Here is a 72,089-nt window from a genome sequence, read left to right as displayed (position 1 = left end):
CACTTGTTCCTTGGAAGGAAAGCTATGACAAACCTAGACAATGCATTAAGAAGCAGAGACATCACTTTGTCAGTGAAGGTTTGTATAGTCAAAGCTATGGTTTTTCCAGTAGTCATATACAAATGTGATAGTTAGACCATAAAGAAGGCTGACAGCCCAAGAATTGATGTTTTCAAATTGTGGTGCTGGAGAAGACTGTTGAGAGTCCCTTGGACTGCAAGGTGATCAAACCAGTCAATTCTAAAAGAAATGAACCCTGAATATTCATTGGAAGGACTGATGCTGAAGCTTCTAATACTTTGGCCACCTGATGCAAAGAGCTAAATCATTGGAAAAAACCCCAGTGCTGGGAAGGATTGAAGACAAAAGGAAAAGAGAACAGCAGAGGATGAGATGGTTAGATAGCATCCCTGACTTAATGCACATGAATCTGAGCAAACTCCAGGAGATAGTGGAGGACAGAGAAGCCTGGCTTGCTACAGTGCATGGGAGTCACAAAGAGTCAGATGTGACTTAAAGACTGAATGACAACAACTTAAAAAAAATTCTCAAAACATCAGCTGTTCTAGGAACAATAGGTTTGTACTCCTGCAAGCAATAATTAGTTTCCACCTTTAAAGGGCATTGTCTCTAACTCCCTGGGCCATTTTCTACTAGCCTGACTCTCTAAGCATTTGAGTTGTGACCCAGTTTTAGAGGGATCATTCCAGTAGGGGAATGGAAGAGGAGGTTGGAGAGGGTGGAGAGTGGGTGGGGGAGGGCAATGGCAGTGGGAGGAACCCAGGGAGTGGAGGGAGTTAATGTTCAACTTGGAGACACCGAAGCCAAAGGGACCCTACATTTGGACTCAGTCAGTTGAACTCAGGCTTAGAGTTGAGGAGGGGAATAAGCTTCAGATCCTAGGGCCCTCCTTCCACCATTAGAAGCTTTGTTTGGATTAAGTGTGCATTAGTGTTAGTCACTCCGTCATGATTCTGCAATCCCATGGACAGTATCCCACCAGGCTCCTCTGTCCATGGAATTCTCCAGGCAAGAATACTGGAGTGGGTTGCTATTCCCTTCTCCAGGTAATCTTCCTAACCCAGGGATCAAACCCGGGTCTCTGCATTGCAGATTCTTTACCAACTGAACCACCAGCAAAGCCCTTTGTTTAGATTCAGTTCAGTTCAGTTGAGTTCAGTTCAGTCACTCAGTCATGTCCGACTCTTTGCGACCCCATGGACTGCAGCACATCAGGCTTCCCTGTCCATCAGCAACTCCTGGAGCTTACTCAGACTCATGCCCATTGAGCTGGTGATGCCATCCAACCATCTCATCCTCTGTCATCCCCTTCTCCTCCCGCCTTCAATTATTCCCAGCTTCAGGGTCTTTTCAAATGTGTCAGTTCTTCCCATCAGGTAGCCAAAGTATTGGAGTTTCAGCTTCAGCATCAGTCCTTCCAATGAATATTCATGATTGATTTCCTCTAGGATGGACTAGTTGTATCTCCTTGCTGTCCAAGAGACTCTCAAGGGTCTTCTCCAACACTTCAGTTCAAAAGCATCAATTCTTCAGCACTAAGCTTTCTTCATAGCCCAACTCTCACATCCATACATGACTACTGGAAAAAACCAAAGCTTGAATTAGACAAACCTTTGTTGGCAAATTAATGTCTCTGCTTTTTAATATGCTGTCTAGGTTAGTCATAGCTTTTCTTCTAAGCAGCAAGCTTCTTTTAATTTCACGGCTGCAATCACCATCTGCAGTGATTTTGGAGCCCCAAAAAATAAAGTCTGTCACTGCTTCAATTGTTTCCCCATCTATTTGCCATGAAGTGATGGGACCAGATGCCATGATCTTAGTTTTCTGAATGTTGAGTTTTAAGTCAACCTTTTCACTCTCCTCTTTCACTTTCATCAAGAGGCTCTTTAGTTCTTTGTTTTCTGCCATAACGGTGGTGTCATCTGCAAATTTGAGGTTATTGGTTTTTCTCCCGGCAATCTTGATTCCAGCTTGTGCTTCATCTAGCCCAGCATTTCTCATGATGTACTCTGCATACAAGTTAAATAAGCAGGGTGACAGTACACAGCCCTGATGTACTCCTTTTCCTGTTTGGAACCAGTCTGTTGTTCCATGTCCAGTTCTAACTGTTGCTTCTTGATTTGCACACAGGTTTCTCAGGAGACAGGTCAGGTGGTCTGGTATTCCCATCTCTTTAAGAATTTCCCACAGTTTATTATGGTCCACACAGTCAAAGGCTTTGGATTAAAGAGAAGATAAAAACAAAACAGGAAATCCACTGTGATCCTGGCTGATTTGAGAGTAAGTGAATGGATACTGGAGTTTTAACAAGATAAAAACTACCTTCTTCTGAGCCTGCCTTTGCACTCTCCACATCTCAGAGAGATACAAGATAGACAAGACCATGGTCTTTAGTACAGAAGAGATTGACAGTCTCGTTGGGGAGGAAGACGTTTAAATAATTAAATAGTGCTAGGTAATAGAGAAGCATTCATTCATTCAGCAAACATATTGTGAATCCCTATTGTGTGCCAGATACCGCGCTAGGTGTTGGGAATACAGTCTTGAAGAAAACAGACATGGCCTCTGCCCTCATATAGTTTATACCTAGGTGGTGTGGGAGATCAGAGGATGATGGAAAATTAATTCTGAAGGATGCAACTCTCATAGGCAAACATTTGGGCTAGGCCTGGAAGGAATAATAAAATTTTGCTGGGACTTGGATGGAACATGGAAAGTCCATTCTAGTCGGAAAGAAGAACAGGAGGAACTGGTGAGACTGCGTGAGATTTCTGTGTGAAACAGAAGGGTTAGGTTGGAGTGATTTTTATGAAAGAGAAGAAAGCAAATTGTTTAGACCACAGGTTGTTTTTTAGTCTAAATACCACTGGGTTCTTTTCTAGAACCTGAATGCTTTAAAATGGAACTACTTCAAAATAACTAAAACAAGAAACGAATCCAGAGGTGAAAACATCGTTGTTCCATTGTATGAGGTTTCACTGTAAAATAATCATTTTAAATCAGCATAACAGTCTAGAAATTACCCATTGAAATCAGAGGCTTTTGATTCCTCTTTTCAAATTGCCTTCAGAGCCTAAAGCCCATTCTTCTGACTATTATCAAAGGTGAAAATTTTGTTCTTGTTGTTGCTTATGTATTTACTGTTGACTTTTTGAATTAACACACATTCAATTTATGCAGTAATGTGAATAGCAGTTAACATCGAAGTTGACAACTTTTTATGCTTGAGGGTGAATTTAATTTTGAGAAACAAATAATTCAGAGCCGAAGTTAGCAAATAAGATAGAAATCAAGTTGGGATAAAGATTTCGAATAAAGAATTCAGTATGACTACAGAGTAGTGAATCTGATTTACTTGTGTAACTTTTAAAGTAATCCTCAAACACTTTTGACAGATGATAACACTGTCAGAAGAAGGGGAGACACACCCATCCAAAGCATCTATTTCAAGAATAGCACTTGATAGACAGGGTCCCTGGTTTTGTGCTTCTTTCTAAATAGGGGAGATGGGTAATCACCAAGTAAACTAACAAGGCTGAAATAAGTTTTAGAAAGACAATAAAGCAAGATACTGTGATTGAGTGACTGGGATGGGGGTGGAGGGCTGGATATTTTTGGTGGGATTGTCCTGGAAGATCCCTCTGAGGGAGAAGAAGCTAGTCATGGCCAGTGTTGAGGGAAGAACACTCTGGAAAAAAAAAGGACCAGCAAGTGCAGTGCCCCTGAAGCAGTAACTGGTTGAGTGAATTCTAGGAACAGGAAAGGACCAAATGGTTGGAAAGTAAGTGAGCACAGCGGGTAGCTATAAGAGTGAAGTGGATGAGGTAGGAAGGATTAGAATCCAGCACAGCCATGCAAGTTGCAGTAAGGCGTTTTCTCTGGCTTGTATTCTTCTAGCACAGAGACCAATAAAATGGCTATTACAGTCAATATTCAATAAATTTTTGATTATTTAGTACAGAAATTAGCTTGTGTTTTATTGTTATTGATTTTTCATCCAGCTTTATGGAGATAAAACTGACACACAACACGGTATAAGTTTAAGGTGGGCAGCATAATGATTTGACTGACAGGTAATGATTGTCACAGTCAGTTTAGTAAGCATCGTCTCACAGATATAAAACTAAAGAAATAGAAAAAGGTTTTTCCTTACAATGAGAATTCAGGATTTACTCTTAAGAACTTTCATATATAACATACAGTAGTGTTAATTATACTAATAATGTCATGCATTATATCCCTAGTACTTTCACTTCAGTTCAGTTGCTCAGTCATGTCCGACTCTTTGTGACCCCATGGACTGCAGCACACCAGGCTTCCCTGTCTGTCACCAGCTCCCAGAGCTTGCTCAAACTCATGTCGATTGAGTTGGTGATGCTGTCCAATCATCTCATCTTCTGTCATCTCCTTCTCCCGCCTTCAATCTTTCCCAGGATCAGGGTCTTTTCTAATGAGTCAGTTCTTCGCATCGGGTGGCCAAAGTATTGTAGCTTCAGCTTCAACATCAGTCCTTCCAATGAACATTCAGGACTGATTTCCTTTAGGATGGACTGGTTTGGTCTCCTTGCAGTCCAAGGGACTCTCAAGAGTCTTTTCCAATACCCCAGTTCAAAAGCATCAATTCTTCGGTACTCAGCTTTCTTTATGGTCCAACTCTCACATCCATACATGACTACTGGAGGAACCATAGCTTTGACTAGACAGACCTTTGTCAGTAAAGTAATGTCTCTGCTTTTTAATATGCTCTCTAGGTTTATTATAGCTTTTCTTCCAAGGAGCAAATATCCTTTAATTTCATGGCTGCAGTCACCATCTGCAGTGATTTTGGAGCCTAAGGAAATAAAGTCTGTTGCTGTTTCCATTGTTCCCTATCAATTTGCCATGAAGAGATGGGACCTGATGCCATGATCTTAATCTTTTGAATGTTGAGTTTTAAGCCAACTTTTTCACTCTCCTCTTTCACCTTCATCAAAAGGCTCTTTCTGTTCACTTTCTGCCATAAGGGTGGTGTCATCTGCATATCTGAGGTTATTGATGTTTTTCCCGGCAATCTTGATTCCAGCTTGTGCTTCATTCAGCCCAGCATTTCCTATAATGTACTCTGCATATAAGTTAAATAAGCAGGATGACAATATACAGCCTTGATGTTCTCCTTTGCCAATTTGGAACCAATCTGTTGTTCCATGTCCAGTTCTAACTGTTGCTTCTTGACCTGCATATAGATTTCTCAGGAGGCAGGTCAGGTGGTCTGGTATTCCCATCTCTTTAAGAATTTTCCACAGTTTATTGTGATCCACACAAAGGCTTTAGCATAGTCAACGAAGCAGGTGTTTTTCTGGAATTCTCTTGTTTTTTCTATGATCCAGTGGATGTTGGCAATTTGATCTTTGGTTCCTCTGGCTTTTCTAAATCCAGCTTGAACATCTGGAAGTTTTCAGTTCATGTATTGTTGAAGCCTGGCTTGGAGAATTTTGAGTATTACTTTGCCAGTGTGTGAAATGAGTGCAATTGTGTGGTAGTTCGAAGATTCTTTGGCATTGCCTTTATTTGGGATTGGAATGAAAACTGACTTTTTCCAGTCCTGTGACCACTGCTGAGTTTTCCAAATTTGCTGGCATATCCCTAGTACTTGTTTATCTTTTTTTTTTTTTATTACTTTTTTCCAGTGGGTTTTGTCATACATTGATATGAATCAGCCATGGATTTACATGTATTCCCAATCCCGATCCCCCCTCCCACCTCCCTCTCCACCCGATTCCTCTGGGTCTTCCCAGTGCACCAGGCCGGAGCACTTGTCTCATGCATCCCACCTGGGCTGGTGGTCCGTTCCACCATAGATAGTACACGTGCTGTTCTTTTGAAATATCCCACCCTCACATTCTCCCACAAAGTTCAAAAGTCTGTTCTGTATTTCTGTGTCTCTTTTTCTGTTTTGCATATAGGGTTATCGTTACCATCTTTCTAAATTCCATATATATGTGTTAGTATGCTGTAATGTTCTTTATCTTTCTGGCTTACTTCACTCTGTATAATGGGCTCCAGCTTCATCCATCTCATTAGGACTGGTTCAAATGAATTCTTTTTAATGGCTGAGTAATATTCCATGGTGTATATGTACCACAGCTTCCTTATCCATTCATCTGCTGATGGACATCTAGGTTGCTTTACTTGTTTATCTTATAATGGGAAGTTTGTACCTTTTGACCACCTTCTCCAATTCCCCCTCCCCCAATTCCTTGCCTTTGGTAACCACAAATCTGATCTCTTTTTCTATGAGTTTGTTTTTGAAATATAATTGACCTACAACCCTATGCTAGTTACTGTTATACAACATAGTTATTTGATATTTCTATATATTTAAAAATGGTCATGTAGGTCTAGTTATGATATGTCACCATTCAGAGATACTACGGAGTTATTGACTATATTCCTCACAGTGTACAGTTTATAACTATGACTCATCTATTTTGCAACTGAAAGTTTGTGCCTCTTAATCTTCCTTACTTTTTCTTTCCTCCCTCTATTCCGCCTTCCCCTCTGGCAACCACCTATTCATACTCTGTATCTCTAACTCATTTCTGTTTTGTTATGTTTCTTTGTTTTTTACATTCCACATCTAAGTGAAATCATACAGTTTTTGTCTTTTTCTGACTTACTTTACTTAGCATAATATCCTTTAGGTCAATCCATGTTGTCAAAATGGCAAGATTTCATTTTTTATAGCTGAGTAATATTCCACTGTGGGACTTCCCAAATAGCGTTAGTGGTAAAGAACCCACCTGCCAATGCAGGATGTGTGTTTGTAAGGGATGTGGGTTTGGTCCCTGGGTGGGAAGATTCCCTGGAGGAGGGCCTGGAAAACCCACTCTGGTATTCTTGCCTGGAGAATCCCATGGACAGAGAAGCCTGGCAGGTTACAGTCCATAAGGTCACTCAGAGTAGGACACAACTGAAGTGACTTAGCCGGCATGCAATATTCCATTGTATATCTTTACCACATATTCTTTATCCATTCATCTATGGATGGGCACTTAGATTGCTTCTATATCTTGGCTATTGTAAATAATGCTGCAATGAACATAAGGGGTACATAGTTATTTTCTAATTAATGTTTTTGTCTTCTTCAGATAAATACCCAGGAGTGCAATCACTGGATCATACGGTAGTTCTTTTAATTTTTATGAGGAATCTCCATACTGTTTCCATAGTGACTGTACCAATTTACACTTTTTAATGTTGAATTGTATGATTTCTTTGTATATTTTGGCTATTAACCCCTTATCAGATGTATCATTTGCAATTATCTTTTCCCATTCGGTAGGTGATCTTTTCATTTTGTTGGTCATTTCCTTTACTATGCAAAAACTTTTTAGTTTGATGTAGTCCCATTTGTTTATTTTTGCTGTAGTCTCCCTTACCTGAGGACACATAGCCAAAAAATTTATAACTGAGAACAGTGTCAAACAACTTACTGCCTATGTTCTCTTCTAGAAGTTTTATGGCTTCATGTCTTACACTTAAGTCTTTAATCCATTTTGAATTTATTTTGTGCATGGTGTGAGAGAGAAGTCTTCTTTCATTCTTTTTCATATATAGGTGTCCAGTTTGCCCAATATCATTGAAGAGGCTTCTTTTCCCCGTTGTATATTCTTTCCTCCCTTGTAATAGATTACCTGTTCATATAATTAATGCATGGGTTCACTTCTGGGCTCCCTATTCTGTTCCACTGATATATGTATGTGTATTTGTGCCAGTATCATACTGTTTTTTTTTTTTATTACTGTAGCTTTATAGTATAGTGAAGTCAGGGTCAATAAATAGTTCTTGAGCATCTCCTATGTGCCAGGAACTGTGCATGTTGCTGGGGACATAATAGTAATAAGATGTGGGTTGCTGTTTTCAGGTTGCCAAAACAGTGGGGGACACGGACAAATAAACTGGCAGTTGCTTATCAGTATAGTATCAGTAAATGCTGGAATGGGGTAAGGTACAAGGTGCTGTGAGAGTACAGAGGAGAGGCGCTGGTCTGAGGGGTTAAGGAATGCTTCTTGGAAGAGGTGTCATTTAAGCTGAATTTGAAGGGTCTCAAGAATTAGCCATGGGAAGGGTTGGAGAAGAACATCCCGGGGCTTGAGGGAGTGTAGAAGGGAGCAAATTATTGGTGAATTTGAGGAGTTTAGAATGACTGGGTCTTAGAGGTATGCATCTTGTAAAAAAAGAAATCGTCTTTAAGTTTTGTATTTTTTAAAATGTAAATCTTTTGAGTTTGTATAGGAGAGACTTTTTCAGCAGCAGGATGACATGGTTCAGGGGCTGGCCAGCCCTCAACTGCTTCTCTCCCCAGTATCCTTAAATCAGTCTTGATAATAATCTGCTGAGCTGTATTATACTCAGTGTTGAAAAGCACAAAGCATCCTGGTATTATACTCAGTGTTGATAAACACAGAACACAAAGCACATTGAACACCTCTGCTCTCCCCTAACTAGATAAAAGAGGAACAGAGGAGGGGAAAATCATTACTCTCTGAGTAATGGAAAAGACCTACCTTCAAAATTGCCTGAGACCACTTAAATCCTACCATCTGTGAGGTCATAGCCCGGGGGTGCAGTGTGGCAGAGACTTAGGGCCTACTTTAAGCTTTTCTATGGAAGCTTGACAAATCCAGCTTACTAAAAGAACAGGACCAGTCAGTTGATTCTGTGCTCCAATAAGTTGACTCATTAAATTTGTCCCTAACTTCTAGGGTAGTTGTGCATAAAACAATTCCTTGTTGTCACAGTTGGCTTGCGTTTCTTGGGATAATGGTTCACTGCCTGTGTAATCAGACTTTTTTATGAGACAAACTCACTAGGGCACTTTTCAGATACCTTTTCTGATAGGACATGCTGTTCTTTACTAGGGCCTAGGAACTTGGAATCACAAAAATAAGAAGGAATAATAGCCAACATCTTCATTTGTTCAGTTTATTTAATTCTCACAATAGTCCTTATGACACTGGTACTCTTATTCCTATTTTACTGTTGACTGAATAAAAGCACAGGAAGGTTAAGTCCTTGCCCACGGTTACCAGGGTGAACCTGGGTAATCTGACTCAACAGCCCAAATTCTTTTAAAATTAATTAATTTTTATTGAAGTATAGTTCAACAATATTATATAAGTTACAAGTGTATGATATAGTGATTCACAATTTTTATTACTTATTTATTTATTTTGGCCATGCCACACAGCTTGTGGGATCTTAGTTCTCTGACCAGGAACTGAACCTGTGCCCTTGGCAATGAAAGTGTGGAGTCCTAACCACTGAATCACCAGGGAATTTTCCACAATTTTATTTTTATTTTATTTTTTCTTTTGTGCTGTGCCGCACAGCTTGGACAATTTTTAAAGGTTATGCTCCATTTATAGTTATGATAAAATGTCAGCTATATTCCATGTGTTGTACAATATATTCTTGTAGCTTATTTGTTTTATACAGAGCAGTTCATACCTCTTAATCCCCTTCCCTTATCTTTCTCCTCCTCCCTTCCCTCTTCCCGCTGGTTTATTCTCTATAAATACCAGTTTATTCTCTATATCTATGAGTCTGTTTCTGTTTTGTTATATTCATTTGTTTTCTTTTTAAAACCATATATGAGTGAAAATGTACAGTATTTATCTTTCTCTGCCTGACTTATTTTATAAGTATAAAACCCTCAGGTCCATCCATGTAATTTAAAATGGCAAGATTTTGCTTTTTATGGCAGAGTAATGTTCCATTTTCTATATATGTCTCACACATATGTGCATGTTGCACATATTCTTTATTCATTCATCTGTCGATGGACACTTAGATTACTTTCATATCTTACCAACTGCTGCATTACCAATAATGCTGCTATGAAAAGTGGGGTACATGTATCTCTCTGAATTAGTGTTTTTGTTTCTTACAGATATATACCCAGAAGTGGAATTCCTGGGTCATATGGTAGCTCTATTTTTAGTTTTTTGAGAAACTTCCATACTCTTTTCCATTCCCACCAACAGTGCATGAGGGTTCCCTTTTCTCCACATCTTTGTCAACATTTGTTAGTTGTGGTCTCTTTGATGACAGGCCATTCTGACAGCTTTGAGGTGATAGCTCACTGTGATTTTAATTTGCATTTCCCTGATGATTGGCCATGTTGAGCATTTTTTCATGTGCCTATTGGCCATCTGCATTTCATCTGTGGAATAGTGTCTGTTCGGGTCTTCTGCCTATTTTCTAGTCAAGTTGTTTGTTTTTTGATGTTGATTTGTGTGAGCTGTTTTTATATTTTGGATATTAATCCTTTATCAGTCATATCATTTACAAATATTTTCTCCCAGGTTGTCTTTTTGTTTTTTCAATGGTTTCCTTTTCTATGCAGAAGCTTTTCAGTTTAATTAGGTCCTATTTGTTTATTTTTGCTTTTATTTCCTTTATTTTTAGGAGACAGATTAAAAAAAAGTATTGCTATGATTTATGTCAAAGAGAGTTCTGCCTATGTTTTCCTCCAGGAGTTTTATGATTTCTGGTCTTATATTTAGGTCTTTAATCCATTTTGAGTTTATTTTTGCATATGGTGTTAGAGAATGTTCTAATTTCATTCTTATGTAGCTGTCCAGTTTTCCCAGCATCATTTATTGAAGAGCCTGTCTTTTCCCCATTGTATATTCTTGTCTCCTTTGTCGTAGATTAATTGACCATAAGTGTATAGGTTTATTTCTGGGCTCTCGATTCTTGTCCTCTGATTGTGAGTCTGTTTTTGTGCCGTACCACACTGTTTTCATCACTATAGATTGTAGTGTCCTCTAAAGTTAGGGAGTAGGATTCCTCCAACTCTGTTCTTTTGAGAGCCCAGAATTCTAAGCACTGCACCATGAATGTGACCAATTTAGGGATTTAAAGACCATGATACAACCATAAACTCCTAAAATTGTGTAACTTGGTAAATTTTGACCTCTAGTTCTATAAATTGGATGTAATTATAAGCAGAGACATTACTTTCATGGCAAAGGTCCATATAGTCAAAGTTATGGTTTTTCCAGTAGTCATGTATGGATGTAAGAGTTGGACCATAAAGAAAGCTGAGCACCAAAGAATTGATGCTTTTGAACTGTGGTGTTGGAGAAGACTCATGAAAGTCCCTTGAATTGCAAGGAGATCAAACTAGTCAATCCTAAAGGAAATCAGTCCTGAATATACATTAGAAGGATTGATGCTGAAACTGAAACTCCAATACTTGGGCCACCTCATGCGAAGAACTGACTCATTAGAAAAGACTCTGATGGTGGGAAAGATTGAAGGTGGGAGGAGAAGGGGACGACAGAGGATGAGATGATTGGACGGCCTCACTGACTTGATGGACATGAGTTTGAGCAAGCTCTGGGAGTTGGTGATGGACAGGGAAGCCTGGCACGCTGCAATTCATGGGGTCACAAAGAGCTGGACACGACTGAGTGACTGAACTGAATACTGAATTTTGTGATTATACAGTGGCATTAATATGATGCCTACCATAACATTTCTAAAGCATAAAAACAGAATTTCTTTGTATCATTAGGTTGGCCTAAATTGAATTAATTTGTTCTCAAAATATATAATGTATTATTATATAATAACGTTCAGTTGCTATGATAAAGTTTATGTTAAGCAATTGTGTTTGCTTTCTTAAAGTTTATCAGGTCTTTAGAGGGGGCAGGAGGAGGGGGAGAAAATGACTCAAGCATCTAAAAATGCAATCTACGGGAAACTTAGAGTGTTTTCCTTCTGGTAAATATTCCTATTACAAATCTCTCTTCTCAAATCTTTCCTTCATCTTAGAGCTCAACACCTATAAAAGCCTAAGTATGTAAATACTACAAATCACAATTATTAACATTTTTTAAGGACTTAGTATATGCCAGGCTCTGTATAAGCCTTTAAGCCTAGGAGAAAGGACTATAGTTATGCTAACTTTACAGAGAGGAAGAACTGAGGCTCAGAGAGTTTAAGTAATTTGCCCAAATCACAGAAATAGTGAATTAGGTGTGGAGCCTAGGGTTGTCTGAGTCCAAGCTCTTAAACTGTAAATAGTTGTAGAGCTTCGCTCCAAGAAATAGATACCTACTGAAGTACATGAGGATGATTATTATAATGAGGATGCTTCTCCTACAGTTTTGAACAAGTCATACTCTTCTTTCATCCCAAACTGCTCCTTAGTTTAATTTAAATTATCAGATCAAAATATGAGATGAGATGCATTTGGGGCCATTATCTTTTTTCTTGACTTCAATACAGGGCCTACTTGACACTTTTTGATGTATTATAGAGCATATCGCATTTTATGATGCCACGTAATTATGAGGTTGTCATCAGCAATGATTCTTAATAGGAGATCTAAAACATCCCTGTGAAATTGCTGATGTAGGCTTAGCGGACATGTTCTCCACTAGATGGGGTGAGGCAATGGGAGATGAGATATGAGTGATGATCAGGCATCAAAGAGCATGGCAAAAGCCAGTATCTTAGGTAGGGTCTACCTGTGTAACCTAAAAAGATCATTATGGAACAAGAGTGTTTTTATTTTCTTGGTTATTTTTTTTGTTTGGGTGATAAAAATACAAGGTGTTCTCAAATTACCAAAATACCCCTTTCATAGAAAGATGGTAAAGGACTTCCCTGGCAGTCCAGTGGTTAAGACTCCCTCACTTCCACTGCAGGGGCATGGGTTTGATCCCTGGTCGGGGAACTAAGATCTGCATGCCATGTGGTATGGCCAAAAAAAGAAAAGAAAGATGGTAAAAACACCAGCAAAAAAACCTAATTCGGATGTCACACCTTACATATTAATAGATGTATACCAGTAAACTACAGGCAGGTGATTTCTGGGAATGCGATCTAGGAGGCAGCAACCTACAAAGATGGGATAATGTCAAAGGATATGGTACATGCCCTAAGCAAGCAAGCAAGCAATATATAGTGCCATCTTCTCCATGGCTGGAATACAAAGGTCCAGGGTGAAAGTGGGAGTGATCCTTCTAACATTTATACTTAATAATTCACTCTTAGAAAGTTTGCTTTTTGTCCCTGCAACTCTGGGTTCAGTGGGTTTTGAGGTTCTGTTTCTCAAGGAATGCTTTCTCCAGATAACTCAGGAATTATTAATAAATTGGTTCTGTTAAATTGAAAGCTGACATTTCCTCCTGGTCATCTTGTGTGAAAGTGTGAAAGTCACTCAGTCGTGTCCTACTCTTTGTGACCCCATGGACTATACAGTCCATGGAATTCTCCAGGCCAGAATACTGGAGTGGGTAGCCTATCCCTTCTCCAGTGGATCTTCCTGACCCAGGAATCAAACTGGGATCTCCTGGATTGCAGGCAGATTCTTTCCAACTGATCTATCAGGGAAGTGGTCATCTTGGGCTCCTCATACCTTGGTAGGATGACCCAAGCCTTCATTTCCACAGGATTCATGCCCTTCGTGTTTCTGCCTTTATTGCTTTGCTGTGGCTTTACATTGATGGCTATTGACTATGGGGATATTAAGAGGTAACCTGGTTAAGCCACTGGGAGCAGACAGAATTCTCCTTACTGCTATTAGTGTCAGCAACCTAATTTCCACTTGATAATCAGAATCAGTCACCCTATCCAATGTTGTAAGCCCCTTTTCTGGCATTGACTCAAGAGTATGCAGTCATGGGCTCCTGCAGCTAGGCATGCAGGAAGAGAGAGTTCTGGGGGTTTCCTCCTGCTCTATGCCATATTTTCTTTTCTTTTTTTTTTTTGCTTAAAAATACTTTTATTTTGAGATATTTTAAACACACAGTTAGAAAAGAACCCATCACATATCCCATTAAATCAACATGCTGACCCAACTACATCAACATTTTAAAAGAAATAAAACACAACTGAAACCTCCATGTACCCTCCCTGATTCCATCAGCAACTCCTGCTCTGGGAAGGCAGAGCATGGCTTTCACACATCATTCTAACACAGGATTTTACACTCTTCATTTCATATAACTTGAATCACAAGAAATATATTATTGTGTGAAACAGTAACACTGGTTACCTTATGCCAATAATGCTTACATGCCTGCCACTATTCTAAGCAGTTTACATGCATTAATTCATTAACTGTCCCCTTCCCCCATCACCCTGTGAGGTTGGCACTACTATCTCATTTTACAGAAAAGTGAAACACGATTAAGTTTAAATAATGTGCCCACAGATAACACAGTATGTTTAACTTTACATAAATGGTATATGTAGCTTCTGCAACTTTCTCTGCCTCATTTTTGATTCATCTATGTTGAAAGATGTAACTCTAGTTCTTTCACATTCACTTACCAAAAACAACCTGTTCTTCTGCTGATGGAAACTTAGGCTTCTCCTAATCTTGCTATCTACACAGTACTGCAATGAACAGTCATAGACACATTTCCTTCTTCAAATGGAGTTACTTTAGGGTTTATCCAGGAGTAGAATTCTGGGTGGCAGAATATACACAATTTTACCAGATTTTACATATTGCTTGGCACAGCAGTTGTCACAATTTCCATTTCCACGGCAGTGAGTTCCCATGTACCACACACTTACCCACACCAGGGCTTCTAAGTTTAGCCAACTTCATGAGTATAAGATGATCCACATCCATTTACATTTCCTGCAAGTTCTTCTCTACACTCACCTCTGTCTGGACTGACAGGTTCTGTCAGCAAGGGTGAGACCAACCACACTGAACACTTGCCTGAAACATCTCCTGATATCCACCCCTCTGTGGAGTCCCAGCCCATCTGGCTCCCACGAGCCCTAATTTCAGTTCTTCCAAGGGAGTGGGAGAATACGGGGCAGGTTTGGAAGAAGGGGTATGTTCTCCAGACCAGGACAGGGTGTGAGGTGAGCACGGTTGGCCAAGGCAGTCAACTGGGCCCCCTCTGGCTCGGAGACACCAGCTGCTGGGCTCCCAAGTAGCAGGCGCACTTGTGGGCAGTCTCCAGTCAACATTTCATTCGCAAACACCTGCAGGGGCAGCACCTGGATTCCCCTTAAACTGAACTCCCTGGACATTCAGGCCCCATGGCTCCCTTGCCTCCAACCAGGAGATGAGAGCAGGTTTGGTGAATGGCCCCACCACAGAAGCCATGTTTCCATAATTCTCTAACATCACATCCCTGTACAGGTTCCTCTGAGAAGCGTCCAGCAATCCCCACTCATCCTGGGAGAAGGTCACCTCCACATCCTTGAAAGTCATAGTCCCCTGAGGCTGGGCTGTCACCTGGTTGCCTGGGCATCCCTCCTTCAGGCAAAGGGCAGGCACCTGTGCAGCAGGAGGATTGGGTTGCCCAGCCAGGAAGTCACGCACTCCTATTTCATAGGGAGGCTGCAGGTGGTCCCCCAGAGCCAAGCCGCTCCTGAGAGGTGAAGCAGGGGGCCATATCTGTGCGGCTCGCAGGGCTCCTGTGCCCATCCAATGCACATCTGGGCTCTGGGCAGGGGCTGGGTCCCTCCATGGTGTCTCATCAAAGTCCCTCTGAAGTTCTTCCAGCAAGGCCACAGCCTCCCCACCACTCTCAGGGTGATGCAGCTGCACCCAGGTCCGGAGCTTCTCTGGCAGGATGCTCAGGAACTGCTCCAGCACCAGCAGCTCCAGGATCTGGGCCTTTGAGAGAACATCTGGCCTCAGCCACCAGCGGCACAGCTCCCGGAGCCGGCTCAGGGTCTCCAGAGGCCCAGAAGACTCATGGTAGCGAAGCTGCCTGAAGAGCTGATGGAACAGCTCCTGGCCAGGACGGTTGAGTGTCTGTGGTCTGGCAGCCGGCACTGAAGTGTAGCTTTCATCCTCTTCTTCCTTCTTTACCATCTGAAGGCGTCCTCGCTCCCTGGAAGCCTTGGCCTGAGCTGGGTGGACAGTGTACCACCTGCCTGGAGGCATCACTCCTGTTCAAGGTCTTCCCAGCAGAGTGCTACCAAGTCTGCGTTAGTTGTGGCTATCACTGCTGGGCCCTTGGGAGTATCTTTTCAGCACCATTGGAGATAATGCCATTTGCTGGGACATCAGAAGTCACTGGTGAGAGACTTCTTTATAAAAATAGGCTTCCCAAGTGGCTCAGTGGTGAAGAATCTGCCTGACAAAGCAAGAGACGTAGGAGATGTGGGTTTGATCCCTGGGTTGGGAAGATCCCCGACTCGCGCGGCCGCGAAACGCTCAGTCCCCTGACCGCACGCCCCGGCCCGCACCACTCGCTCTATGCCACATTTTCTTATTTTCTGGGAGTGGCTACTTCTTTCCAAGATATCAGCTCCTGTCAGCAACCCCTCTTCTATGGCTCAGGGTCTCACCAGTCATGGGCTCCTCATACTATTGGGTATATCTTGATTATTTCTCCTTCTGCACTTTCCTACTGTCTGGCATGAAAAACACTAGTGGCTAACTTTGCAGTTTAGGCTCCAGATGGAAGAATAACTGAGCTGACATCACTTGGCAACAATGCAGTTGGTAACTGGTGGACTGTGTGCCTCTCTGTGTTACCCACCCCCATCCATTCCTTGCTCTGTTTGCCCTGTGCCCCAGGAAGCTAATCTCCAAGGACTGTATCATGCAGGCTCATTGCTCACTTGAGAGTTCCATCAGTGGAAGGCACTGGTAAGAGCGTGGCGTGCAGGAGTAGAGAGCTCTGGGGGGTTTCCCCTGCTCTGTGCCACATTTTCTTATTTTCTGGGAGTGGCTGCGTCCTTCCAAGATATCAGCTCCTATCAGCAATCCCTCTTCTATGGCTCAGGGTCTCACCAGTCTCAGGAAACTCCATTTCCTTCCCCTTGCCTTTTCAAGCAAGCATGGTAATAATTTCCTGCTATTGATGGCCTCTAGCTACCTCAACCTCCCTTTTTGGTGCTCACACTTTTTGAATAGTCCCTTCATTAAAGTTTCTTGAAAAATTTGAATTAGTTCAGTTTCCTACTGAGGCTCTGACTGATAGCTGAACCATTTAAAGGTGAGATGCAGAATTCTCAAAGTAAATCTGTTTATTATTAAAAAATAAATCAACCCATAAATCATTTTTAAAAGGGTGAGAGATGAAAGTCATTCTTTTTTAAAACATAATTTATTTTTAATTTTAATATTGGTTTCTTTCTTTTTTAAAAAACATTTATTTGTTTGGCTGTACCAGATCTTAGCTGTGGCCTGTGGGATCTAGTTCCCTGACGAGGGGTAGAACCGAGGCCGCCTGCACTGGGAGCACGGAGTCTCAGCCATTGGACCATCAGGGAAGTCCCTGTTTTCTCTTTCATAATTTTATTCATTTATTTATTTTTATTTTTGGCTGTGCTGGGTCTTTGTTGCTGCTTGGGCTTTTCTCTAGTTGCGGGAAGTGGGGGCTACTCTCTGGTTGCCTATGCAGGCGTCTCATTGTGCTGGCTTCTCTTGTTGTGGAGCACAGGCTCTACGGCACACAGATTTAGTAGTTGTGGCGCGTGAGCTTAGTTGCTTTGAGGTATGTGGGATCTTCCTGAATCAGGGATCAAACCAGTGTCTCCTGCATTGGCAGGTGGATTCTTTACTACTGAGCCACCAGGGAAGCTGCTAAAGATAATTTATTATTAAATGAAGAAGTCATGAAGCAAAATGAAGTGGTATAGATGTCAAAGATAAATTTAAAAAGGCATTTTCGTCAAATACTCTCCCTAAGGTTAGAAACGGGAAGCATATCAAATGAGAAGGTACTTATTCTTTTGCAAAGGCCTGTAATTTCAAAAGAAAACTTTTCTCTGAAAATACAAATCATCCTTATTACATAAAAGATATAATTTAAGAGTCTAAGAAAAGAGACTTCTTAACTCACAAGCAAGCGGTATTTCCCAGTCACTTTTAGGAATGTTTGTCTTTAATCAGTGGGTTTAAAAATCATCTCTTCCACCTTCCAAACCAACATGAATCCACCACTGATCTATGACATTTGATCCACATCTTCACATGCTTCCTTTTCTGCAATTTCAGAAAATCAGATTTGAAGAAAAAGGAAGGATTTAAGAGAACTACAGGTGGGTCCCTAGTGAATAACCTAACAAAACAGAATCTGTTTTTCCATTCACATGACACATCCACAGTTGCTCACTTCTACTTACCTCGATTATGTATTTCGTATTAAAAAAAATCTCATATGTTGCATCTCAACAACATATGCAAAAACCCTATTCTCTCCCCGACATCTCTCCAGCCATACTGCCCATGACATTGTCCTGAGCTCATCAAGGGTCTCAATTGGGTCAGAGAAAAACCTTGGGAATTCTCTTACCATGGTTTAAAAATTACATTTACCACTTGTTTTAAATGACAAGATTAAGAAGTCAGAGGGAAAACCACCATTTTTATCAATAAATGCTGTGTAATTTACTCTTGCAAATGCAGAAGGCATTTGCTGCTCTGCATGATGACAGGAAACTATGGGGTCCTGGAGTGCCCCCTTGAGCAGTCCCCCTGCTAAGCTTCACACTGGCAAACTTGCGATAATGGAGCCGATCACAGGCTCCACAGAAGGGATGCTTTCAATCAGGTGCATGATGAGCTAAACACTATCAAATCTGAGGAAGACAGCAGACCATTAGCCCTCCAGGCTTCTGATGGCTTTAAATGACACTGATTATCATCACACCTGCCCTCCTTGTAACAAAAGTCCCTGCTGTGGCTCCAGGGTACTCACAGAGCTCTCCATTCAACTTTTAGGACAGATGGAAGCTATCAGCTGAAATCCAGTGATCTAGCGGGAGTCCGAGCTTCCAGGACTCTGCAAGCCCCAAGCACCTGACATCATTTGGATGCCTTCAAAGGAAATACCCACAGTTTTGTTCTCTCTGATATCAGAATAGCAGAAGCCATCTGCCACTTTCTTTACTCAAAATCCACAGGGGTGTATATGTATGAGTCCCTTTGCTATTCACCTGAAACTACCACAGCATTGTTAGTTGGCTCCAATACAAAACAAAAAGTTTAAAGTTTGAAAAAGAAATCCACAAGGATTGGCAGGAGGAAGAAGTAAGGGTTGGCTGAGGCAGGGTGGGATGGTGTGTGAAGCAGGACAGGCAAGCGGCTGAAGGCCAGAGGCAGCCTGGCTTCTGTGGCCTCCTGGCCTGGCCCAGCCTGTGTCCCTGCTTCTGTGGCCCCATCACCTGAATTCACGAAGTTTCTTCTGTTCACACCCAATGCCATGACTGTTGCACTAAAATGAACGCATAAATGCATATGCACGGTCATCACAGTACCCAGGCTTTGGTGTTTGACTTGCGACATCATTCACTTGGGTTTGGGTTGGGGTGAAAATTTTCTGTTTTTTTTTTTTTTTTTCCTTAGACCTCAGGCACCAGCATAATTCCTCTGCAGTGTTGACCAAAGGTCACTGGAAAGGATATTCACCCTGGTGAACTAGATTATCAGAAACATCTGTGTCCACCTCCCCCCAGGAGGCATCAAGTCCTAGGTGTGGCTGACAGCTCCCACTGTGAGTGAAACCCTCCTCATGGACTCCCCAGAAAGTGTTTTCCCTAAGGATTTTTTCAAAATGCTGTTTTTCTCCAAAGGGGTCTCTGCTATGTTTTGCCTTATGAGAAAATTAGGGAAGTATTTGGAAGCCCCAAAATACGTATCAGGAGAGTTACACAAGCCTGTGGAGACATTACCAGATGCCAGGAGTTCAAGGTATGACACCAGAGCCTGGGCTTGGAACCCACCTGCGGAAGGAGCCGAAACCAAACTGTTGCCCCCAAACTCAGCCACCAGCTGACCTGACCCCACTGTGAACAGGGTGAACAAGATTTAGAGGATTCCAGGGGTTTTGGTTAACAGGAAATACAAATGGAAATTTAAAAAAAAAAAAACCTGAATGGAACTCAGCTCTCCACAGACGGAATCCACATGGGTGTCACAGCTCACTGAATTAGCACCAATTTTGTAGAAGCAAAGACACCAGAGGCTGAAATTTCTTCAAGTTCATTTTTTCCATCTCAGATAATTTTTCTGCTCTTTCTCTGACAAACTGACCAATGGAAAAAGAGCTCTCCCCTTCTCCCTATTTCGAAGTGTGGCCATTTTCCTTTTGCTCTAGCTATTTTTGTATTTTTCGTCATGAGGCTTAGGGCTTCCCTGATAGCTCAAACAATAAAGCATACGCCTGCAATGCAGGAGACCCAGGTTCAAACGCTGGGTTGGGAAGATCTCCTGAAGAAGGGAACAGCTACCCACTCCAGTATTCTGACCTAGAGAATTCCATGGACTGTATAGTCCATGGCGTAGCAAAGAGTCGCACATGACTAAGTGACTAACACACCTTGGGGGAAGCTATGTTAATAGCAAACTAGGAGATACATTCCTTTTAAAAATAATTGGAGAAATTATAAAAACCAAATTCCCTCAATAATTAGAAGTTATTGTGACATTTGTTTTTATTCCTCAGGCTGGGCTTAGAGGTGAGAAGGGAACGGCAACCCACTCCAGTATTCTTGCCTGGAGACTCCCCATGGACAGAGGAGCCTGGTGGGCTACAGTCCATGGGGTCGCAAAGAGTTGGACACGATTGAGCGACTAACACACACTTTCTGGGTTAGACTCTTCCAGGGCTGGAGTGATACCCGAGGGCAGCCTCGCCCAACCCTACTTGGACCAGGAGGCTGGCCGGCCTCTCAGCGAACTCGAGTCAGCTCTCCTCCAACAGGTAAACACCGCCCGGGAACTCCCTGACTTCGAGCTCCACGCTGGACAGGTGCCACTTCAGGGTGTTGCGGCAGTTGTCACCAAGGGTGGTGGTGTAGACCACCTTGGGTACTTGAGATAGAGGATGGTGGTGCTGAGGCAGCAGGCAGGCTCGAAGTTCACCTCCGCCTTGTAGATGTGCCACGTGCAACTGGGAGTTCAGGAGATGGTCTGGCTGCAGGAGGCCACTGCCAAGCCCAGGGACAGGTAGATGTCGTCGATGAAGTGCCAGTGAGTCGTACTTGATGGAGGATGTGTACCTTACTTTTGCTGGTGGTAAGGGGTCAAACACCACTCCTTAGCCAAAGGCCAGGGGGCATAACCTTGGCGAACAGCAGGAGACCAGGGGGTTGGAGAGAGAGAAGCTGGATTCAGGGCCGTGGGGGGATCCTGCACTGGGCCAGAGCCCCGCGGGCTGGTTCACGCTCCTCACTGCCCCGGGCCCTGAGAGAGACCAGTGACTGGGGCTGGGGAGAAGCCGAGAGTCTGGACTGTCCAGGATGCTGTTGCCTTTCTCTGTGTCCTTGTGCTCTGGCGCATCCTGCAGGCCACGCTGGCCCCCAGGGTGGTGCCTGTGGCTGGGCCCACCGCCCCCTCACCCCAGTTAAGTCATTCTTCACTAAACATGTATTGGATCCTTACTATGTGCAAAATAGGTGTTGGGAGTATAAAAATGGATGTCAGTTACTGCTCTGGTATAAATCTAGCTGGGAGGCAGAGGTGTATACAAACTGTACAGTGTGATAGGCACTGTCAAATTGCCATGGAACAAATTTGAATTTTACTCATTTATTTCATGACTTGGATTTATTTTAATCCCTTTCCCCCATGGCCTAGAAAATGGTCATTTTGGGGGGCATGTAAAATCTCAGAGAAATACAATCATTTTTAAAAGTTTAATTTTTATCCTGTCTTAGTAGAGGATATGGAGAGGGCAGTGGCAACCCGCTCCAGTACTCTTGCCTGGAAAATCCCATGGGCAGAGGAGCCTGGTGGGCTGCAGTCCATGGGGTGGCGAAGAGTCGGACACAACTGAGCGACTTCACTTTCACTTTTCACTTTCATGCATTGGAGACGGAAATGGCAGCCCACTCCAGTATTCTTGCCTGGAGAATCCCAGGGACGGGGGAGCCTGGTGGGCTGCCGTCTAAGGGGTCGCATAGAGTCGGACATGACTGAAGCGACTTAGCAGCAGCAGCAGCAGTAGAAGATATTAATTTCTAATGCAACAGAAAAAGATCTGGAGGGATACCCACCAAAGTGTTCCTAGTTGTTATCTCTGAGAAATAAAACTAAGAGGAAATAATTTCATCATCACTTTATACCTGTATCATTTTCAGGTTCTTTCTTTGTGTGTGGGATGCCCCCCTTCATGTGTGTTACATGCCCCCCAAAATGACCCATCCATAGATAGAACCCACCACGGCAGTGAAAGCCCCAAGTCCTAACCACTGGACCATCAAGGAACTCCAATTTTTTTCAGTTTTTACTTTAAAAAATGGTTAAAACTTCATGCAATTAAATAAGTAGTTTAAATGAAAGAAAGAACGGAGATAATATTTATGGAAGATATCAGCAAGGAGACCTTAACAGCAAGAAGAATATTGACTTGGGCCTTAATGAGTAGGAGGAATTCATGGAGTGGAGAAGCGGTGTAGGATAAAACATAATCACAGAATATCTGATCGGTGTTTCAGATTGGTGTAGTATCTCCTTCACACCTGTCCCTGTAAATTAATTTGTTGATAGAATCTTGTCAGAAAGCAAATATGTATTGAGTTCCTGCTCTATGCCAGTGTAATAGATACCAAGGCAGTATAAGTCAGAGTTCTTGCTCTTAAAGCATTTACAGTTTCAACAGGGAGTTAAGACATTCTCAGAACATTTAGAGACAGCCCATGGTTAAGTGCCAACGAGTTTGGCCCATGAAAGAGCAGAAAAAGCTGAGTACACTGCCAAGGTTTCAGCCTGGGAGCCTTGGAACAGTGGTGCCATTTATAAAAATGGAAAGTTGGGAAAGCAGAGCTGTTTTGAAAGCAGAAATACCTATAGTAAAATATCACAGTCTATGTAAATTACTATTTGGCTATGCAAATGAGTAGGAATGCATAAGTAATGCTTAGACTGAAAGGTGCCAGAAACTATAATAATCTCTACCTTTTATTGAATGTAGCCTGGGTGCCAGGCACTGGGCAGAGTTATTTGCATACATTATCATTTAATCTTCACAAGAAATCTATGAGGCCATCATGACGGCCATTTTTCAAATGAGGAAGTCTGGGAGAGGTTGGTCTTGCAACCAGTGGGAAAGTGACGTGTCAGGATGAGGACATGTCTGTCCAACTCCAAATTGCTATGACACTATGCTGTGTCATCCAGGTGGGTGTACAAGATACCAGCTCTGCCCTGCAGTGTGAGTTGAAGGCACAGGCAGGTGTCCCCGTAGGTGTCAACCAACTCCTCAAACAGGCAGAGCTCTATCGCAAGGCCCACACCAACATCATCAGAGAAACTCAGAGAAGGTGATAACTACACCTTGGAGTGGGCAGAGAAGGCCTCTGGGAGGAGTGGAGGTTTGAGCTAGGCCTTAAATAATGGATCGAATTTTAATAGGGCAGGAAATGGCAGTCCAGACCGAGGAGGCTGGAGATGCAAAGGAGAGAAAATAGACACGGAGAAGGCATGCATGTGGTGAAGAATCTGGGTTGGGGCCTGAAGGAAAGTCAAATGTAGAAAATCAGATATGAAAGCCCTTGAGTGTCTTTGGAGGAAGGAAACAGCCTTAATAGAATTTTGAGTGGAGATGAAAGAGTGGTGAAAAGAGACTATCTGGTATGATTAAAGTGATCTTTTCTGGTCAGCTGTAATACTCAGGATAGATTGGAATTAGCCACTTAAACTAGATAAGATCTGGGTTAGTCTTTGAATGGCAAGAGGAAAGATGGAAAAGAAGGAGGTACATGTGAGAAATGTTTTAAGGGAAAAATAGAGATGCTTGGCAACTGAGTGGATTCAGAAAGACAGGAAAGGAAACAGAAAAGAATCTAGGATTTGACTTGTGGTTGCTGGAAGAATAATGATACCTTTGAGATCAGGATCAAGGATAGACTGAGCTTGCTTTGGTGACTGAGTTGTGGCCTTTCTCGGGGGAGAGAAGGTAGAATGTGGAAAGCAAAGGACAGACGAGTAAGGAGGGTGAAGAGCCTGGGAAGAAAGAGAGAGAGAGAAGTATCAGGGAGTCAGAGTCAAGAAAACTAAGAGGGCAGGCAGGAAGTCTCAAAAACTTCAGAAGTGACCACCAGGGTCAAACAGTATAGATATGTCTAGAAGAATCAACAGGAAAAAGATCACTGGCTTCGATAAAATCCATGTGCAGGCTTCCCTTGTAGCTCAGTTGGGAAAGAATCTGCCTGCAATGCAGGAAACCTGGGTTTGATTCCTGGATCAGGAAGATCCCTTGGAGAAGAAAATGGCAACCAACTCCAGTATTCCTGCCTGGGGAATCCCATGGACAGAGAAGCCTGGAAGGCTACAGTCCATAGCGTCCCAAGAGTCGGACACAACTTAGTGATTAAACTACCATATGCAGGTTTTTGTCTTTCAGTAAAAACTACCAAACAAGCTAGACAGAGGATGCTGGAAAGAGGGTGATGATCCTGTACCCATGCAGGTAACGTTCCTTGAGCACCTATGTGCTCAATCTCAGGTGATGGCTGAGCTCTATCCATCCCACTGACAAGGCTGTATTATTCATGCTTTCTTATAGAGAGAGACTGAAGCTCAAAGAAGTGAATTAATTCTCCCAAGGCCTTGAAAGTGAAAGTGAAAGTCACTTGGTTGTGTCAACCCAATGGACTGTAGCCCACCAGGCTTTTCTGTCCATGGAATTTTCCAGGCAAGAATACTGGAGTGGGTTGCCATTCCCTTCTCTAGGGGATCTTCCTGACCCAGGGATCAAATTTAGGTCTCCTGCATTGCAGGCAGATTCTTTACCATCTGAGCCACCTATGGAGGGAGACTGAAGCTCAAAGAAGTGAATTAACTCTCCCAAGGCCTTACATTGGAAGTAATGGAACTAGATCTCCAACCAGGTCTGTGTGTTTCTAAAGGACCTTCCTGCTTTCCACCTCAGCAGTGTCTGTGCTGGAATGTGTGATGATGGTACCATAATAATAATATGAACACCTACCATTTAGTGAGCACTTTCTGGCACTATTATGTATATTAATTTTTTTTGTGACACCCTTTAAAGTAGGTGTTATTAACCCTATTTTCCAGCTGGGGAGATTGAAGCTTAAAGAGGTTAAGCAGCATGACCAGAGTCACACAGCTAGAAAGTGGTTGAAGTGGCCTATGTGTGGAGCAGTGGTCTTCTATTGCCTCTCAAAAATTTCTTTCTTTTGGCTACATCACCTGGCATGTGGGATCTTAGTTCCCCAAACAGGGATTGAACCCTGCAGTGGAGGCAAGGATTCTTAACCACTGGACCACCAGGGAAGTCCCTTGAGAATTTCTTAAAGGAGGACTTCCCTGGTGGTCCAGTGGTTAAGAACCTGCCTTCTTTTGCAGGGGACACGGGTTCAATCCTTAGTCTGGGAAGATTCCACATGCTGTGGAGCAACTAAGCCTGTGTGCCACAACTACTGAAACCTGCGCTCTAGAGCTTGTGCTCCGCAACAAGAGAAGCCTCCGCAATGAGAAGCCCGTGCACCACAACGAAGAGTAGACCCTGCTCACTGCAACTAGAGAAAGCCCAAGCAAAGCAATGAAGACCCAAAGTGAAAGTGAAAGTGTCTGACTCTTTGCAACCCCATGGACTATATACAGTCCATGGAATTCTCCAGGCTAGAATACTGGAGTGGGTAGCCTTTCCCTTCTCCAGGGGATCTTCCCAACCCAGGGTTCGAACCCAGGTCTCCCACATTGCAGGCAAATTCTTTACCAGCTGGGCCACCAGGGAAAGCCCAAGAATACTGGAGTGGATAGCCTATCCCTTCTCCATGGAATCTTTCTGACCCAGGAATTGAATCGGGGTCTCCTGCATTGCAGGCAGATTCTTTGCCAACTGAGCTATCAGGGAAGCCCAATGAAGACCCAGCAAAGCCATAAATAAATAAATAAAATTAAAAAAAGGAATTTCCTAAAGGAAACTTCTACTTGGGCCCCAGTAGGTGACTAGCTAGTGCTCCTAGACTTTATGTTGTTCATTGTATCATATGCAGTTATCACATATGTCCTGGGTGATTTTCAGACTCAAATGCTGAGCTTCTGGTGGCAGACTCCCTGCATAGCATCACTTCAAGACTGCTGGCCTGAGCCACAGTGCTTTCTCTTTATCACATTCCTTGCTTCACTGCAGGTGTTGAGAGCACTGTGTGGCTTTTGAATTTGCTTTTCCTCAGGGATGGAGGAAGCCTTGAGAGTTCATCCTTTGCCTTAATTGTTAGAAGTGTCTGGGCAGAATCGGCACCCGTGGCTGGCCAGTGGCGCTCCCTGGCAGTCCCAGTGGCCGGCATCACTTTTCCTGTCTGAACTTGGTGGGTAAAGCCTGGCTAGATTGATAGGGGTGTCCACCTGGCCATTGGGGCCTGTGAGACAGCTCTAATTCTCTCCCAGAACTTTGGCTCTGGCCTGGGCAAAACCCAGCAAAAGCACCATCTTAGTGACAGCAGCCTTGGTGGGGAGGAGGCAGACTCAGAAATTTCCCTGCAGGGTTCTGGGCAGAAAGAAAGTCAGAGATGGGCTGACACTGTGATTTGTGGGCCTGAGCAAGGAGGGGGGCAGTAGGCCAAGGATGTCTCTTCCCCTTAGTCGTTAGCGAGGGCCTCAGGGAAAATGTCAGCCTTCCTGATGTGGTATCATCTGGAGCCCCTGCTGTATAACGGAGTGATTCTCTCCGCACATGGTCAGCAGCAGACTTTTCTCAAGGTGAAAGCAATTAGGCCTTGGTCTCCTCCTCCCCTGCTGCCGGAAAGAAAAGGAAGATGGAAAGGGAAGCCGTCCCTGCTCCTGCTGAGGTCAGCCAGGCTGCCCTGGCCAGTTCCGGTAATTGGCTCCCTCACCTGCTCACACTTCTCACAGTTTGCCCTGGTCTCGGGCGTTCCAGCGTCACTCAAGGCTGAGGCTCTGAAGAGGGCAGGAGCTGCTGCCTTTCCACTTATCTCTAGAACAAAGAAAGAGGGCATCTCACCCTGCTCGGGGCAGAGAATTAGCTGGAATACCATGAGCGGAGCCTGAGCAGCATACACAGGGGCTGGGCTGTGTGTGCTTCCTGTCTCTGGAAGATCCAAAGCCAGGTTGGAGAAAAGCTCTTTGGGAGGTGGAAGAATTTATTCATTCGGTTAACAGCTATGCCAAGCAGTCTGCTAGGAGTTCCTGGTGCCTGTCAGTTTGGAGCTGGGCAGAGTACAGTGGGTGCAGGAGGCAGAGGAGTGGGAGAGGTTGGGAGCAGGAACTATAAAGATCTGAATGTCACAACAGGGGAGGGCAGGACACCTTGGGGACCTGATGGACTATAGCAGTCAGGGAAGGCTGCTTGGAGGAAGAGGCTTTTGAAAAAGGGATAAAATCTCTTGATAAAATGCTTGAAGGTAAAAAGGGTAAAAACTGAAAATAAAAGTTTCTGAATATTCCCTACCACTATCCCTAGTAGTAACAGCTGTTAATACAGTGTTATGTAGTTTTGTAGGAATTTTCCATGTGTAGCCAGTTGTAAATATGTCTTTGGAACTCCTTTTTAAAAATGAGACTCTACTAAGCGTCTGTTCTGCTGGTTACTTTTTCTTACTTCACAATATATCCTGTGCCTTTTCCCACATCTATAGAGATTTGCCTCATTCCTTTTGAAGGCTGCGTGTGGTATGAGGAAGTAATTTTTGAAAGATAAAAGCTGAAGAATGTATGAGGTTAGGAAGGCAAAGGGGTGGTATCCTAAGGAACGGAATCTGGGAAAACAAAAACAACATAGATCTCCCTAACTATACTTCCTAACGTCTCCCTCCCTCCTGTTTTCAGACCTCCCTCCCTTGCCCGGCTGCCACGTTTTCCCCACTCTAATTTGCAAAGCAGTTGGGCTCCTTTGTCTTGCCTAGCCCCGGGGAGTTTCATTCTTCATGCCAAAGCAACTTATTAAGTATTTTCTAAACAAAGATCCTGTATACCCAGAGAAAAATTATACCACTCCCCTAACAGACAAAAGTAGCTGCAGGCAGTTGTGGTTTTAAATAGCAATTAAGGGGGGGGGGGGGGGCGGGGCGTGAAATCTGTTACATAAAGCACCTGGCAGTTCATAAATGGTGGTTGTTTGTTACTATTATTATTTTACGTGTGCTGGTGGATAAGTTGGCGGCAGCAAGAACCCTTCATCCTGGAGCACTCATCTCTTGGTTGGCAGTTTTTAAGCGTGCAGGGATGGTGTTTTATTCATCTTCAAACTCCCATCTCTCAGCACAGGGCCTGGCACAGAGCAGACATGCCAGAAAGAAGTGTTGAGCTGAGCACTCAGGGGCTGGAGTGTGCTGCTCTGAGCAGACGCCGAGTCCTGGATGCTGTGGGCCTGATACAGATGCTTTGGAACACTAGAACTCAGAATCAAAGACTTCTGGCCCTAGGGGATCTCATCATCAAGCTGGGTCTTAGGAAACATCATCTCATATCACAAACTGTAAAATATCGATAGTCTCCCGATCAGTGCTATCATCATTTCTTTTGTCTTTTGGAGGTGGGGCTAAGCTTCCCTCCTGGTTTTTTAGGCCTGAAATAGAAACAGTAATGTGCACAAATCTCTTTTTAAAAAACTTTTCATGGTGTATGGCAGAAACCAACACACTATTGTAATTATCCTTCAATTAAAAATAAATAAAAAACTTTATTTATTTTTAATTGAAGTATAATTTTTTATTTTTTGGCCACACCACACAGCATGTGGGATCTTAATTCCACCACCAGGGATCAAACCTGTACCTCCCTGCATTGGAGGCACAGAGTCTTAACCTCTGAACCACCAGGGAAGTCCCTGAAGCATAGTTGTGGTGTGATATTATTATAAATTACAGGTGTATAATATAGTGATTCACAATTTTAAAGGTTATTTAGAGTTATTATAAAATATTAGCTATGTTTTCCATGTTGTAGAAATGTGCAGATCTTAAAAATCTTAATGAACAGCTGGATAAATGTTTATACTGTAAACACCTTTATAATCACCATCCAGATCAAAATACAAACCATTTTCAGCACCCCAGAAAGCCTCCTATGGCCCCCTTTCAGGTGCATGCCCTTCCACAATAGAAGCTACTCTTTATGACCTCCATCACCATCAACTAATTATATCTGTTTTTGAGCTTTTTATAAATAAAATCACAGAGTCCGGCTTCTTTCACTCAACATAACTGTTAAGATTCATCTGTGTCAGTACTAAGTTCTTGCTTACGTGTGGTGTAGTATCGTATTCAATGAACATATAACAAAGGACATTTGGTTTGTTCTGAATAAAGCTGTTACAAATGTTCTCTTACAAATTTTTGGATGGCCTTAAACACTTATTTCTCTTGGCTATATATATGTGAGTAGAATTGGTAGGTCAAAGCAGATACATATGTTTTGCTTTAATAAATTACTGCCAGTTTTCCAAAATGGTTGTGCCAGTTTGCACTCCCATTGGCAGTTCTGTTAGTTCAGCGTTCTTGCTGATACTTTCAGTCCCTTTAATTTCATCCATTTTGGTAGGTATGTAATGATATCTCATTTTTTCATGTGTTTTCTCTAATAAGTAATAATATTGTTTTCATATGCTGATTTCATGTACTTATTGGCCATTTGGATGTCCTTTTCTTTCTTTTTTTATTTTTGGCTACACTTTAAAAAAAATTATTTTTGACTGCGCTGGGTCTTCATTGCAATGTGTGGGCTTTCTTTAGTTGTGGTGAGTGGGGGCTATGCTAACTGCAGTTCTTGGGTTTCTCTTGTTGGGGAGCACAGGCTTAGCTGCTCCTCGGCATGTGGAATCTTAGTTTCTGGACCAGGGATTGAACCTATGTCCTATGCATTGGCAGGCAGAGTCTTAACCACTTGGCCACCAGGGAAGTCTGTTGTCTGTTTCAATGAGTCTGTTCAACCTTGATCTTCTCAGCCAGAAGTGTCTCACCCACACTTCAGTGACCATCCTGGAGCTGCCTCCAGAGATTCTGCTCCTAAACCCTACATCACATGTCCAACCGACTCTTTGATATCTCTAACAGGATGACCCTCATGCCCCAAAACAACATCCCAAACTGAAATCTTCATCTCCTCTTAGGCCCAAATCAGTTTGCCTTCCTTTCTGCTCCAGCCAAGTTCATGATCCAGGCAATCATCTTCACTTGCACTGTCCCTCTTAATGCTCAGACCGCAGTTTCACATGGGCTTCCCAAGTGGCGCTAGCAGTAAAGAACCTGCCTGCCAACTCAGGAGATGTAAGAGACGCAGGTTTAGTACCTGGGTCCAAAAGATCTGCTGGAGGACGGCATTACAATCCACTCCAGTATTCTTGCCTGGAGAATCCCATGGACAGAGGAGCCTGGCGGGGTACACCGTCCATAGGGTCACAAAGAGTCGAACACGACTGAAGTGACTTTAACAAACAACACACAGTTTCACTTATCTCAAGAAACCTTCACAACCCGTTTCCTTCTTACCCCTTCCATGTCCCTCCTTGTCCTGAGACCTCCTCAGGTCTCAGCTTACAATTACTTCCTCTGGGTTAGGTGTTTCCTATGTGCTCCTCCAGCCACTTCCTTCCACATGTCATTTATCACATGCTGTTGTAATCACCAGGATCATTGCCTGAATCCCTGGATCAGCCGTCTGTTGTTCTTGCCTACTCAGCATCCATCCCCCGCTTCTTAGTTAGTGCTCCAGTCTTCCCTGGGAGCCATCCCTCCGTCCTCAGTCTGTGTGGTCTGGGTAGGGCTGCACGGAAGGGTGTGCCTGTCCCTCGGGCCTGGCTAGTTGTCATATTCCATCCTTAAGCTCCATAACTGGGTCAGTGTTAGGCATGGAATCAAGGTAGTTGATCAGAGCCAATCTTAGGGTTTTCTCTGGAACAAATGGGAAAGATTCTTTTCCAGGGGCGGGGGTTAGAGGAGGGATGACACTGACAGGCTAAGAAGAAAAGCTGGAGCCAGGGACAGCCATCACACCACCAGAAGGAGAAAAGCTTCCTGAGAATGGAGGAAACTCAGAGGAGAGCAGGATCAAGGTAGGAAGAGATTGACTCCCACTGACACTTTTTTAATTAAAAAATATTTACTGTTTTTGGCTGTGCGGGGTCTTCGTTGCTGCACGGGCTTTTCTGAAGTTGCAGCAAGTAGGGGCTACTCTTTAGTTGTGTTGTGTGGACTTCTTATCCTGGTGGCTTCTCCTGTTGCAAAGCACGGGCTCTAGGATGCAACGGCTTCAGTACTTGCAGGACGCCGGTTCAGTAGTTGCAGCTCTTAGGCTCTAGAGCACAGGCTCAATACTTGTGGCCCACAGGCTTATTTGCTCCATACCACATGCGGTCTTCCCGGATCAGGGATTGAATCCGTGTCTCCTGCATTGGCAGGCTGACTCTTTACTACTGAGTCACCAGGGAAGCCTCCACTGACATTTTGCAGCCCATGGATCAACCAGCCTGAGGCCCACCCTTCCAATCAACTTTTCAGTAAAGTGAGCCAACAAATTCCCCTTTGCTTAAGCCAGGGTGAGTTGGTTTCTGTCACTTGCAACCGAAAATGTACTAGTACACTCTCCAATTAGATTGCAAACTCTGTGAAGGCAGCAGTGCCTGGCATAGAATAGGAATTTAGCAAACAGGGGTTTAAGGAAGGAAAAGAAGGGCTCCTCTTTCTCAGTTTGGTAGTCCTTCCTTCCAATTTCTCCCACGTGATGATGCTCCAGCACCATCCTCAAGTTTCCCCTTGTTGGTCCAGGGGTCGCTCACCCTCCACCATGGATGTGTATTCCCTGATTGCTCTCTCAGCTTACCTGCTGTCCCATAGACACTCTGATGGCTGCTCCTCAGCTCTCTGTTCTCCACATTACATTTGCTGATCAATCCAACCAGCCACACATTCTAAGTGGACGATTTGTCCTCTGTATTACTGGAGCACATAGATTCTACAATCCTTCATAGCATGTTTTTCATTTTTAGTGCTTTGATGGATTTTCTCATAATCTTCATTTAGCTTTAATGTCAAACTGCAGAGTAGCAGTTGTTAAATGCCTAAGTTCAGAAGGCTGACTCAGTGAGTCAAATCCCAGCACTATCACTTGCCCGGTGTGTGACTTTGAGGAAGTGACTTAACCTCTCTGAGCCTCAGATGCCCCGTCTATGAAATGGAGATGATAACATGACTTACTTTATAGTGTTTTTGTGAGAAGTTAATGAATTGATTACTCTGAAAAGACTTATTTACACTCTGGGAAAATTACCACATGAGACATTTCACAAAGGAAGTGAAAGCAAGGCCAATTTTCCAAGTGGCTAAAGATGTTTTGTTGGCAGTGGGAAATGGGGCAGGCTAATAGCGTGAGCATCTTACCAGTAACTCCTAGTGGGTTCGTTTGTTTTCTGTATTCCATCTGTAATGTGTTCTGACATCACTAATGAAATTATCTTCAAGTGTTTGGCGTCTCATTAGGGTTTGAGAGCTGGAGTGGTGACCAAATGGATTTAACCACAAAGGGGCGCTGGTGGTGTTTGCTGCAAAAACTTGGGGAATAGTGTTGCTTCCACTATATGTACATAATAAGTTAGGTTCACCGACTGTGATTCCAGCACATGTACATACATGTTAGAGAGAAGATTCAGAACTCCTCCAGCCACTACCTAACTCTGAGATTGCACACAGCTGGGCTGCAGTAGAGCATTTCAGTTTGAAGAGCTTGGGCTTTGCAACTGGTCATCCCTGGGTTTAGGTGTCTTCTCTGCTTGTTGCTTACTTGTGTGAACTTAAACTAGTAATTTAATCCTCTCTGAGTCTCAGTTTTCTCCTCTGTAGAAATGGATAAAGTAATTGCTTCTAAGGTGCCAATCTGAGGGGTGCCAGCTCAAAATATATTCTATATTATTGATAGCACCTATTTGACAAGGTGTCGTGAGGATTAAGTGAAATGGTTTCCACGGCCAGTTAGTTCAGTGGTGTGCACATAGAAAGCACTTGGTAAGAGTTGCTATTATTAGTTATTGTACCTGCAGAAGTCCTTCTGTTATCATCGTCGTAATAGCAGGAGAGTGTAGAGTCAGGCGAGTTAATGAGGAAGCCTTTCTGAAGAGACTCTAAGGCTTAAACTGGATTTGAAAGGTAGGGAGGAAACTATTTTGGCTGAAAAGATCAGGGTGAGTTGTTTTGTAAAGGAAGAAGAGGGAACAGGTGTGTGTGTGGCCAAAACGAGATACTTGGATGCAGCTCAGCCCTGTCCTCAGGGCCCTCTTGGGCCCCGGCCAGTCGTGGGGAATCCCAGAAGCTTCTCTGGCTTGGCTGCAGAAGGAAACAGACATCTCCTGTGGAGAGAAAGGGAAATCACCGAGCTGCTGCCTTGTGGTGCCCGAGATTGGGGCCAAACCGGCTGGCAGACAGATTTCCATGGGGTCAAGGGAGCTGGCGGGGTGAGGGCCTGAGGGTCAGTCCAGGGCTCTGGCCACGTGGCCCACTGGCCTGGGGGCTTCTTTTCTCTGCAAGGTTAGCATCTTCTTCCCAGATGCTCAGAATTCCTATCTTCTGTGTGCCAACCTGGGGGTCTTCTCCAGGGAAGGGAGGTGAGCACTGTACAGGGAACGTTGAGAGTACTAAAACTCTGAGCTTCCAAAGTTCTTCATGGGACTTTATGCGAAAAACAGCCAGACCAGGCTTTTGGGCTATCTCCTGTCTGCCTCTCTGGATCCATCTCTCATCCTGCTCTGGGTCTGCCTGGTTTTGCTACACCTACAGGCTCTTTTGCCTTCTGGCTTCTTGCTAGGCCTATTCAATGAGGAGTCTGTGGATGACTGGCGAGAGGAAAGAGAGGTATTTACACCCCTGGCTCCCTCCACAAGCTAGCGGTACTCTGTGATGGACAGCCACTGCTCTTCTACCAAAGGCCCTCTCCTGGATCCGGGACTGTTTTCTCCTCTGTTCCTTCAGGCCTAGAGGTGGTGACAACTCCTCAGTTGTTACTAGCTCCAGGTCACCATGCTTCCCACTGAGGTTTTCTTACACTGGGCTTCCCTGGTAGCTCAAATGGTAAAGAATCTGTGTGCAATGCAGGAGGCCCAGGTTCAATCCCTGGGTCGGGAAGATCCCTGGAGAAGGGAATGGCTACCCACTCCAGTATTCTTGCTTGGAGAATTCCATGGACAGAGGAGACTGATGGGTTATAGTCCATGGGGTCGCAAAGAGTCAGACACAACCAAGTAACTAACACTTTCATTTTCACTATATGCTGTCTATACCATAGTAAATAAACCCTCTTCAAATGATTCTAGTTTGAGGGTGCCATCTGCTTTCAGTTGGGACCCTGACTAATGCATTTGCCAAGTAAGGATTTTTTCATTGTCCTAAGGCAGAGAGAGAGAGAGAGAATGTGAATTCTTGTCTCATTATTGCTTCATGTACCTGAAGCTTGAGGTACAGACTTTAGATGTGTCTGCTCAAGTGTTCAGGCAAGAGCTCAGAGTTTGCAGGTTTCAGTCTCTTTCCATCCTTCAGCTCTGTTTCCTTTGGATTTGCATGGCACTCAGGCATTCTCTTTACCTGGCAACGCCCAGCAAATCCAGGCTTATGGCCTCCCAATGTCAAGTCCAAAGCCAGGTTCATATCTTTCCCGATGGATTCAACAAAGGTCCAGTATACTTGTTGGCTCTGCATGGGTCACAAGATCACTCTTTTGAATATATATATATATAAATTTATTTGGTGGTGCCAGGTCTTGGTTTTGGCACACGGGATCTTCTGTCTTTGATGTGGCATTGGGATTTTTTTTTTTTTTTTTTTTAGTTGTGTTATTCGAACTCTTAGTTGTGGCATGTGGGATCTAGTTCCCTGACCAGGAATTGAACCCAGGTCCCCTGCATTGGGAGTGTGGAATCTTAGCCACTGGACCACCAGGGAAGTGCCACAAGTTCACTCCTGAACCAATTGCTGTGACCAGGAAGATGGGATAAGCAAATGGCCAGATCTGAGTCACACATTCTCACTGAGAGCTTGAAATAGAGGTGTCAACTCCACCCAAATCACAAGGCCTAAGGGTGGGGGAGGGTGGTTCTCCAAAGAGTGAAGGTACTCTAACATAAAGAGGAGGTCTGGATGTTGAGCAAGACAAAACCGCAAGAATCTATTCTACTTGGCTGTTTGAATTTGGGTAAGTAACCTAACCTCTGGAACTTTTATGTCCTCTCCTCCAAGAGTACTAAGAATATCTAGTGATTCTTGAGCAGTTACTATGTATCAGGCCCTACACTAAGGGTTTTAGATGAATCTTTGTTTAGTAAGGACCATTATTTCCTCCTCTTTACAGTAAGATAAAACAGCTTTCCCAGGATTCCAAAAGCCTAGATGTGGCAGAGATGGGACTTGAGCCCAGATTTGTCTGACCCAAGAGCATGTACTATTATACCCTGGTAGCTCAGTTGGTAAAGAATCTGCCTGCAATGCAGGAGACCTGGGTTTGATCCCTGAGTTGGGAAGATCCCCTGGAGGAGGGCAAGGCAACCTTCTCCAGTATTCTTGCCTGGAGATGCCCCACGGACAGAGGAGCCTGGCGGGCTGTAGTCCATAGGGTCGCAAAGAGTCTGACATGACTGAGTGACTAAGCACAGCATAGCCTCTTATTTTATTTTTATTTTTGGCTGCACTGGATCTTCATTGTGACATGTGAGATCTTCACTGCAGCGCATGTGGGCTCAGTAGTTGCGGCGTGAGGGTTTAGTTGCCCCATGGCGTGTGGGATCTTAGCTCCCTGACCAGTGATCGAACCCGCATCCCTTGCATTGGAAGGCAAATTCTTAAGCACTGGATTGCCTGGGAAGTCCCTGCCTCTTAGTTTAGAGCCCAGCTTGTAAAGTTGTGAGGACTAAGCTTGCAAGGTTGTTGTGAGGATTAAAAGAGATGCAATAAAAATGATACAGCCAACGTTTATTATGCTCTTACTATGTGCCAGGCCCTGGCCCAATGCTCTAATAATGTGAGTTCATATTTAATCCTTGCAACAACTTTCTCAGCCATGAGAAGACTTAGCATAACCCCTGCCCGGTATGAATTCAGTGATACCTTCTCTTCCCTTATGCTCCTGACTTTCCTCTTCGTTTTGGTTCAAGCACCTCTGCTGTGTGCCAGGGTCTTCAATGTCATTCAGAGTCTCTGAGCTATTTACCCTGCTGCCTAGAAGCTGAGAAAAACCAGGTTCGGGGCTCACAGGAGATTGGAGAAGTCTTCATGGGGAGACAGGGCTTGATCAGAGGAAAGGGAAAATAGGCCTGAGGGAAGTGATGTGATTAGTGTTATAGCATCTGTGTTTTTTCCCTGAGCATCTTTGGTCACTTTTAAACATCTCAGGAGAACTGGGGTTTACCCTTTGGGGAAGTGAGAGAGATTGAGAGTTGATGAGTCCAAAGCTTCACAGCAAGCTGATGTGAGGACCACATATAAATTCTGGTTTTCCCTCTAGTTCTCCGGGTTGTTTCATCCTGGTGTTAGTTGTCAATTATCTTTGCTTTTTAAAAAATTTTTAAACATTTGTTTCAGTTCAGTTTAGTCACTCAGTCGTGTTCGACTCTTTGTGACCCCATGAACCTCAGCACGCCAGGCCTCCCTGTCCATCACCAAATCCTGGAGTTCACCCAAACTCATGTCCATTGAGTCAGTGATGCCATCCAACCATCTCATCCTCTGTTATCCCCTTCTCCTCCTGCCCTAAACCTTTCCCAGCATCAGGGTCTTTTCAAATGAGTCATCTCTTCTCATCAGGTGACCAAAGTATTGGAATTTCCGCTTCAACATCAGTCCTTCCAATGAACACCCAGGACTGATCTCCTTAGGACGGACTGGTTGGATCTCCTTGCAGTCCAAGGGACTCTCAAGAGTCTTCTCCAACACCACAGTTCAAAAGCATCAATTCTTCGGCGCTCAGTTTTCTTTATAGTCCAACTCTCACATCCCTACATGACCACTGGAAAAACCATAGCCTTGGCTAGATGGACCTTTGTTGACAAAGTAATGTCTCTGCTTTTTAATATGCTGTCTAGGTTGGTCATAACTTTCCTTCCAAGGAGTAAGCGTCTTTTCATTTCATAGCTGCAATCACCATCTGCAGTGATTTTGGAGCCCAGAGAAAGAAAATCAGCCACTGTTTCCACTGTTTTCCCATCTATTTGCCATGAAGTGATGGGACCAGAGTTTGTTTATTTATTTATTTGGCTGTACCAGGTCTTAGGTGCAGCCTGAGGGATCTTTGATCTTGGTTGTGACATGCAGGATCTTTTTAGTTGTGGCATGTTGGGATCTAGTTCTCTGACCAAGAATCAAACCCAGGCCCCCTGCATTGCGAGCACGGAGTCTTAGACACTGGACAATCAGGGAAGTCCCTAGTTGTCCATCATCTTTGACTCTTCCTTTCTTCTCTTTTTTCTGTTAGGTGCCAGGATCCAATGTTTCTCCCAAATTATTATTGTTACCTTAAAGACTGTTGAAAACTTTGACCAAGTTTTCTCCATTGGAATTGAGGGCAGGGACTGTATCTTTCATTGTTTGTGTTTCCAGCAACTAAATGCATGTTTAATTGAACTTAATAATAGCGATAATTTATTCAAAGCCTCCTGTGAACCAGTTATTTCACAGATCATCACATTTGATTCTCACAACAACCTTGTGTGAGAGCCACTGTTTTTATCTTTATTTTACAGAAGAGGAGCATGTAGCTCTAAGATAGATGACTTGTCTAAGGTCACGAGGCTAGCAAGTGGCTAAATGATAAGCCAATGAGTAGCTTGGACGTCTCTTTTGAACTCCAGACTTGTGTTTCCAACTGTCTATTTAACATATCCTCTTGAATGTCCAATGGGCATCTGAAATTTAACATGCCCAGGATTGAGTTCCTGGTCCATTCCCCTAACCCCTGATCAATTAATTGCAATGGCATCTTTTAGTTGTTCAGGACATCAACCTTGAATTATCCTTAATTTCTCTCTCTCATACACCCTAACTCCAGGCTATCAACACACTTGGTCAGCTCTACCTTCAAAATACCTGCAGAGTTGACCCTTTTCTCACTCTCTCCACTGCTCCTTTTCTGGTCCAAGCCATCATCATCATTACTGTAACAGCCTCCTAGCTGATTTTCTTGCTTTTGCCTTTGCCCTCTGTAATCTATTCTCAACAGATTCAAATGTCACCTCTCTGCTCGAAAAACTTCAGTGGTTAAAGTCATGAGTAAAAGCCAAAGTCCGTACTCTGAGCCACAAGGTGTTATCTGAGCTGGCTTCCTGAGACTTCTCAGACCTCATGTTCCAGTCTCCTCCTCCCCATTACTTCAGAGTCTTTGCATATCTGTTTGCTCTGCCTGGAAAATCTCTTCCCCCGAATATACACATGACTAGCTTCTGGATCTCTTTCAGGTCTTTGTTCCAATGCCATCTGCTTGTGAGGCTTTTCCTGGACATTCTCCCTAAAATTTCACACCCTCTCCTGATATTTCCTATTCATCTTTCCAATGTTATTTTTTTCTTCTTAGGACTTATCACCATCTAAGATAATATATTAATATGCTCTGGTTTATTATCAGTCTTCTCACTAAAATGTATGCTCCTTTATAGCAGGAGTTAGGTTACTATTCTTCAAAACTGACTCTCTAGCTCCTTTAGCAGTGCCTGGCACATATGAGGGGCTTGCTAATTATTTGTTGAATAAATGTGTGAATGAAGGAAAAATGAGGTCTGTTGACTCATCCCATTGTTCCACACTACCTCTCCAAACTCAGTGTCTTTGTGATATACAAATCATTTTTCTTTTTCTTTTTTTTTTTGGCTGTGCTGCACAGAATGTGGGATCTTAGTTCCCTGGCCAGGGATTGAACCCACACCTCCTACGTTGAAAGCGTGGAGTCTCAATCACTGAACTGCCAGGAAAGTCCTCACAAGTAGTTATTTGATGATATTCACACCAGGGCCCCAGTGCCGCGGGGGTTCTTGGGGATTAATAAATAGCACCCACCTTGCCTAAAAACATTCTGAACCATTTGATAAATAAGATAAAGAAATAAGAAATACAGAGACTAAGGTAGTTTTATTATTGATAAAACTGCTGTTGGATATAGTGGCTTATGTCTGTAGATAGGTTTGCTTCCTAATCTAACCCCAGAATTAGTCCAAATTAATCACCCATTCAGTGGCAGTGCCTGATGCTGTAGAGACATAGATATAGAGAAGCATGCAGAATGCCTCCTGGAAATCCAGGAGGAAAGGAGTGTGCAGAACTACACGTAACAGTTCTTTATCCCGAACTCAGATGTATTGAGTCATTTCTCTGCTTTAGGGGAAGAATGAGTTGGCGGCAGAGAGAAAACAGGATTATTGTATCAGTGAATGCCTTGCCCACAGAAGGAAAACATCAGCAGGAAATTATGAGTGTTTCCCATTTAATAATCATGAAGTCCTTTTTTTAAAAACAATAGCTTTATTGCCATATATTAGGTGGGTGCAAAACTAATTGTGGTTTTGCACTGTTGAACTTTACCATTTGATATTGGAATATGTTCTTAAATATGGTTATGTTATATATCATTTTAATGCTCATTTCTCACTTTATATTTTTTAAAAATATTTATTTATTTATATATTATTAGCTGAGTCAAGTCATTGTTAAGGAGCACACGCTTAGTTGCACCATGGCATATGGGATCTGACCAGGGATTGTGTCCCTGACCAGGGATCAAACCTGCGCCCTCTGCACTGAAAGCATGGAATCTTAACCGCTGGACCACCAGGGAAGTCCGTCACTTCATGTTTTTTTTGCTAATGAGTTATGTGGGCTTCCCTGGGGGCTCAGACGGTAAAAGCGTCTGCCTGCAGTGTGGGAGACCCAGGTTCAATCCCTGAGTCAGGAAGATCCCCTGGAGAAGGAAATGGCAACCCACTCCAGTACTCTTGCCTGGAAAATTCCATGGATGGAGGAACCTGGTGGACTACAGTCCATGGGGTCGCAAAGAGTCGGACATGACAGAGTGATTTCCCTTATTATGTGTATTTTATATTTATTTTACACTATGGAAATGATGTTAGACAAAAAGTAAATTTGAGTGATTTTCTTATTTGAGTTCAAAAAGGGTCATAAAGTAGCAGAGACAACTCACAACATCAGCAACACTTTTGGCCCAGGAACTGCTAATGAACGTATAGTGCAGTGGTGGTTCAAGAAGTTTTGCAAAGGAGACAAGAGCCTTGGAGAGGAGGAGTGTAGTGGCAAGCCATCGGAATTGGACAAGGACCAATTGAGAGCAATCATAGACGCTGACCCTCTTACAACTATAGGAGAAGCTGCTGAGGAACTCAACACTGACCATTCTCTGGTCATTTGGCATTTGAAGCAAATTGGAAAAGTGAAAAAACTCGATAAATGGGTGCCTCATGAGCTGACTGCAAATCAAATAAATCATCGTTTTGAAGTGTCATCTTCTCTTATCCTTTGCAACAACAGCGAATCACTTTTTGATTGGATTGTGATGTTCAACAAAAAGTGAATTTTACAAGATAACCAGCAGTGACCAGCTAGTGGCTGGACAGAGAAGAAGCTCCAAAGCACTTTCCAAAGCCAAACTTGCACCAAAAAAAGGTCATGGTCACTGGTGGTCTGCTGCTGGTCTGATCCACTACAGTCTTCTGAATCCCTGTGGAACCATTACATCTAAGAAGTATGCTCAACATATTGATGGGATGTGCTGAAAACTGCAGTACCTGCAGCCAGCACTGGTCAATAGAATGGGCCCAATTCTTCTCCATGACTCTGCCTGACCGCACGTTGCAAAACCAATGCTTCAAAGGTTGAAAGAATTGAGCTACAAAATTTTGCCCCATCTGCCATATTCACCTGACCTCTCACCAACAGACTACCACTTCTTCAAGCAACTTTTTGCAGGGAAAATGCTTCCACAACCAGCAGGAGGCAGAAAATGCTTTCCAAGAGTTTGTTGAATCCTGAAGCACAGATTTTTACGCTACAGGAATAAACAAACTTATTTCTTGTTGGCAAAAGTGTGCTGATTGCAATGGTTCTTATTTTGATTAATAAAGATGTTTGAGCCTAGTTATAATGATTTAAAATTCACAGTCTGAAACCACAATTATGTTTGCACCTTTCTCATAATTCACATACAACAAAGTTCACTTTTAAGTATAAAGCTCAGTGATTTTTAGTATATTCACACAATTGTGCTATCATCACCACACTCTAATTCCAGAAGATTTTCATTGCTCCATTATCCTTTGAAGCAAAAGATTTTCAATATTTACAAAGCCCTGTTTATCTGTTTTTTTCTTTTGCTGCTTGTCCTTTTGGTGTCATATCTAGGAAACTATTGCCTAATACAATGTTACAAAGATTTGCTGCTATATCTTCTTCTAAGAGTTTTGTGGTTTTAGCTTTAACATTTAGGTCTATAATATATTTTGAATTAAATTGTTTGTATGGTATGAGTAGGGATCCAGCTTTGTCCTTTTGCCTGTGGATATCCAATTGTTTCCTTTGCACTCTTGTCTAAAATTAATTGAACATAAATGTAGAGATTTATTTTGAGACTCTCATTTCTATTTCATTCCCTGACGCTGGGAAAGACTGAACAGGAGAAGGGGATGACAGAGGGTAAGATGGTCGGATGGCATCACCAACTCGATGGACATGAGTTTGAACAAGCTCCAGGAGTTGGTGATGGGCAGGGAAGCCTGGAGTGCTGCAGTCCATGGGGTCACAAAGAGTCGGACATGACTGAGTGACTGAACTAAACTGAATCTTATTTTTTTAAAATATTTATTTATTTGGCTGCACTGGGTCTTAGTTGCAGTGCTCGAGATCTTTTATCTTTGTTGCAGTGTCTTTAACTGTGGTATGTGGGATCTAGTTCCCTGGATCAAACCTGGGTCCCTGCATTGAGAGTGCAGAGTCTTAGCCACTGGACTACCAGGGAAGTCTCATCTTATTTTGTATTCTTATGCCACTATCACACATTGATTATTTTAGCTATGTTAAGAAGCTTGAAATTTTCCCCCTAAGATTGTTTTGACTATTCTGTGTCATTTGCATTTCCATATAAATTTTAGCATCAGCTTGTCAATTTTTGCAAAAAAGCCAGCTGAGATTTTGATAGGCATTGCACTGAAACTGTAGATTAGTTTGGGGACCATTATCATCTTACTCCCCAGAATCCCATCTGTTCATTCCAATCCATGAACAGACTTCTTCCCATTTAAGTCCTAGGTATCTTTTGGGTCTTCCTTTAATCTCTTCTTTTTCCAACAATCTTTTGTAGTTTTCAGTGTATGAATCTTGTATTCCTTTTGTTAAATTTATTCCTAAGTATATTATTCTTCTTGATGCCATTGTAAATAAATTTACTTTTTCAATTTCATTTTCAGATAGTTCATTGCTAGTTATTATGGGCTGAATATTTGTGTCCCCACAAAGTTCATTCATTGAAGTTCTAATCCCAAATGTGACAATGGCCTTTGGGAGATGCTATGATCATGAGGGTGAACCCAATGAATGGGATTAGAGGACTTATTATAAAAGGGGCCCCAGAGAAGACAGCTGTCTGCAACCCAGAAGAGGATCCTCAGCAGAACATGACCATGCTGACACCCTGGTCTCAGACTTCCAGCTTCCAGAACTGTTAAAAATAAATTTCTGTTGTTTTTAAGGCACCCAATCTATGGTATTCTATGATAGCAGCCTGAATGGACTAAGACATAGTGTATAGAAATTCAACTGATTTTTGTGTATATCATAGCCAAACTCACTTACTAGTTCTAATAGTTGTGTGTGTGTGTGTGTGGATTCCTTATATGCAGAGTATATCATGAGAAATACCAGGCTGGATGAAGGACAAGCTGGAATCAAGGTTGCCGAGGGAAATATCAATAACCTCAGATACACAGATGACACCATCTTTATGGCAGAAAGCAAAGAAGAACTAAAGAGCCTCTTGATGAAAGTGAAAGAGAAGAGTGAAAATGTTGGTTTAAAACTCAACATTCAAAAAAAACCCCAAAACTCAACATTCAGAAAACTAAGATCATGGCATCCGGTCCCAACACTTCATGGCAAATAGATGGGGAAACAATGGAAACAGTGAGAGATTTATTTTCTTGGGCTCCAAAATCACAGCAGATGGTGACTGCAGCCACGAAAACTAAAAGATGCTTGTTCCTTGGGAAAAAAGCTATGACCAACCTAGACAGTAATGAAAAAGCAGGGGCATTTCTTTGTCAACAAAGGTCCGTCTAGTCAAGGCTATGGTTTTTCCAGTAATGTATGGATGTGAGAGTTGGACTATAAAGAAAGCTGAGCACTGAAGAACTGATGCTTTTGAACTATGGTGTAGGAGAAGACTCTTGAGAGTCCCTTGGACTGCAAGGAGATCCAACCAGTCCATCCTAAAGGAGATCAGCCCTGGGTGTTCATTGGAAGGACTGATGCTGAAGCTGAAACTTCAATACTTCGGCCACCTGATGCAAAGAGCTGACTCATTTGAAAAGACCCTGATGCTGGGAAAGATTGAAGACGGGAGGAGAAGGGGTTGACAGAAGATGAGATGGTTGGATGGCATCACTGACTCAATGGACATGTGTTTGAGTAAACTCCAGGAGTTGGTGATGGACAGGGAGGCCTGGCATGCTGCAGTCCATGGGGTCGCAAAGAGTCCGACATGACTGAGCAGCTGAACTGAACTGAACTGAGATTAGTTCTCTTTCTTTTTGCCATCTCCAGAGATAGTCATTATTATTATTAATTTCTAGTGTTCCTTCCAATGTATTCTATACATATCTAAATAGGAATGTGTACTGTTATACAGATCCTTATTTAAGACACAACACATTTATAGTTATTGACAGTTACATATCATGCTTATTTGTTTTTTTTTTTTTAACTTAACAGTGAATCTTGGAGATCATTTCACAGTGGCACATATAGATCTACCTCATTCTTTTTAACAGCTGCATATTATTCCATTTTGTCCAAATGCGAGCGCTATTTAGATTGTTTGCAGTTTTGTGCTGTTGCCAACAATTCTGCAACAAACATCCTTGTATGAATTTATTTGTATATATCAAGCTGCTTTGACAAAAACTTGAAAAGTAATTAGAACTATATAAGAACAAGAGCTTTATTTATTTATTTTGGCCACACCACATGGCATGTGAGATCTTAGTTCCCCAGCCAGGGATGGAACCTTCACCCCCTGCCGTGGAAGTTCAGAGTCTTAACCCCTGCACCCCCAGGGAAGTCCCAAGAGCTTTTATAATTGGGATGATTGCATTTATCTTCTTTCAACCCTGCCTTCTACTTTCTCGAACCTGAACTCCAGACCATCACTGCTCTTTAGTGGGCAGGAAAGTTCTTCATCATTTGCTCATCACTCAAACAGGCCATGACCTGGGCTAAGGGAGGCTGAGTGTAATGACTGCAAACCCATCAGGACAGTGCTGTCCACGCCAAGCCAGGGGTTCCCAGGAGATGTTCTGTTCCAACTGCTAGAGCAAGTGGTGATGTGCAGCACAATGATGACTACAAGGGTAGCCCAAAGTCGCGATTCTGGGATGACCTTGGCCAATCGCGATGTGACCGGTGTGCTGTTTAGCTAGATCAGAACGTCCCTGTTCTGACCAGGAGAGGGCAGTAGTGAGCTGCCTAGCGTTTCTGCCAGGCTCATGGAAGGTTCCCCTCCCCGAACAAGGAGCTTGTCTGGAGCAGCTCCACAGAACCGGGCAGCCAGGTACGTCGCCCTGTGCATGAAGAAGGAAGGCATATTAGAGGTAATCTGGTAGAATATGTGTTGAGGACAATAGAGGAGAAAATAAAATCAAGGTAACTCCCTTCCCTTATGAAAATAGCTTCATTTTTTCTCATAAATATCAACATAATGTACACACATTGTGTACGTATCAAACAATACATGACAATACAAAGAAGAAAAAAAACACCTGAAATCCCATGGCCTGGGATAATCATTGTTCACATTGTCAGCAATATTTTTGTAACCTGCTTTTTTTTTAAGCTCAGAAAATGATGTGAACATCCATCTTTGTCAATACCTCAAATGTTAGACGCCTCAGGACTTGAACTTACATAAATGCTTCTTCAGTTTTCCCACCCAAGTTACCCCAAAGGCAGAGAAGATGAATGCATTGCTGGGCGAGTGGTGTGTGAGACAGTGAGTGTGATGCTGGGATGAACAGGAGAAACTTCTTTGAAATATTGTGCTTTTACCTTAAACGTTCGCATTTTGCATTTTACATTAGAATATATGGCAAACTACTCCATGTTTATTTTAATTTTAAAAAGATTGTGTCTTTTGTTCTTCTAGTCTTTATAATATTCTGTTGTATATGTGTACTACCATCTATTAAACAAAACACAGTGTTGAACATGTCAGTCATTTCCAATTTTTTTTCCAATATAAACACTACTGCAATGAGTATTCTTATGCAAATGTATTTTTTGTCTGAATTATATCATTGGAATAGAGTTCCAGAATAGGCATTTATATACCCTTTTAAAAAAAATAATTAATTCCACTCTGTCAGGCCTTAGTTGCAGCACACAGGATCTTCCGTTGCAGCACTTGGACTCTCTAGTTGTGGCGTGCTCGGTACTTATGACCTGTGGGCTGAGGTGCTCCTCAGCACGTGTGATCCTAGTTCCCTGACCAGGGATTAAACTCAAGTCCCCTGCATTGCAAGGCAGATCCTTAACCACTGGACCACCAAGGAAGTCCTCAGAGCTGGCATTTAAAAAAATAAAGATACTCTTTGCCTCCTCAATGCTTTTGAAAATTGGGTACACATGATGAAAAGGGTGCTGATGGGAAGAAGGTTTGTTCCCTTAAACTTCCTTGTGTAGTCCTTGTTGTCGTTGTTGAGTCGCTAAGTCATGTCTGACCCTTTGTGACCCCATGGACTGCAGCATGCCCCTGTCTTTCACTATCTCATGTGCACTGAGTCGGGGATGCTATCTAACCATCTCACCCTCTGCTGCCCCCCTCTCCTTTTGCCTTCAATCTTTCCCAGCATCAGGGTCTTTTCCAGTGAGTTGGCTCTTCACATCAGGTGGCCAAAGTGCTGGAGCTTCAGCATCAGTCCTTCCAACAAATACTCAGCATTGATTTCCTTTCGGGATTGACTGGTTTGATCTCCTCGCAGTCCAAGAGTCTTCTCAAAAAAAAAAAAAAAAAAAAGTCTTCTCCAGCTGGCACCTTTTAGTGGCCTGGTTCTAGGCTTGGACCCAACCCCTCTAGCATTTGGCACAAAATGATTACATGGCTTCTTGGTGCCCAGCACTGTGCTAAGTAAGATCTTCTTTCCACCTTATCTCCTTCAGTCTAAACTACCTGGTAGGGTAGGCATTATTATTCCTGTTTCATAGAGGAGGAAGCCAGTTCAGTGAATCCCTGTGTTCTGGCCAAGGTTACACAGCTGATAATTGAATGTGTAGGTGTCTTGATTAGGAAGCCTAGTGAAGGGACTTTATCAGTCTAGTAAACAGGACACCTTGACTGCAGACTTGTTCCTAAGATGGTTGCCTAAAAAACATTTTAGGTATAAGGAAAAACAATGCCCCCCCCCTCACAAACCACTAAAGCTATTTTAAGTTTTAGAAAAAGCAGGGAGGGTAATGGTGGAAGAGAGAATTATATGAACACAGAGAAATCTCTTGGAACCTAAAAGGAGAAGTAATTAGTCTCATGAGAGAAGAGGAAGCAACTCTTCTGTCTCTCTCTTCTGTTCTCTCTCTATTTCTCAGAGAGGTCACGGCCTCTCTTCCCATGTGAGTCAACCTCATTCTTCTTGAGTAGATCAGTTTCTCTGCTCCCCCATGAATGTGACTTTCTCCCAGCTCCCAACATTATATCCCCTCAGTTTAAGCATGTAGTTCAGACAGAACTAGGATCTCTTCACTCCTAAACCCAAATCCCCAGGAGAGAGAATCTGATCTGATTATGCTGCAATACACATCTACTTCTGGTCCAACCAGTTGTATAGTTGGAGGGCAGGGTTCAGTACTAACATGGCTGTTAGTCTAGTTTGTGGGTAGGCGCCAGTTCTTACAGAAAGGTCATTGTGGCTGGGCAGATTCCTATAAAGATATACATTTATGTCTACTATGACTCCCTATCTATAGAATCCAAATGTTAATCTGCTCTCCTTTGGATGTGTGACCAGAACTCAACTCAAGGTGACTTAAACAAAAAAAAAGAGAATTTATTGTCTCTAAGAGAACAGTCAAGGGCTTGGATTTATTTAGGCACACATAGATACACTTGCTCAAAAGATACCATTAGGAACCGATCTCTTTCTGTTTCTCGGGCCTTTTTCTGTGTTTGCTTCCTTTCTAGGCAAGCTTTCTCTTTTTGGTGGTAATGCGGCCACTAGCAGCTCTAGGCTTGTACTCTCATGACTTAGCTATTTTTTCTTCCCAATCCTTTCAGCTCTGATTGGCTTTGATTGACTTACAAGCCCATCTTGAACCAATCACTGTGGCCAAGGGCAGTTGCCTCTGGTTGGCTAGTCCTGGGCCACATGACCGTTCCTAGAGTTCAGATGGAGAAGCCACTTTGAGTGGGGAAAGGACAGTTTCCCAAAGGAAAAATGGGGAGCTCTTAACAGAGATTCCAGAACCTACTATTTTAAAACAGCAGATTGGATTTGCACCAATTACCTCCTAAGTAAGTATGTTAAAGAATCCTGGTAGAGGGGGAAGAGATGCCTTTCATTCTTTTATTCAATATATGTTTATTGACGGTTCCATATGTGCTCAACGTATGTGTAAAAAACTAGACTCAGGGGATCCACTAGTTAATGAGATGGACAAGGTCCTTGCTGTCATGGAGCTTAAATTCCAGCAGTGTACCAACAAATAAATGTATCTTGAGCACCCATTATGTACAAAATAGTTTCAACTACTTTCTTTCCCCTCCCTTCTATATAAAGAGGGAGAAAACAGGGCCTTTCCCTCTAAGAGGAGTTTACAACATACCAAGGCAGATGAAATAGTGATAAATAATAAGAACAAATGGTAAGTGCCAAGAGAGTTACACAAACAAGAAAGGGCTCTGAGACAGGGCTGTGCTGAGGAGGAATATTACTACAATGGCAATAAAAATAATAACACTAATGGGCAACACTCACTCAGTGTGTGCTGGATGCCAGGCACTGTGCCAAGGGCTTTCTGAGCACTATCTCCTTTAACCCCCATAACAACATATGAAGAAAGTACCCCATCTTACAAAGGAAGGAATTGGGGCTCAGAAAGGTGAAGTCAATTTCCCATGAGCACGCAGCCAGAGGTCACAGAGTCAGCACTTGAACCCATGTCTCTCTGACTTCAGAGCCCATCACTTTACCTATAGCATAGTTCTGGGCCTAGAAAGAAGGACAGGTGGCTTCGGGCCAGGAAATGTGGGTCTGTAGTGTTCCTGGGGTGGGGTTGGAGGCAGAGGGCAAGGAGCCCGCAGGATCAGGCTTTGTTTTTCCGGCTACACTGAGGGCTTCTCTGAGTCTCCATACATGGCAGAAAGTGGCCGTCCCCAGCTTTGGGGCCGGTGTCTGACTCCCTGGTGCTGATTACAAACTGGCAGCCCTGTAGGTCAAATATGATGCACAAGATATTCTTAGTCGGTGGCATTAAACAATGAATTAGTGCCCAATATTTGAAAATTGGGAAATTTCACATGAAAGTATGGAAAATCACAATATCTGACAAGTCTGGACCTATATTCCCATGGCAACCATCTGCTAGAGCGGAGTAACAGCTGCTGTCATAGATAAGGCCCACAGTCTCCATGTGCCACCATCGCCCATTCCCTGTTTTCTCTCCTTGTGCTGTTCCACTCATTGTCATTACTGATGTGACCCTGGGGTGGTGTTTCGACTACGGTCACTATGCCCCAGTTTCAGAGTCCCAGAAGACAGAACACAGCTCAGCTTGGGTCAAATGTACACCTCTGATTCAAGCACTGTGAGGATTGCAGGGCAGGCTTTGGTGAGATCGTGAGTCTAAGGGCACCTCTCCATGAGGTCTGTGGGCAACAGTGGTCCTCAAGAAAAGAACTGCAACTGGACAGACACTCCCAGACAAATCTAGTACAAAGGGGGAAGAAATTAAGACTAATTAAGACTGAGAGCCTACTTGTGAGACATGTAATAATCTAGGCTGCAGGTCATGATGAAGACCTGAAGTGGAGCAGAAACAATGGGAATGGAGGAGGAAGGAGGCGATGGATGAGATGCTAAGGGTATGGTGATTTGTGGGCAGGGCAGGAAGATGGCAAAGACAACGTTTGAGCCTCTGGCTTGGGTAACAGGGTAAAAGGTGGTGTCATTTGTCAAGATGGGGAACCCAGGAGGAGAAGCAGGTTAGGGGGGAAGTAAAGAGTTGGATTTAGGGTGTGTTGAGCCTGCTGTGCCTGGGGTCATGCAAATAGAGCTGCTTGGTGGCAGTTGGTGGAAGATCTGGGCTGGAGATATGATCTTGGAAAAGTGGTAGTCACTCAGTCGTGTCCAACTCTTTGGGACCCCGCAGACTGTAGCCTGCCAGGCTCCTCTGACCATGGACTTTTCCAGGCAAGAATACTGGAGTGGGTTGCCATTTCCTTCTCTAGAGTATCTTCCCAACCCAGGGATTGAACCCTGGTCTTCCGCATTGCAGGCAGATTCTTTACCGGCTGAGCCACCAGGGAAGTGACCAGCAAAGAGGTGAAAGTTAAAGACCTGGGAACAGATTAAACCTGGGAAGGAGCTTGAAGATAGGAAGGGAAGACAGCTAAGAGCAGAGTCATAAGGAGCAAAGATGAACGAGGAGAGCAGCCAGTACCCAGAGTGCTGGTCTCAGGGGGAGGAGGAGAACCAGGGGGCTGTGGTCTGACAGAAGCCTCAGGAGGGAGAGTTTAAAGAAGTGGGTCGTCAAAGTGCCAAGTGGTCAGAATGTTTGCAGAGGGCAAGAAGGAATGGCCTGGAGACAGTGTTCGGGATTTGGCAACTAAGAAGCCATTGATGACTGTGACGGCAGTGGAGTGGTTGGGCCGAAGGCAGGGTGCAGGGGCTGAGAAATGATCGGGCAGGGAGGATGGGTGGTGGGTGTCAACTCTCCCTGGGACTGGGGCGTGGGAACAAGGAGAGAGCTCGTCCCAGGGCAAAGAGTGTGTGTCAAACAAGATTCCACGGGAAGGCCTGGCGGCGGGCTAGAGACCCAGGTGTAGCTCAGGTCTTCTTCTGGGTGCAGAAGGGTCTGGGAAGGACTCAGATGCCCTGTGCTGTCTTGTTTGTGGAGTCTGAATGAAAGCCCCTCCTAGGGGCCAGCGGAGGGAAGTTGCCCTGAGAGGAGGCCCTGGTTTTGAGGTTGGGTTTTGCTGGGTTTCCCCCACTCTGCATCTAGTTTCCTTGATCCACCGATTATCTCAGGCCGGTTTTGCTGAATGACTCAGGAGTTTAAGCAAGCTTTGCTTACTCGGTTTCACAGCTCTGGGGGAGGGGCGATCGGATGCTTTCCTGATAACTGGGAAACAGTCATTAGATACTGAAAGGAGGACAATTAGGCCTCAGCTTAAGGGGTACAGAGAGAGGGAGGGAGAGAGAGATGGGGGTAGGGGGGGAGAAAAAGGAAAAAAAAAAAGGGAAGGCTCTCTAAGCAGGAAAGAATTTCAGCGCCTGGACCTGGAAGCAAACAGTTGATTTTGGGCTCCATAGTCTCTCTGCCTCCTGCTGTGTCTTAATGAAAATAACAATATGCAACAGGTAGCGAGTGCTTTCGCCCTCACCAGACACTGTTCTAAGGGCCTAGGGGCTTTCTCTCTGAAGTCTATTACTCTGATGATTCTGTTTGACACGAGGAAGTTGAGAGTTAGGAAGGTGAGGTCACTTGCCTGGGGCACCCAGCCAGTAACTGGAAGTTCTGCGACGTGACTGCCAAAAACCTGTGTTCTCTACCCCGTGCGACTCTGCACTTCTGAGGCTGTGACTAGGTGACCCACAAGGCGGTGGGATTGGCCAGGGGCCTCCGCAATGAAGCTCTCAGCAAATGCCTGGAAAACAAGCTTCTCTCCGGCTCGGGTTTCTACTGGGAAGGAAGGGACAGGATCCTCTCAGCTTGTTCTGAGGCTCCTTGTCACCTGAGACACCCTTCCAGAGCTCCCTCCCCCGAGCGTCTAAGCTCAGGGATAAAGGGCCTATTCACCGGGCCTCCCATAGCTGGTCTGGAAGTGGCCGGGCAGCAGCCGGTGGTTAGTCCCCCTCCTCCAGCCTTGCCCCTCCCTCTGGACTCGACACCTGGTATCTCTTTCTCGTGTCCCTGAGCCCAGGGCGCCTGAGGCCCACACGCGGTATCGCTTTCTGTCTGAACTGTCCCCCAAGCAGGCACACTTTTGTGTGCTGCCTGCCCCCCGCCAGTGCTCTGTTCCAAGGGTTCCTGTGGAATCCAGGCTCCGGTAAACACCCAAAGAGGAGGAAGCGGGCCAAGCCATGAGCCTGCGATTGCATCAGGACTGACGCACTCCCTGCCTTTTCCCCCACCTCGGTCTCCAGGGGAGCCCCTGGGGCCCGGCCCAGGCCCTTTCCACCTTCATTTAGCCCAGGAGAGAGGCTCAGGCCAAGGTGAAGAAGGGGTTGCTGGGGAGGGAACGCAGATTAAACTGCTCTCTCCTTAGCTTGGAGAGAAACAGCCCACACATGTGAAAGATAGAGGCGATGCAAAGGTGGAGTGGTCAGAGGGGAGGGTCCCAAGAGGCTGGGAAAGTAATGTTTACGGAGTTTCTACTGAGTGCCACATAATAATGACAACAGTAATATCTGACTTAGGGAAACATCAGGCACTAGATCAGGGGATCCTGTAATAAGAAGTAACTAGCACATTTGGTCTGGGGGTGCTATATGGTTCACCTGTCTCATCCCATCTAATTCTCACATCACTGTGTGTTGTATGATTATAATGATTCTCTTTTTTTTCTTTTAAATCGGAGGATAATTGCTTTACAATGTTGTGTTGGTTTCTGCTATACAACAACGTGAATCAGCTAGAAGTATACATATGTCGCCTCCCTCAGACCCACCCCCATCCCATCCCTCTAGGTCATCACAAAGCACCAAGCTAAGCTCCCTGCATTATACAGCAACTTCCCACTAATTAGCTGTTTTACACATGGTAGTGTACATATGTGTCTGTGCTACTCTCTCAATTCGCCCCACGTTCTCCTTCCCCCACTGTGTTCACAGGTCCGTTCTCTATGTTCTCTATGCCCGTGTCTCTATTCCTGCCCTGCAAATAAGTTCATCGGCACCATTTTTCTAGATTTTATATATATGTGTTAATATACAATATTTTTCTCTTTTTGACTTATTTCACTCTATTTCAGAGTCTAGATTCATAGGATGATTCTTTTACACGTGAGGAAAGTGAGACTCAGAGGGTTTAAAGTCCAGAATTATGGCACAGTTGGGCATTGGAGCAACAGGCTTTGGATCAGGTTCTGTGTGTTCTTTGATTCATCATTCTATAGTAATTGATGTAATTTTTCTCAACAGGAGTAGGGCAGTTATTACTAGCTTTCGTTTATAGATGGTGAAACTGAGCCTCAGATAAGTGAGTTGACATGTCTGAGATCCACAGTGCAAATCTCAACTCTTGTCACCCTTAATTTCAGCCGAATTCATGCTGCATTCTTTGGGCCCAAGAAGAAGGAACTCTTGCTAGAGTGTTTCTGAGAGTCCTTGTCAATGCAGTGTGAGCTTCTTTCTCCCCTCCCTACAAGGTCACCTCTCTGGGCAGTGATAGAATCGACACCTGCCTTGGTGAAGTCACTTGTCACGCTAGCTTGTGGTCATCTGCTGACCCAACTTTCCCTCTAGACTGCCAACTTTCTGAGGGCCAATTCTGGCTATTCACTCATCTCTCTGAACCGCTAGTGCCTGGCCCAGAGGAGGGTTTGTTGGAATGAATAAATGGATTCAATTGAGGAGCTGAGATTTGAACCTAGGTCTTCTGGGCTCCGGCAGAGCCATTCCCACGCTCTCACCCCGCTGCAGGCCCCCCTCAGCAGTGAGGCCTAGTTACACAAGCCGAAAAGCAAACAGCCAAGGCAGGAGGTGAGCTGATTTAGAATCCTTTCCCTCTCCTCCCCTTTCCTTTTCCAGAAGTCAAGGAGAAACATGAAAAACTCCAATGTGCCCTGAACCAGTCTCAACCCCCCAAGTCAAGGAATGCAAAGGTGAGGAGTTGCCATGGTAACAGCAGAGCCAGGTGTGCTGGTGAATACTCAGTTCCTGCAGGGAAGTCATGCCTGGTGCTTGTCTGAGGATTTTATGATTTCTGGTTATAGGGGAGCCGCATTTCATTTGTTTCTCTTAATGGGACCTTACAGGAGACTTTTGCTTTTCATTGCTTCCATTTGCTTCTAAGTGGAAAGGGAGAGAGAAAAAAAAAAAAAAAAAAAACCCTCCCCACCTGCTCAGAGAAATGCCAAAAAGCACCAGCATTCCCATTAGAGGTTCTGCCACTGCTGGTCATGAAACCCCATCATCACTTAAATCGCTCTATTTTAAAGGTTTGTGAAAACTGCACCAAATTGATTTTTCCCATATCACTTCTATCTGTTATTTCTGTGGTTTCTCTTCTTCAGTGCTGCATTTCCTGGGAGCAAGAGAGCAAGTCTACATGGAAACTTGAGGTACTCTGATGTGGTTTGGGAACCAAAAAATAATTGCTTAAGAGGTTACCAAATTGTTTTTTTTTCCCCCTTTTACTTACTGACATACTTATTTATTTTATTTTTTTTTAACCTTGGGTCTATTGAAAGGGCTCTGACTCACAGAGTGCAAACTTAACTTAGCTTCAGGTCATGATCACTATTGAGCAGAGATCTTATAAACACAAGGATGGAAAGAGCCTTAGAAGTCACCTGGCTCAGAGGTCCCCGAAGTTTAAAAAGTGGGGAAGGGGATCCAGATATGGTTGCTAGCTTTTAGTTTGGCCAAACAAAAACATTAAAGAAAAACAACTATCATTTACTACAACCACTACTTCATGAAAGGAAGGATATTTTAATACCAAAAAAGGTAGGAAGAGTATACTGTCAGAATGAAAGCTTGTTCCTTAAACTGAATAAATTTAGCATCTGAAATTTACCTTTTTTGTTTTTGAAATTTACCTTTTTATCCTTAATTTTCTGCTGTCTCCATCCACAAGCACTAGTCTTAGCATAGACATTTGAGAAACCACCGGTTTGGTTTACTGTTTGCACCAGTAGTTCTTGGAGATGGTGTCTTGGGCTCTGCTTCCTTACTTTTAGTGGCTAGAATGTTCATTACCTTCCCTTTTTGGATAACTGAACCTGTTTCTTCTTTTTCCTCTCCTCTCTCTTGCCTGCCCTTCTTCAGGTTGGTTACTGTCCCTCTTATATTCTCCCTTATCTCCCCTGCAGTTACAAATTTTGTAGCATTTATCCTACACTGTTGTACTCGCTGGGTGATACATCCATGGACAACTAGACTGTCAGTTTCTTGGGGGCAGGGTTTACATCAGTTTGCTATTGGATCCTCTGGTTCATCACTGGTAGAAGCTCATTACTAATTGTTGACTGAAGAAATGAACTTCTATCCACCAGACTAATGATATCATGAAATAATTGTAATAATAATCATGAAAATAACACATTAATTGGGACTTCCCTGATGGTCCAGGGGTTAAGACTCTGCTCCCAATGCAGGGGGGCCAGTTTGATCCTGGTCAAGGAACTAGGTCCCACATGCAAGAGTTTGCATGATGCAACTAAAGACCCAGTGCAGCCAAATAAATAAATGGTGGGTATGTGTTTGCATGCTCATCTGTGTCTGACTCTGTGACCACATGGATTGTAGCCCACCAGGCTCCTCTGTCCATGGAATTTTCCAGGCAAGAACACTGGAGTGGGTTGCCATTTCCTATTCCAGGAAATAAATATTTTAAATAAATATTTTTTAAAAGTGTACTATAGCCTAAGCACTTTGTGTGATTTAAATCAGGGTCAGGCTTTTATGTTAGGGCATATGGAATAAGATGAAAATGATAATCTATGCACCATGGTGCTTTAAAAGGAACAGTTTCTCTGGGAATTTATCCTACAGAATTCCACTAAAAGGAATCCAAGATGTATGTGCAGAAATATCCATTCCAGTACTGCTTGTGTTAGCAAAAAAATGGAAACAATCCAAGTAGCTATCATTAAGGAACCTGTTAAATTATAGTTTAGCCATACTACATAGGCAGCCTTTAAAAGAATAATGTAGATCTAAATGCAACTGACATGGGAAACTGTCCAAGGCGTATTGCTAAGAGAAACAATCCCATTTCTATTAAACATGCACACATGTGTTCATATAGGAATACACCAAAAAATATGAATGTACAGAGAAAGATAGGGAGGACCAATATAATACAAATTGTTAATGGTTTTCTTTCTTTAGGTATGATTATGGGGGACTTTTACTTTATTAAGCATTCATCTCTATAATTTAAAATTTTTTCATAAGAAGCATGTATTATTTTTTAACAGCCCTATTATTATCATTGACCACACCACTAAGCTTTTAGGATCTTAGTTCCCTGATCAGAGGTTGAACCGGGCCCTGGCCATGAAAGCACCATGGCCTCCTAAACACTGGACTGCCAGGCAGTTCCCCTGGCAGCCTTAAAGTAGAATTTACATATTATAAAAGGTGCATATAATTTTTAAGGCTGGGGCTGGGAGTTAGAACAAAGCTAGAAGGAATGGCTTCTGACACCGAGGCTAATCTAATCTTTTGTTCTTTTGTTCGTCCTGTTCTCTTCACCACAATGGGTCCTCCACCCTCCTCAGGCCCTCTGGTGGCTCAGTGGTAAAGAATCTGTCGACAATGCAGGAGACTTGGGTTCAATCCCAAGCCCTGGGTTGGGAAGATTCCCTGGCAACCCACTCCAGTATTCTTGCCTGGGAAATTTCATGGATAGAGGAGCCCAATGGGTTCTAGACCATGGGGTAACAAAGAGTCGAACATAACCTACGGACTAAACAACAACCCTCCTCAGGCCCTCAATATCTTTAAGTGGCCTGGGAAACTCGTTTTCTTTATCTGGGCCTATGAGAGGCTATACTAGATGACTTCTGAAGTTTTTTCCAACATTAACTCTGGTTAGTTTGTAGTTCTTCTGTTCTTTCTCTCTCTCCTACCAAAACTGATTTTTAGGGAGGGGCTGATAATCCCATTCTCATTATTTAATCCATGCAAATGGCTGGTAAGACCCAGTTTTCCCCTCTTGTGATATTTGCATTGTAATAAAAGATAAGCTACAATTTTGGCTTTCAGCCAAGAAGAAACCTTCAGTTGTGTAGTTTATATGTACACAAGCTGAGGACACAGTAGGTGATATGTTGATGGAGGCAGGGCAGAAAGCCACTGTGAGGGCAAAAAGTCAAGATTCCGGCCATGGCACCTGATAGAACTAAGACAATTGTGCACCACTGGGGAAGGAATCCTCTCAGTTTCACAGTGCGACTTTGGTGGTGGTGGCGGTTTAGTCACTAAGTGGTATCCGACTCTTGCGACCCCACGGACTGTAGCCCGCCAGGCTCCTCTGCCCATGGGATACTCCAGGCAAGAATACTGGAGTGGGTTGCCATTTCCTTCTCCAAATGTGACCTTGATTGGCCCATTTAACCTGGTACTTTGAAGTCTCAGTGTGTAGAAACATTATCATGGTCAGACAGCATATATTAAACATTTATAGACAGGCTTCCCTCATAGCTCAGTTGGTAAAGAATCCACCTGCAGTGCAGGAGACCCTGGTTCAATCCCTGGGTCGGGAAGATTCCCTGGAGAAACGATAGGCTACTCACTTCAGTATTCTTGGGCTTCCCTTGTGGCTCAGCTGGTAAAGAATCCGCCTCCAATGTGGGAGACCTGGATTCAATCCCCGGGTTGGGAAGATCCCCTGGAGAAGGGAAAGGCTACCCACTCCAGTATTCTGGCCTGGAGAATTCCATGGACTGTATAGCCCATGACCTTCACTTTCACAGACAATCTAAGTCACTTCAAAAGAAGTTGCCGTAATGAAGAGTTTACACCGTTAAACCAACATCCCTCATGGAGGTAGATCATAACCACATTTGATCTCATTTGAGAAGCAGATGGTGTAGAGGTTGAGGGTATGGGGCTCAGGACAGATACTCTTCCTATTCAAATCCTGCCTCTATCACATATTCGCTGGGTGACTTTGGTCAAGTGGCCTCTCTGTTGTTCACCTCAGATAATAATTTCCACCTTCTAGGACTGTTGTGAAATTAAACTCCTTAATACCTATAAGCCTTCCCAGGTGGCTCAGTGGTAAAGAATCCGCCTGCCAATGCAGCTGCCGCAGGAGACCCTGGTTGGACCCCTGGGTAGGGAAGATCCCCTAGAGTAGGCAAACCCACTCCAGTATTCTTGCCTGGGAAATCCCGTGGAGGTGCCTCGTGGGCTCGCTAAGAGTCGGACACGACTTAGCGATTGACGACGCAGTACCTATAAAGTGAAGTCGCTCAGTCGTGTCCGACTCTGTACAACCCCGTGGACTGTAGCCTACCAGGCTCCTCCCTCCATGGGATTCTCCAGGCAAGAATAGTGGAGTGGGTTGCCATTTCCTTCTCCAGGGGATCTTCCCGACTCAGGGATCGAGCTCAGGTCTTCCGCGTTGCAGGCAGACGCTTTACCATCTGAGCCACCAGCGAAGCCCATACCTATAAAGGGCTTACAACAATGGTGCCTCGCACATAGTAAGTCTCAGTAAGTGTTAGCTGTGAGCATCATTACCTCCCAATCACTGCGTTCGCTGTGTAGGGAAATTTGCTAGACTACTTCCAACAGCACTTGTTTCACTTCTTGATAAATTCTTTGGTATTTTCCAACTGCCCAGCGGGGAAACTAAGTCTCGAGGTTATCAAGGAACGCTGTGAACTGAACCGAGCAGTAAGGGCAGCGCCAAACTTAAAGTACTGGCTCGGAGTCCTCCCCTGACTCTCAGCACCGCCTTCCCGGGGCCTCAGTTGCCCCATCTTTACTAAGATAAAATAAGGAGGTTGAGCTATGTTTCTCAACTTTTCCCTCTCCCTCGCTGCCAGTTCCTGAAGTCATTTTCTTTCTGGATTTCTGACTGAAATCCAGTAACACCTGACGGCGGTGGAGAGGGGGATCCTGACATCTGATGGGCAGCGGAGAAGGATCCAGAAGGAGGCTGGGGCCTTGCAGAGCACCCAGGCCCAGCCTTGATTCAGCAGCAGCTTTCCCGCTCCTACCCGCACCGGGGGAGGGAATTTCTGACCCGCGGACCCATCCCGGGAGCCAGCCTGGACGTCTCCCGAAATTCACAGCTCCTCTCCCTCCACACCCGGCTCCCTCTAGCAGCACACGCCAAGGCTCTTCGGTTAGGAGCTGCCGAAGACCGACTGCAGTCCGAGGGCGGACCGCCAGGGTCTGCGCTACTCGCGGAGGCTTCCCGCAGAAGCTGATTGACAAGGGAAGGGGCGGGGTAGTAGGTGCCCGCAGCCCGCCGTAACCCGCGCCCTGCCTCCTCGGCCTCCGCCCCTGTAAAGAGGGCTGTAAAATTCCGGAAGAGAGATTAGAGGCAGGGGATGGGTGGGGCGGTGAATCAGTACATTCTTTCCTCCTCCTGCCTCCCCCTCCCCCGTTATCACTTTGGGGAGGGTTGAGTCCTCTCTTGGCCTTCTCCTGACCGGTGCACTGGCAGGGTCCAGACGCGCTAGGCAGTGCTGGGCAGGGACCTCCCAAGCTCAGCTGAATTTTCTGGAGCCCAGACCGCTCACTTTGCAGCTCATGACCCCGTTTGGTTTCGGGTTGGGGAATTGGTCGTTGCTTCCCATTGGGTCCTTTCCACAGGGTAGTTCACTGGCCTGTCTGTGCATTTGTCAGTAGCCCGCATGTATTTTTAGGCAAGCCCCGGCTCTGTGTTTTCTCCCTAAAACTTCGCAGTGTAGGCATACTTTATCTCCTGATAGCTAGGCAGAGAGGTTAGGTAATATGCCCAAAGTCACACAGTGGCAGAGTCAGGAATAATCCCAGCTCTGTTGGTTCTCTAGATTTCCTACCAAACCATGCAGCTTCCTTAACTTGAAGATTTTGAAAGGCAACATCTATTAGGGGATAGGGGATTAACATGTATGGACTACCTCCTACCATGCTGGGTACTTTAAATATGTCTTTAAAGACTGAAAGGCGTTCAATCTGTCGGACTCTTTGCAACCGAACTATACAGTCCATGGAATTCTCCAGGCCAGAATACTGGAGTGGGTAGCTGTTCCTTATCCAGGGGATCTCCCCAACCCAGGGATCAAACCCAGGTCTCCCAAATTGGAGGCGTATTCTTTACCAGCTGAACTACCCAGGGAAGCCTTTAAGGATTTATTTTTTCACAGCAACCCCCTGAGATAGATAAGATCATCACTGCCCTGTTACACAACAGGCAACTTTAAGGTGTTTTTTTTTTTTTTTGATATGGATCATTTTGAAAGTCTTTATTGGATTTGTTACAATATTGATTCTGTTTTATGTTTTGGGGTTTTGGCCAGGAGGCATGTGAGATCTTAGCTCCCGGACAAGGAACCAAACCTGCACCCCCTGCATTGGAAGGTGGGGTCTTAACCACTGGACCACGAGGAAAGCAACTTTAGAAGTTGGGAATTTGTGGGGCTGAGCTGGGATTCCTGTAGAGTAATAGTGTAAAACCACAGTTAATGTCTGTGTAGTGCTTGGCAGTTTACAGAGCATTTTCAAGATCTTCATTTCAGAGCTATCCCATTTCACAGATGAGGACAGAGGTTCATTCCTGAAGTTAAGCCATCTGTTCAAGATCACAAAACTGCAGAGCCTGCAGTTTTGAAATAAACTCTATGGAGTCAGTAGTAGCGAAGCTCATGCCCTTTACTCATCTCACAATTCCATATACCACTCTAACGATTGTAATAGTATCTATCGTTTATTGAACACTTTCTATGTGTCCAGTATGGTGCTACCTGAATTATATACACTAGACCTGTAATGCTCAAAACTATGTCATGAGGTAAGTACTGTTTCCTTTTCCATTTTACAAATGGAGAAATCGAGACTAGATGAAGTAACTTCCCAAAGTTACAAAGCAATAAAATGGCAATGCAAGGATGCCTGCTGAAACAGTCTAGGGTCTCACGGTGGGAACCAGGCACCTGCGTTGTGCCCCCACTTCTATGTAAAACCACTTCCCTAAGGGTCTCGGTTTCTTCGCCACACTACCGTTATTTCTTTCTCCAACCCCTGTGTGTGGCAGGCCCACACAGCTCCTGCTCTCAAGGAGCTAATGCTTCATAAAATCATTTGAGAAGACCGCCAAATTTGCCTCACAGGGGCACTGGAAGGATTAATAAGCTAATGGCACTTGGAATGCTTCAGCAAAGGCGCTGGATAGACTCAGAGCACTTATTATGTGTAAAACTCACTGCCAAGGGTGGTTCACACCATAATAAGGGGCCTGCAGCCCAGTTCCTGATCTGTTTGAGGTGTGCAGCTTTCCTTGGGAAACCATTTGCGTAAGGTCATTCATGTTCGAGCATTTCCCTACTGTCCTGGGAGTGTGGGGAGTTGGTGGTGCCATGGTCTCAGGCTTTTTTCTCCCAGAGGAGGGTGTTGCCAACATCTTAGAAGGGATTCCAGCTTAATTTGACACACACCAGTTATTGACTAGAGTCGGAGGCTAACCTCATGCTTATGTAGGCTTCAGAAGCAGACACGGGCTGAATCCTGCTTCTGTCACTTTGTCTCTCTAAGCCTCCAGTCTCTTTTTATTATTTGGCTGCGCCATGCACCTTGCAGGATCTTTGTTCCCTGCCCAGGAATTGAAGCCCTTGGTAGTGAAAGCGTGGAGTCCTAACCACTGGACTGCCAGGGAATTCCGTCCAATTCCTTTGAAAACGAGGATGACAACCACTTCCTCACAGGGTTATTTTGAAGAGTAAACTTGATAATATATTTTAAAACACCTTGTGCAGGCTTAGAATAGAGTAGATGCTTAATAAATAGTACCTGTTATGATGGCTATTAATATTTTTATGTTGTTATTACATTATTAACTGACATTTTAGGGCTGGACTGAGAGCTGGACAGGGGGAAGATTCGTTTGTTTACTCAACAGTCTGCCACACTGCCTCAATAACACAGTCTAAATATGGGAGAACATGAAAATAGGCATTTATAATACATGTGATACAGGCTATGATAGGGGATTGCATAAGGTGTTTTGGGACTTCAGCAGAAGAATCAATAACCAGGAGACTCAACAAAAGTTTTGCAGAGCAGGTAGTTCTCTGTTTCAAACATGTGCTTTGAGGAAGTAGAAAATGCTGTCTGCTGGAGCCAGGTAGAATGTGAGAGCTGAGCCTGTGTTCTTCACCCAAAGGGCCTGGATTCTGATCTGCAACCCCTCTTGCTTCAAGGCCTCTCAACTCCCACACAGCCCACCAGCCAGCTTTGCCCCGGAATATCTATCTCCTCCTTCCCTGGTGGCTCAGATGGTAAAGCGTCTGCCTACAATGCAGGAGACCTGGGTTCGATACCTGGATTGGGAAGATCCCCTGGAGAAGGAAATGGCAACCCACTCCAATATTCTTGTCTGGAAAATCCCATGGACAGAGGAGCCTGGTAGGCTACAGTCCGTGGGGTCGGGTTGCAAAGAGTCGGACATGACTGAGTGACTTCACTTTCACTTTTTCTGGGCCACCTACTGGTGGTGAACATCCTGGGATCTGTGCTGTGGTGTGAGGTGGCTGAGTCATAAAACCTTTCTTTTTACTGATAAACTGTAATGGATGCCTTCTTGTCAAGAGCAAAGTCCCAGGTCGACCTTGTGGGGAAGGTGTACTTCTGCTTCTCCCCACAGGGCCAAGTGAATATGTGTGTTGGGGTGAAGAGGTTGGGGAGAGGCAGCCCAAGGGGCAGGAGTACCTTCTAGATAGGTGCCTGACTGACTCACAAGCTGGAATCAAGATTGCCAGGAGAAATATGGGCTTCCCTGGTTGCTCAGTGGTAAAGAGTCTGCCTGCAATGTGGGAGACATGGGTTCAATCCCTGGGTCGGAAATAGCAACCCACTCCAGTATTCTTGCCTGGGAAATCCTATGGACAGAGGAGCCTGGTGGGCTACAGATCATGGGATCACAAAGAGTTGGACACAACTGAGTGACTAACACTTGCTTGTTATGAGAGAAATATCAACAACCTCAGATATGCAGATGATACCACTCTAATGGCAGAAAGCAAAGAGGAACTAAAGAGCCTCTTGATGAAGGTGAAAGAGGACAGTGGAAAAGCTGGCTTAAAACTCAACATTCCAAAAACTAAGATTATGGCATCTGGTCCCATCACTTCGTGGCAAATAGATGGGGAAAAAAGTGAAAAACAATAACATTTTCTTGGGCTCCAAAGTCACTGAGGACGGTGACTGCAGCCATGAAATTAAGACGCTTGCTCTTTGGAAGAAAAGCCACGACAGACCGGCACAGCATTTAAAAAAGCAGAGAGACATCACTTTGCCAACAAAGGTCTGTATAGTCAATGCTATCGTTTTTCCAGTACAGATGTGAGAATTGGACCATAAAGAATGCTGAGCACCAAAGAATGCTTTCAAACTATGGTGCTGGAGAAGAGTCTTGAGAGTCCCTTTGACTGCAAGGTGATCAAACCAGCCAATCCTAAAGGAAATCAACACTGAATATTCATTGGAAGGACAGGTGGTGAAGCTGAAGCTCCAATACTTTGGCCACCTGATGTGAAGAGGGGACTCATTGGAAAAGACCTGATGCTAGGACTGAAGACAAAAGAAGGGGACCACAGAGGATGAGACGGTTGGAGGGCATCACTGACTCAATGGACACGAGTTTGAGCAAACTCAGGGAGATGTTGAAGGACGGAGAAGCCTGGCATATTGCAGTTCATGGGGTTGCAAAGAGTAGGCCACTTCTTAGCGTCTGAATGTCAATTCTGAGAAGATGAGGCTTCCCAGGGTGAAGGAGGAGGACAGAGCTCCTTGCCCCTTTTCCCCAGCTCTCAAGGGTAAGCCTCCAGTGCTTCTTTCCTGCTGCCATCTGGCAGTGGCCCTGACCAATCTCCCAAGTCACTGGTGACCACATCTTCCAAACCAAAACTCCTAATTCATGGTCCGACAAAGAATTTCTGCCCACCTTCTAAATGCAAGAGAGAATACTGAGAGCTCTAGAATAATCCCTGTCTTTAAATTCAGGGTCTTCTCTTTATCACGCATTTTTCATATATAATGAAAAGAGCCCCATGAGGTAGCTGATAATCATTTTCATTTAATAGTTGAAAATACGCAGAGAGGAAATAACTTGCCCAAGATGCTATCTCCCGGAAGTTTGAATTTCGATCTCCTACTCGGATTCCTAGGTCTGCGCGCGCGCGGGCGCGCGCGTGTGTATGTGTCGCGGGCGGGGAGTGAGGGTAGGGGCACGCAGAAATATCCTGAGCAATTGCAGACGCACACGCCATTTATTTGGGGCCTCGAGAAAGGGCAGCCAAGAACTGAGCTGCCCGGGTTCTCACTTCTGGGTTGGAAATCCCCGAGTAAAGGGCTCGTCCCATCAGGGTCTGGCCTCAGGCCTCACGGCCGGGTCGCGGGAAAACACCCTTCGACCTTGAGGGTCACCCCGCGGCCTCCGGCCCTTGCTCAGCCCAGGTGCGGATGGGCGGGCCACGGCGTGGGCGAATGACTCCCCTGGTCAGGTTCTGCCCAGCCCCCCTCCCTTCCCTGTCACATGGACGCGCCTTCCGCAGCCAGAAGTGCTGAACGGAACGAACCACGATGGAGGAGCGGGGGAGGCGCCCAGGGCAGTGGGTCAGCGCCCCGCGGGGCAAGTGGGCGGGCCCCACCGCCTCGAGCCGGCCCGCCAGCCAGTCAGCAGGCGCGGGGGGCGGGCCGGCGGGCGCGCGCGCGCGCGCCGCGCCCCGCAGCGCCCCCTGAGGGGCGGCGGCGGGAGCTGGTTCCGGCTGCGCGCGCAGCGGTGGTGGTGGCGGCGGCGCGATCGGCCGGGGCTGTAACCGTCGTCCGTCCGGTAGCGGCTGGAGCGGCAGCGGCGGCCGGTCACGGCGCGAGGCGACGCCACAGGGCAGCGGCGGCAGCGGGGACAGCGGCAGCAGCCGGAGACGCAGCGGCGGTCGTAGCAGCAGCAGCAGCAGCAAGACGGACTCGTGGACACGCGCCGCCGCCGCCGCCGGGCCGGGCCGGGTGTCGCGCGCCGAGGCTGGGGGGGAGTCGTCGCCGCCACCGCTACCGCCGCCGCCGCCGCCGCCGAGGTGACTGAGGAGAGAGGCGCCTCCTCGCTCCCGCCGCCGCCAGACTTCAATGCCCAGTCCCCAGCTCGCCAGCGTGAGTTGCGCGGCTCCCGGGCGGCCCCCCGCGCCGCCTCCCGGGGCCTCGGGGCAGGGGAGGGCGGGAGGCGGCGCAGCCATTAGTGCAGGCCCGAGACACGTCCCCGGAAGGAGGGCCGGGCCGGGGCCGGGGCCGGGGGCGGGGGAGCGCGGCCGGGAAGCGTGGAGAGCGAGGGTGGGTGAGGGGGGGGATCGCGCGTGTGGGAGGGGAGAGGAGCGAATGCTGTGTGCAAGAATGTGGAGTGGGGGGGATGTGCGTGCGTGAAGGCGAGAGTGTGAGTTGGGGAACAGGGCTGAGTGTGCATGTGGGGAGAGCGTGGCGAGGGAGAAAGTGCAGATGGGGGAGTTGGGGGGCTGTGTGTGTGCTTGCAGAGGAGAGTGAGGGGGAGTGTGAGTGGGGGGCGGTAGGGGGTACAGTGTCAAGAGGGTGGGAGGTGAGTGTAGGGGAGAGGGAGCGGGGAGCGTGTGGGAACGAGTGAGTCGGGGGAGAACGCTTGTGCGTGGGAGAGTGGGGTAAATGGGGAGAGTGAGTACGTCGGGGAGGGAGAGTTTGCGTGCTCGGGGTAGAGTGATGGGCGGGAGAACGTGAGGGCTGCGTGAGAGAGAGCTCGGGGAGAAGGTGAAGGGCAGGCGGATGAGGCAGCGTGGAAGTGTCTGCCTGCGATTGTCCAGTCTGTGAGCAGACATGCTTGGGGGCCCTCCTTGATCGTTTTCTAGGGCCGTAGCGAACCTGGGTGTCCTGGGGTAGGGAGTTCTTTCCAGGAGCATCTTGTTCCTGGGTCCTTGGGTTCAAGTATGAGCAAAGGGTACAGAAGTCTATTCCAGTGGCAGTATCATTTTCTGGCCCTGTGCCTCCCCCCGCGGCCCCCCCACCCAATATTTCAGGACATGGACACCAATTTCCAAATTTGTCGAGCACATGATTGGTTGGCATCCCACCCTAGTCTGTGTTCTGAAAGCTAACTAAAACAAGTTTGTGTATTGTCTGGGATCCTAGACTCTTGCCTTTTGAGTATTCAGATAGACTCTTGTAAAGTACTGCTAGTTTTTCAGGTGAGAGGTGTTTTATTGTTAGGTAGATATAAGAAATGTGTTTTAGGTTTTAGCTCTTTGCTACACTTCTGGAGAGAAGCTTTTAAGAAATAATAGTAATAATAATGGTGTAGCATGTTGATGAAGATCAATCATAGGGTGGTTTATTATTTTCTAGAATTTTTCAAGAAATATATAAAATACCGGTGCTAGCATCATTGTATGCATTCAGCAAATGCTTTTCTGTGTGGAGTCACCAAGTTGTAGCTACTGCTGGATTAAATCTGGTAGTTATTGGCTGCCTTGCTCTGTGTTACAGAGTCGTTTCAGACAGGAAGTTAGTGAAGTTACGCCTTATTCCACATGCAAAAGGAAATTAAGGCTTCTTCATCACTTGCCAGCATAATCACTGTGTTGGTGAAGATGGTGAAAAGTTGCTTGCTGGTATTCATTTTAAAAGTAGTTTCATGTTGTATAGTGAATGGGCTAATCATTGCCATGGACTTTCCCAGATTCTTGTGTTGTAGAAGGAAGTAGGGGTTCTTGATGAAGCGTGCCTTGATACGGATTTTATACTGAAATGATGAGAAGTCTCTTAGAAGTTGGAAGTCTTTTCAGTATATGCAAAGAGTAGTGTGGTCCTTTTGGTATTAAATGTGATAGAACTACAAGCAAAAGCATTGGTGTGTAATTAGAAGTCAGAAATTATATTTTTCTTATGGTGTCCTTTTCGTGATCTTTAGCATGCTCTCTACTTTGAGAAACAGTGACTAGTATTGTTATCATTCGGTGGGTGACTGGATTAGTTAGTATTAAGTGCCTACTGTGTACCAGGTGGTTTTTATACTCTTGTTCAGTTCTCACAGCTACTATTAAAAGGTGGTAGGTGTTCTCCTTTGCATTTATTTGACACATATGGTTTCTATTCGTCAGACTAGGGATACAGTGATGAGCCCTCAATTGACTTACAGTGATGAAATGAGGCAGTAGGGAGACTCAAAGAGGTTAATTAACTTGTCCCAGGTCAGAACGTAATAAGAATGGGAGCTAGATTAAAAACCCAAGTCAGTCTGACTCCAAAGTCTTTGACTTTTCCACTATACCATTAACTTCCCTCACGCTAGATTGTCTCTCTTTGAAGTTTCTCCTCCACACAGTGACCTAGCAGCTTGTACAGGTAAGAGGTGTTGAGGTTAATGCAGAAGACAGAATGGCTGGAGGCAAGTAGATCCTTAAGGAGATGCTGACTTGACGCTCTTTGGGGCCTAAGTTAGGATAGGCTTTTATGTGGGCGGAGATTCTGCCTTGGAACTCACTTGGGGCCTTAGGGTGTGTGCTTTGAGACAGAGTTTTTATGAGGCACCTGGGATATGTCTGGGAGAGAAAAGTCTGATTAAAGAAACCAATAGACTTTTACTATGTTTTTTATTTTGGGGGAAAGAAGAAGAGTGTATCAGTTGGGTCCAGGAGTCACAGAAGTTGTCTTTTGTAAAAATCTTTCTCTTCAACTTTGTGATATATGTACTTCAGGAGACTGTGAGATTGTGAAGAAAATATATATGAAAGTACTTCGTTATTTATAAATTGGACTATGATTCAAAGTGTTATTATCACTAAGACTTTACTACTGAGGTAACAGTTTGTTATATTTAGTAGCTGGAAAAGGCTGCTAGCATTTTAGACCACCTTACAAATGAAAAATTGTTTAGAGCTGCTGAACCGGGTATATTCTGACTCAGAACAGCTAAAGTCAAACCACTCCCTCTATGAGTCAGGCAAGTAATATTTAATTTGAGCGAACCAAATTTATAGACAGAAACCATTTACAACATCATTGAACTTTGGTGGCACTAGGGAAGAGTAAATGTTTGAATGCTTTTGCACATACTTTTTAAAAAAATCTGAAAGCTCCATATTTATGTTTTACTTGAAAAGACCCTTGTATGAACAAGGAAAAACATTTTTTTTTATTCACTTTGTCTTTATTTTTTATTTTTTTTTTTACCCCCCCCCCCCCACTTTGTCTTTAAAGACAGTATTTCTATATGAAGTAGTTGCAGAACACTTTATAGTTTTGAGACACGAAGTTGAAATTTAATGGAGACTTATCTTAGAGGGTTTGACTGTACTTTTGTTGTTGTCGGAATATGAGATTGGTAACCAGCGAAGCCCCTGGGAAAAGCATTTACAAATAAGATGCAGAGGAGCGATACATACATTTTTAGCTGTTGCTCTTGAGTGAAACTTAAGTTAGAGGGAAGCCCAAGTTAGGCTGATTTTTTTCAAGTGCTGTCCCATCAGCTCTGCTTCTTATAGACGTTAGTGATCTTTAAAAATTTCAAGCAAGTGGAAATCAGGACCCCTAGTTCTAACATACCAGACAGTTATGTTTATTGAATTAGGATGGTGGTTTGAGATTTTGAGGTCTTGGAATACTTGTGAAGTCCAGCATGCTTTAGGTTTCAACATAATCGTCTCAAGAATCTTCTTTGTGCTGAATCACAAATCATATCATTTTAAATTCATAATAACTCTGGGAGTAAGTAATGGCATCCTTCCAATTTTGTAGATGAGAAAATTGGTTTAGAGATCAATTGTTGAATCCTAGTTAAAGAGTATCAGTAAATAGATGGCAGTGGATTAAAAAAAATCTCCCCTTGGGGCTTAAAGTACTTAAGTCTCTTTCTAACTCTCCCCCTACCCTCTTCAGTTAACTCTAGTCATTTACATGAGTTGTGTAGGAATTAGTAGACTTTAAGGAAATTACCTTTATCTTTGCTTGAAAGTTAGTATTTCTTTCTTTCTTTTTTTTTTTTTTAAGGATACTTCATTTACTTTTTTTGCTCTTTGGGGCATGTTGTTGCTTTGAGATTTTTCTCAAGATACTAGTTGGGTTATGTAGAAACTAATGATTATTCTGTAAGTTTATAAAGCAAGAGTCCTTGATGTTACAGTACAGGTAATTTTGTATCTTGGGTTTGTTAAATAAACAGATGCCACCAACTAAAATTACTTGGGAAATGGTGATTTGAATCTGTTGCTTTGGAATATTATCCATTTTCAGTTTCAGAACTAGTGTGTATATATAGAGGTGTCTGGTTGCTTTCTCTGGTTAGCCTTCATTTTATTGACTGAAGCACATTCTCTGGCTCCTTTGACTTCGACTTGAAGCCTTACAGGATTGCTTGATACAGAGCTCACGTGGATATTGTATCAGAAATCTCTCCCTCCTTGGAGTTGTAGAGATTCAGGCTAAACCAGAAACTGTCTCTACTTTGACACCTTCATGGGAGAAACTGCACAGCCCGGCAGGCTCTGTCCATTTTCAGTAGTTACCTTGCGGAGTTCCTAGAACCTGTATGAGAATATAACCTATCTCCTGCACATATTGAGGTGGTTTTTCCTGCCCTATTTGTTTAGTCAGTGTAGATTTACAGTGCATAAACTCTTTGCCAAAAAAATGGCTGAGGGGTTGACAGATTATAGCAACAGCTTTATGTGACTTGAATACAAATGTGTTTTGCTTGCCTGCGCTGATTTTTTACCCGTAGATTCTGTAACACAGCATCCTCTCCATTTTAAGTGGCGTAGAAACTAAATTTCAGCATTTAAATATAAATTTACGTTGCACAACATTCATTTTTAAACTGTAGAGAATTTTAAGATTAAGCTTTTCTGTGACCCTTTCCTTGCTAGTTGAGCCTGTTTTGAAAAAATATTTTGACGGTTAGAACAGTCTTTACCTTTTAGAAAATTTGTGTATTTAATTTTCCTCATAGTATTTTTGGGTTGAAATTTCATTCTTCTCAGAAAATGTTAATTCTTTTGGCATAAAATGCACACATGATATATTTGCTTTAGCAGATTAGATAAATTACTTTATATTTTTATTTCTGCAGTGGTCAAAAATGTTGGCTCTTAACTAATGTATTGTTTGACAAGAATTCAAATGCACAATCAAGTCTGCTTTCTTCTAGTTGTCTTTTAGTTTTGAGATTTGAGCATAACTTTTTTTTGCAGTCTTTCACTGAAAACATTCACCATGTTGTACCCCCATAGTCTTTGTAGATTGGATTTATATACACATATTGATATTTACTGTTTTTAATAGTAAAACAAATTGGTGAGTTTCCTTCTTTCCATTATCAGTGAAAGCCTATCATGAGGGAACAGAGTGACTGGTTGGTTAGTACAGAAGGATATGAGTCATCAGCAGGATTTGTCAGCAAATTGAGAAGGATATGATGGAAAAACAATAGATTCTAGTGACATTCTTCATTCCACACATGTGGTTACAAACAGGTTTCCTCTTGGTGATTGGTTTAAATCATTCGGATAATTGAGATCTTCTGGATGAAGAGCACATCAAATTTAAGCCATAGCCTTAACTCTGAACTGTTTTTCTAGTGAGATGAGATATTCATTTAGAGATTATCAACAAGTAGAATTTAGTTAAATTTGTATCTGTTTACTAGGAAAATAATTCAACTGTCAGGTAGATTTTAGTAAGCTGAGAGGCTATTTTTGAGAAGCTTGCTGGTAATTATGGAGCTGCTTAGTAGATCAGGAGATGCCCACTACTGTGGCAATATTGGTTTTCTCTCAGTGGGCAAAGAGTTACTACTACTCTACTTTTAAAATCCCTAAGAGCTTTTATTGCATTAGAATTGGTGTGAAATTCTCAGCATGGTCAAGGCCTCCTGAGAGTTATTTAACCCAAGACTTAGTTCCTTTCTCAAGTCATGCTACTGTCACTATTTCTGCCAGTCTTGTCATAAAAGTTTTATCTTTCCTCATAAGTCTTAATTAACCCCACTCCATTCTACTCATGCTTATTTTGTGTCTTCAAAGTATGTAGCATTAATAATGAAATTGTAATACCCACCATCAAATATCTTTCACCCACATTTATTCGTCTAGGATCCTGATTAATATGGTATGCACACAGAGCCCCACAAATGCTTTTGTTGTAAGATTAGATGACTGTGTTTTAGTATTATTCAGGACTGGTGTAGTCTCTCACTTCAGTAAGCATTTGGAGGAAGAGGACATGAAAGATGAAATTTTGCATTCTTTAAGTGAGAAGAGAGGGAAGGTGAATCCATGTTGAACTAAGCTGGTGAGCAAAGAATAATAACCCCTTGGCATTATAGAGATATTTCACCCTTTTTACTTCACATTTACATGTAATGTGAAACAGCTGCCTTCACTGTATGGTTTCTGAAGATTTTTGAATGTTGCATTTTATGAAAATAAACATCAAGTCATTATTGGGCAATTAGTGGATAGACAGTATGTTTTAAAAGGCCACCAGCAGATCCAAATTGAATGATTTGGGTTCTTGTCTGTTTATCTTGTACTATACTCAGTGCACAGAGAGATGGCTGAGAAGTATAATGTGATTTATAAGAAGCAAGTTTAGGAGAGGAAGTGAAGTGTAACTTACTTAGGGGAAACTTGGACCAAAATGCCCTAACAGCAGAAAAATTTCTGGGGCTCAAACAAAACTTATGCTGACAAGATGTAATTTGGAATGTTTTTATTCCGTATCCTGTACATAGAGAGCTTCCTTCCCCCCTTTTGGTGGTGGATACTTGAAGAGGACCTTTAAATATGCTCAATAGGTTAGACAGAATGGGGAAATGAAAGAGTTAAGCTGACCCATAAACTGCTAAGCTCTGAAACATATATTTTAAATAATGCTAACAATAGCCTGGAAGTTTTTGCTTTGCATGCTGCTCCTGTGCTGTAGGTTATTTTGAAAGGTGATTCAAATAACCTTTTCCCAAGTATCCATTTTGCAACCTCAGGGAACTTGCAGCTGTTATAGTTGTTCTAACTGTCCTGATATAGCTCAGAAAACATTTCAGAGTAGTGTTGACAGGGTGAATTCAGGTGCCCTTTTGGATTTTTACTTCTGAGTTTGCTTTATTACAGTTGAAGTTCAGACTCTCAAATACCTTTCTTTATTAATGAAATAATCCAGTGGTTCTTGGGTTAATGTGTGTATAGTGATAAACTAAAGTAAAATGATTAAGACTTAAATTGTTCTCCAGGAAAATTATTTAGCCTTTTGAGATTAAAGAAATAAAGATGGAAGGAAAGAAGAAAACAAATCCTAATGTTTAATTTTATGGGAATGCAGCTGAATTTGAAATAGTTGTCTATTCCACATAGGGGGGTACTACAGTTTTTTAGAAAAAGAAGGTGTTTAAATTTTGTATTTAAGAGGCTTGGGAGTCTTGTACATAAACTGAAGTCTTTAAACATAAAGCCCATGGAGAGTATAGTCATGATACCTTTGCCTGGAAATGGAAGAGAATGAATAGAATCAATTTAATAGAGCTATTTAACTTAATCTTTAAAAGAGTCACTGAAAAAAAAGAAGCTAATGTCCAACACTAGAATGATGTTTTAGGATGTTAATGTTTTTGCTGGTATTCAAATAATTTTTAGAAAAAGTGAAAATTGGCCATAGTGTTGTTATCTCCATTTAAATTTTATTTCTGAAAGGGAAAATATTTAACCTATTTGGACAAAGAGATTCAGCTAGAAAATTGCTAATCTTTAGAGGAACAATGAAGTACAAAGTTGAAAAGTAAATATTTTCAAGTGTGGCATGAAAATAATTTAATGCAATTTTTGTATT

The 72,089-nt window shown here is 43.9% G+C and overlaps 1 protein-coding gene and 1 pseudogene across 1 annotated transcript in view; one reads left to right on the top strand and one right to left on the bottom strand.

The window, feature by feature from the left end:
* Nucleotides 1-20,690: 20,690 nt before the first annotated feature.
* LOC133060483 (refilin-B-like) lies at nucleotides 20,691-58,861 on the bottom strand (annotated as a pseudogene).
* A 5,408-nt stretch (nucleotides 58,862-64,269) lies between these two features.
* The window catches only part of PTP4A2 (protein tyrosine phosphatase 4A2), a 25,904-nt gene continuing 18,084 nt past the window's right edge, over nucleotides 64,270-72,089 (top strand). The window contains exon 1 of the mRNA XM_061148438.1: nucleotides 64,270-64,406. The gene's annotated coding sequence lies outside the window, so the exon portion shown is untranslated. The remainder of the gene's footprint in view (nucleotides 64,407-72,089) is intronic.

Source organism: Dama dama, chromosome 8 (assembly GCF_033118175.1).
Source record: "Dama dama isolate Ldn47 chromosome 8, ASM3311817v1, whole genome shotgun sequence".
Classification (NCBI taxonomy): Eukaryota; Metazoa; Chordata; class Mammalia; order Artiodactyla; family Cervidae; genus Dama; species Dama dama.
This window is presented reverse-complemented; position numbering and strand designations above follow the sequence as displayed.